General features: G+C 34.9%; 1 pseudogene; it reads right to left on the bottom strand.

Annotated features, from left to right (window-relative positions):
* Positions 1-38,447: 38,447 nt before the first annotated feature.
* On the bottom strand, positions 38,448-39,539 carry LOC144253805 (uncharacterized; annotated as a pseudogene).
* Positions 39,540-72,089: the final 32,550 nt, after the last annotated feature.

The following is a 72,089-nucleotide window of genomic DNA, read 5'->3' as shown; positions in this document are numbered from 1 at the left end:
ATCATATGACTTAAGAAATTTATCAATGTCTTCACTATCTTCTATTTTATTGGAATATAGGTTTTCAAAATAATTTCTTATTGTCTTCTGTATTTCTGTAGCATCTGTTGTGATATTGCCTTTTTCATCCCATATGTTAGTAATTTGAGTTCTCTCTCTTCTTCTCTTCGTTAGCATGGCTAAGTGTCTCTCAATCTTATTTATTTTTTAGAAGAACCGACTTTTAGTTTTGTTATTTTTTTCAATAGTTTCTTTTGTTTCAATTTCATTGATTTCCACTCTGATTTTAATTATTTCTTGCCTTCTGCTACATTTGCTGTTGTTTTGCTCTTTGTTTTCTAGGGCTTTGAGATGAAGTGTGAGCTCATTTATTTGTTGGTTTTTCCTTTTTTTGAGGAATGACCTCCAGGCAATGAATTTCCCTCTTAAAACTGCTTTCATTGTGTCCCATAGATTCCTATATGTTGTGTCTTTGTTTTCATTTATCTCTAAGAATTTTTTGATTTCCTCCTTTATGTCTTCTGTAACCCATTGAGCATTCAGTAACATATTGTTCATTTTCTTTGTGATGTAGGATTTTTCCTTCCTTCTTTTATCATTGATTTCCAGTTTCATTCCATTGTGATCAGATAAAATGCATGGTATAATCTCCACCCCTTTATATTTACTGAGGGTTTCCCTATGGCATAATATATGGTCTGTTTTTGAGAAGGATCCATGTGCTGCTGAGAAAAAAGTATATCCACTTGATGGTGGTTGATATATTCTATATATGTCAGTTAAGTCTATGTTATTGATTGTGATATTGAGTTCTATAGTTTCTTTATTCAATTTTTGTTTGGAGGATCTGTCCAATGGTGAGATAGGTGTGCTGAAATCACCCATAATTATTGTGTTGTGGTCTATTTGATTCTTGAACTTGAGGAGAATTTGTTTTATGAAGGTCGTAGCACCATTATTTGGTGATAAATATTGATAATTGTTATGACTTGTTGGTGAATGGTTCCTTTTAACAGTATATAATGTCCTTCCTTATTCATTTTGATTAATATAGTCTTGGAGTTGATTTTATTCGATATGAGGATGGCCACCCCTGCTTGCTTAGGAGGACTGTGTGCGTGGTATATTTTTCCCAACCTTTCACCTTGAGCCTGTGTATGTCTTTTCCAATCAGATGTGTCTCCTGAAGGCAACATATTGTTGGATTTGTTTTTTTTAATCCATGTTACCAGCCTATGTCGCTTTATTGGAGAGTTTAAGCCATTAACATTTAGAGTTATTATTGATATATGGTTTGTACTGCCAGCCATGTTTGATTATTTATCTTTTTTTTTTAATTTAGTTTGTTTCTCCATGATTAGCTTTCCCCCCCGCCCTCTGTCATTACCGAGGAACTTCCCACTGATGGGTTTGGTTGTTGTTTTTCATTTCTTCCTCGGGTAGTGTTTTGCTAAAGACGCTTTGCAATGCTGGTTTTCTGGTTGCAAATTCTTTTAGCTTTAGTTTATCATGAAAGATTTTTATTTCATTGTCATACCTGAAGCTTAATTTTGCTGCATACAGAATTATTGGTTGGCATCCATTGTCTTTCAGTGTTTAAAATACGTTGTTCCAGGATCTTCTCACTTTCAGCATCTATGATAAAAAATTCATTGTTAACTTTATTGGTTTACCCCTGAATGTAATCTGCCTCCTTTCTCTTGTAGCTTTTAATATTTTCTCTTTGTTCTGTATATTGGATATCTTCATAACAATGTGTTTTGGCGTTGGTCTACTGTGATTTTGTGTGCTCCGTGTCCTGTATGCATCTACAATTTGTATATCCATTTCCTTTTTTATTTCTGGAAAGTTTTCTGTAATTATTTCATTAAGCAGGTTACTCATTCCCTTGGTTTGAATCTCTGTACCTTCCTCTGTCCCGATGACTCGTAAGTTTGGTTTTTTTGTTATCCCCTATCTCTTGGATGTTTTTCTCATGATTTTTTACCAGCTTTCTGAGTTGGCTAGACTCTTTTCAAGATGATATATTTTGTCTTCATTATCCTACATTCTGGCTTCTACTTGCTCCACTGTGTTAGTGATACTCTCAATTGAGTTTTTAATTTGGTTTATCATTTCCTTCATTTCTAGAATTATTGTTTGATTTTTCTTATAATCTCTATCTCCTGATAAAGATGCTTAACTTTTTCTTTTATCTGTTTATGTAATTCACTTTCAATGTGTTCTTTCACTGTTTGGATTTGCTGTCTTGTATCCTCTTTAAGGTTCCATTCCATCTGTCTAAGGTATTCCTTGAGTTCTTTATATAACCATTTTTCTGATGACTCTAGGTCCTTCTGCATATTTAGGCTGTCCTTTATTATTTGTACTCCTTTTCTTCCTTGCTTTTTTATGCTGCTCATGTTACTTCTTGTTCTGTTTGACTGCTGAGTTACTTTTTACTCTTATAAATTTATTTGATGCTTGGGAGGATCAATATTAGAAGGGAAGCGAAGAAGTCACTAAAGAGAATGAAAGTAGGCAGGTAGAATTCAAGGAAGGGGGAATAAGAAAATTGAAAAGAAATGAAAAGACAAAAGAGAAAAAAAAGAAAAGAAAGAAAGAAAATTTAAAAAAATAATAATTATAATAAAAAAAGAAAATAAAAATTTAAAAAATAATAATAAAATAAAATAATTAAAAAAAATAAAACAGTTTAAAAAGTTAAAGAACAACAACAAAAAAATGAAAATGAAAGAAAAATAATAATAATAATAAATGCAGTCATAGAGTTCAATTAACTTCTCTTCCAGTAGGTGCAGCTGTGCCCACTGGGCCAAGCTTCTCCTCTCAATAGGTGGGAACCAATCACTGTGCAGCAGCTCTTCCTCCCAGACTGGGCGGGACTCCAATCCTGAGTGTCTAGGGCCTTCTCTTGTGTTTCCTCAAGCCAGGCCCTTCTCACCTGTGACACTCACTACAATACTGGCTACATACCAGGTCTGCTGCTCCTCGGAGCCCTGTTTTCATGAATGCCTGGGCACACTCTCCCTGTTTGCCTCCCTCAGACCCTAAGTTTGTAGAGCTTGGGGCTGAGATCCCCATGGAATTTGCTTGTCCTCCGGTAGCCACGCCCTTGGTAGCTGGTGCAAGAGATCTCAGTTGTCAGCACTGGTGGGAGCAGTAGTCGGGAGTTTTGCACCTCTAGACCTGCGCCACTCCTGATTCCCTTGGTCTGGCTATTGCGCTCATGGGAGAGCTGGGAGGGGACCTTAAGGTTTTCCTGCTGTGTGGAGAGGGATGGCTAGGGGATTACACAGCTGTCACTGCTGGTTACAATGAAGTTGTCTCCTCTGCCCGTGACGTCAGTTCTCCACCATGGTGGTATCCCATGCAAATGGTGACCGTTCGTTCCCTTTGCTGGGTGACCAATGCAACGGGTGGGTCCTCACTGTCTCTCCCAAGCCCCGTTTCAATCCTGTGGCCACTGCCTATGAAGGCTCAGTTGGCTTTTACCTCTGTAAGTTCAGAAGGGCCGACCAGTTATTTCAGTGGGATCGTTAGTGTTGAGTCACGAGAAGCAGGCGAACCGGAGCTTGAATGCAGCCAATCTGGGCTCGGTGTGTGTTCTGAGAGGCCCAAACTGTTTGCCCCAGATCCACATCAGCTCAGCATTGCCTAGTGATCCTGAACAAACAGCATTTAGACAGTTTACAACTCCCTATGCCCACGCAGCTGAAGAGGTCAGAGACTTGATCTCTCCACGTCTGCCGCCATGTTGGATCAAAACAGTTTTTCTGATACTTTTAAAAAGTAGGTTACAATTGATCTTCCCAGAAATAAAAGATAATTGTGTCAACTCTATTCTTTCTTTTCTGTTTGTTTGTTTGTTTGTTTGTTTCAAAAATATAGGGAGGAAAGGTAAATGAAATCATAGGAAGTTAAATTTAAAGTATCTTACACTTGTAAATGTTACCAATTCTTGCAACAATGAAGCTGAAAAGTACAATACTTTTCTCTAATTAAGTTAAAGTATTTTAGAACATCCACCATAAAATATATTTGTAAACATCTTAATAAATCATGGAAATTAGCCAACTGCTTAAGACTTTCAAAAGTAACAAAGTTGCAAATGATTCATGAATTTTTTATAACCATGGTAAATTTTAATTAGGTATTTAATCCAAATGTACTTACTCAACATACAGAAAACTAAAATAGGTAGGTTAAAAAACTTAAAAACAAAGCTGCCATAAACAGAAGCATGAGGGTGAAAATGTTCTTCAAATATTTCAAAAATCTATTTGAGCCTAGATATTCAAGCATGTTACAACTTACTCTGTTAGACACTGAATATAAACACCATGAGATATTCTTTGACCATGATTATTGGTTAATGTCCTGTTATAACAAACAGAGAGGTTCTTGTAAATTATAAAAAATGATATATCAAGAATTACTGTTTGGTTTTTATCTTTCTAGACATAATAACTCAAAGATTAAAAAACAATAAAACTAATGGATATGTGGACAATAAGCTATGGGGATAAAATTTTAGAAGCCAACATCAATTTCTTTGGTTTGGGCTGGCCCACATGAACTACATGGACACTTTAGGTAAGAACTGTTACTTTTTCTATATTTGCCTGACTTCACTGCTGTGATAATGTCAAGAAAAAAAGAGAAAAGTTTCAATCAAATTTTGTTGCTATAACTTTTTGAAACATTTTATTCTATTTCAGTACCTTTTAACCACAACCCCCCAAATACTTAAGCACCTTATGTTTATCTTATACCCCTTTTTATTTAAAATCTATTAAACTCATGTGTCAACATGGGAAACTTACTTACTTGGGTTACAACAGTGCTTGTAAAAGGGTTTAAAGTACAAAAACAAGTTGAATAAAAGGAAATTTTTAGAAATATAAACATGAAATAGAGTGGTAGGATTTCTAGAAAACTGCCTCCACTGAATCCTATATTTCTAATGAATTGTTGCTTTACACATTGAGATTTTAGGATCTCATCAGTCATTTCAACCTACTGTTGAACCCTGATGCAAAGAAAAGACCACCAACTCCAATTTTAAATCAAATTAAAGCAAGCTGTCATTTGTGTTCACAAAGAGAGCTGATCAGTGACTGTCTCACCTAACGTGGGCTAGAGACCAGCACCACAGCTTTCCAGGAAGAAGATTTTATAGCACAAAAAGTTACAAACAGGGGTGTCTTGAGAACTTACAGAAAACAGAATTTTGACAAGCATAATACAAAGGCAAATAGTAGGTTAGTGATCTACATTGAATGAGATTTTAAGGTAGGGAGAAAATTCATATCCCCAAATCTGAATTTATGAGGCACAACTAAGGTTTTAGAGAGGTTTTTTACCTGGTCAGGGAAATCCAGGCATGGGTGAGGTCAAGGCATGGGCAGGAATTTCAAAGAACTTGTCATGAATATTTAATTTCTATTTTACTATAAATTACTCTGACTTCATCACTGTGTAATGAGATGGTCCCAATTTTGAGATGGAAATAGGCTGGGTTCATCATTACAAGGAAAGACCTTCACTGAGGCAAATTTTATAAAATATGATTGAGTTTAAATAGTAGTTTATACTATTTATATTTTGACAAAATTGTTTTTAATATACAAGTAAAAATCAATGTTATGTAATACTCAATTTTCTTAATTGTATCTCAGGTTGTAATGCAAGAAAGTACATGTATAAAAGCATGAATTGGCATGAACATACTCTATATACAAAGATATAAAATATTGTATACTATATGTAATATATGTAATAAGAATTGGAATTAATTCCACTGTCATGTGTTTTTAAAAAATAAAATAAATTAAAAAAATACTTAAAAGCTTATAGATGAATGTTGCAAAAAAAAAAAAAAAAGAACCCAGACCCTTGCCTCAGCCCACCACCTTTTCCTGTGCCAAAAAGTAGCCTCACCAGTGTTCCACCCATTGACTCCACTGCTAAATACTGACTAAAGTAAAACTTGCTGATCCCTGATTTTCTTCCCCTCATGTGCCTTTTTAATGTGTGTTTCATTTGTTCTAACAATTGGAACCAGGATTTCCTGGGTACTGGAATTGGAGCCCCAAGATCACACAGATAAATGAGAATGTTCTGTATGTGTTTTACTATGTAATTTATAGGACTGTATTTATATACATATACCACAAATTATGCTTTTATGAATAATTTTTACTTTCCAAGTCTGAGGTGTATAAGAAATGTTTCAAGAGTTCTGTGATCTGGTAGAGGTGTTTTTGCTTTGGAATCAGATATAGCTAATCCTAATACCAGTCAACCTGCTTATTAGTTGTGGGAATTTTTCAAAGGATTAAATGGATACTACAGCCTGGCTATTATGGCTAAGCCCAAATTGTCAAATAGGTTTGTATTTTGTGTATTTAAACAATAGAGTCAAGGCTGGGGGAGATTACAGGCTATGTTTCCCTAATCTACTGGGACCCCATCTTTTTTTTTCTATCTGATATTTGCAATGGAAAAAAGCAAGCAAACAAACAAAAAAACTACATAACCAGTATGAAGCTCGAAAGAATAATTTGTTTGGGGGCACTTCCTGTTTGGAACTTCCTCGTCTCACTCAGGACACTGTTTCTCATACTTTTGGGGCTTGAGAAGAAATATTGATGGAAAGCATTATCTGTCAACTATAGCATATAAAGAGAGAACAAGCCCTTTAAGTCCCTAACATCAGGTTACCATAGCTCTCAAAACTGGAATGTGGGTATTGTGAACTGAGAGAATGTGGGTACTGTGATGAACACAGTCAAACTTGAGTGTGTAGTATTTTATTAGTAACATAAAAAAATTACTCTAGATAGGCTGGCTTATGCTGTTAATATAAGTTTCTTTTTATGTTGTTAATGTGACTATTAGAAATATTTAAATTACCCTTGTGCATTATGTGTTGTTTTCAGTGCAAATTTTTGCTTTACGGGATTTCTTCCTAGTTCAAGATCAAAAAAACTCTCCCCTAACAAAAACAGAGAGCATTCACTCATGTTGGTACATGCCTGTAATCCCAGCAGCTCAGGAGGCTGAGTCAGAAGGATCACAAGTTCAAATCCAACCTCAGCAAAAGGAACACAGCAATACCTTGTCTTTAACTAAAATTTAAAAAAATAAAAAAGGGGGTGCTAGAGATGTGGCTCAGTGAAAAGTTCCTCTGAGTTCAATCTCTGGTACCTAAATAAGTAAATAAACAAATAAACAGGAACAGAGAGCAGAAAAATGTTAAATGAAATTTTATAATAATTGTCATTATGTTATGTTTATTCCTGAATAATATGCAGGCATATATAATCAATAAATTGAAATTACCTTGTATGAAAGATTAAATGTAAATGCTCTGCTATTTGGGCTAGATCTCACTTCTGGAAGAAAATCTTGCCTTAAAATAGGAATAGCCTGAGGCTCTGGGGTGCAATTCCCAGACCTCAAAGGAAAAAAAAATGCAACAAACAACCTGTCATAACCTTATTCATGCCTGCATTGGATACTATTCCCTGTCACTTAAAAAGAAGGCTCACTGGTTTCACATTTGAGGGGCAATGTCCAATCAGCAACAATTAGTGAGAACAGTCCCATCTTGTGTGATGCCAGAAAGAGGCAGGCTTCCTCAATCACTGTTTTTCTACTGAGTCTACCATTTCTGCCATTCAGCTCTAGACTTCATTCTCATTCTTTGGAGTCCAGGGTTGCTTTGCTGTGCAGGTGCTGAACCTTCCTTGGGAGCAGGACTGGTTCCTGAGCACCAGGAAATCGTGAGTGTTCAGTATCCTGGTAAAGAAGGCTATGGGAGGAATACTTTTGTAACTGCAAAAGTGGCCCTGGTGGGAACAAAAGCTAGCACATGGGACTTTGAGGAGTTTCTGGAGACTACACGCCTAAGCCCTCCAATGGGACAGTATGCCCTCAGTTCTATTGGCCATCCAAGTGGGGAGCATGTCAGTGGAAGAGACTTCTCACTGCTTTATCCTAAAAAAAAAAAAAAAAAAATCCTCAGCCCCTGCCTAAAATACTATCTGGCAAGTGTGTATCTGTAGCCCAGTGTATTCCCAGATGCTGGTGATTGACAGGTGGGATGATTATTATAATCAAACTTCACAGGCCTTTTTCCTGCAGGTGAGGAGCTGTGATCTAGAGGGACCTCACATTCTCCTGAGCTAGCTAATTTTCATTTTTCTATCTTGTTTCCTTACTTTCTTTTTTATTTTTATTTTTAACTTGTTTATTATTTATTTATTTTGTTAATGGAAATTGATTCAAGGGATACTTTACTGAGCTATACCCCTGGTGTTTTTATTTTTATTTTGGGACTGGTTCCAGCTAAGTTGCTGAGATTGAACTTGTCATGTTTGATTTATCCAGACTTTTCTATTGCAATTAAGTGTATAATGTTTACATACATATGGATTTATATATGGATTTTGTTTATATTGTGATGCTTTCATGATTATTGTAATAGTATAATTTTGCAATATACACAAATGCCAGATAATTATAGTTACTCCTTTTGATCTTATAATTGAAAAGTTTTTTTAGCTAAAGTTATATATAGTTTTTTTTTTTTTGTGTGTGTGTGTGTATGTGTGAGTGTTTTGTGTGGATTTATTAGAAAATTTGGTTCCTTATTTCATTTAAAGTAAAGCATGTGAATTTTTTTTATTATTGCATTATACTTATACTTAGTATTCAAATTTATTTTAACATAACCATACAAATATGAAACATAATTTGCTCTACTTCAGTACACAAAAGTTTCTACCTTCACTTCTCTGCCATTTATTTATAGATGTTTAAAATTACTTCTTTGTAGAATACACATAAATGTAGACTTCACTGTATATATTTATATATGTACAGGGAAATTTTGGTGGAATATATTTTAGGTTAATTTGGGAGAAATTGTCATCTTTTTAATGATGAGTTTTATCATCATCTACACATGGGATGTGTAATTGAGTCTTTTATTTGCTTCTGATTATTTATATTATTTCATAACTTCTATATATTTTTTTCTACACATGTATACATGTAAAATACCACATGAAAATGGCACATATATAAAAGTTATGCAAAGTGTTTATACTAATTTTTAACTGGATATACTATGATCGAAAATGTAATTGGACTTAGTGACCATTTTTCTCAAAGATTATCATTTGTCTCTTCCAAGTTGTACATTCTTTTGAATTATTCCCCTGGATTTTAATTGTTTAGATGAATACTTTTGTGTTCTTACATATTATCATGGTCACACATGTTGTAATTTTAGTAAGTCTGTGATGGCTAATATCACAATAGCAAAATAGTTTCCACAAATAGATAACTTAAACTCCTCTTAAGTTTATGAGTATTCATTTGTTTTATATCTTCATCAGTACTACTTAATTTTGTCTATGATGGTGGCTTATTTTATATTTCTCTAATTTCTAATGATGTTGAATTTTTAATGATAAATAAACATTTAGATATCTCCTTTATAAATGGGCAGTTCAAGGCTCTTGCCTGCATTTGTATCTGTGTGTGTGTGTGTGTGTGTGTGTGTGTGTGTGTGTGAGTTTCTGTGTGTGGTTTCTGGCTACAAGGAGAAGATAATAGATCCAAATAGGCAGAGAGAGTTTGATTTCAAGCAAAAAAAAAGTTTTTACTCTTAGTTATTAATATATATATATATATATATATATAGTGCTGTATATGTATATTTTATGTTTATATATATATATATATATATATATATATATATATTTATGTTTATATATTTTGGCAAATTCTAGAAATACTCATACATAATTTATTGCTTACTTAATGAAATATTGTGGAGATAGCAACTAAAAGACATTAATTTTTAGAAATAGTTACATATTTTTTTTTCAAATTCTGATAAGCCCTTTAGATTAATTTCTTTACTGAGTCACTCAAGCCCCTCTGATGTGGTTTTTGCACTCTATTATCTTCAAGCATGTAGCCTCCTGTGGAATCTGGCTTGAGAGCTTTTTTCCTGCAGAGTTCCTTAACATGAAAGAATTAAAACACATTGTGTTTTTCTTTGAATGTCTTCTCTATTCTCTCTCTTCAAAATGGAGAGAAGATAATATTTCTCCAGACTGACATCCCTGTATCAGAAGCAAATCAGCCTTTGAGAGGCCCTCAAGGGATTTTATTCAGTTCTGTCTCTGGGTAGTTCTCTGGGTGCTGCTGAATTGCCATTTAGTGTCCAGAAACCCATGTTTTCTCATCTCCACAATGAGAATAATTTTAGAGGACACAGATGATTAATGCTCTTCATGGAGGCCATTAATACCTGCAGGTGCTGTAGTACACCACTGACAAAGCATCTGGAAGACACTGTGCTGATACTAATTGTTTAGCCATTATCTGTCACTCTAATAAATTTTCTCCTAAAACTGGTAATAATCTTTTCACTGTAGGCATCCATGTTATTCACATTTGCAAATGTAAAATGTTGAATCTTCCTTTTCTGAATTCCAGATTCTAGTTCTCTTGGGTTTCAAGGTGGTGCAAATAATTATGTTTTTCTTTGTCTTCCTTTTACACTGTGTTCCCAATAATATAATTCTCTGCTTTATGCCTCTATTGCCCTTGTTTAGCTATGTTTAGAAAATGACTTAGAAACGTATTATTTGCTGATTTGTAAAGAAGGGTTGAGAATACTTTTGACTGATATCTCTCCTTGATAGAAATTGAACCAGAACTTTGCTGGATCCTTGAAAGGGAGCCTCATAACCAATCAGGTGTTTGAAAAAGTTTTGTTTATGTATTATATATTTGTTTATGTATTATATATATATGTATTATATAATATATATATTATATATCTGCTTGGTTATATATTGACTATATATATATATATATATATAGAGAGAGAGAGAGAGAGAGAGAAAGAGAGAGAGAGAGAGAGAGAGAGAGAGAGAGAGAGAGAGAAGTAGGGGAAAGTAAATATCTACTCTGCATTTTCTAAATTAATAAATATGCATTCTAATTTGTTACACATGATAGCAGAATGCATTTCAATTCATAGTACTCAGAGCACAATTCTTCTTTTCTCTCATTGTACATAGAGTCACACCACTAGTGTCTTCATACCTGTACTTAGGTAATGATATTTATCTTGTTCCACCATCTTTCGCCCCCATACACTCTTCCCTTTGCCCTATCCAAAGGTTCTCCATTTCTTCCATGCTCCCTCCTCCTACAACCAATATGGATCAGCACTCACTTAGCAGAGAAAATATTCAGCCTTTGGCTTTTGGAGATTGGCTTACTTCACTTAGCATAATGTACTCCAACTTCATCCATTTTCCAGTAAATGCCATGATTTTTTTCTCTTCTGAGTAATATTACATTGTGTCTATATACCAGTTTCTTTATCCATTCATCTAACAAAGGGCATCTAGTTTAGTTCCACAGCTAGCTAATGTGAATTGTGCTGCTATAAACATCCATGTGACCGCTTCACTGTAGAATGCAGATTTTAAATCCGTTGGGTATAAACCAAGGAGTGGGATAGCTGAGCCAAATGGTGATTCCATTTCAAGTTTTCTGAGAAATTTCCATACTGCTTTGCAAATAGTTTGCACCAATTTGTAGTCCCACTAGCAATCTAAGAGTGTGCCTTCTTCCCCACATTCTCACCAACACCTATTGTTGCTTGTATACTTAATATCTGACATACTGAATGAAGTAAGATGAAATCATAGAGTAGTTTGTATTTGCATTTCTAATTGCTAGAGATGTTGAATATTTTTTCTATATATTTGTTGAGCCTTTGTATAAGTTTTAAGAATAAGAAGTGTCTCTTTAATTCCTTAGCCCATTTATTGATTGGGTTACTTTTTTTTTTTTTGGTGTTAAGGTTTTTGAGTTTTGAGTTCTTTTTTTATTAGTTACAAGGAGAGTGCAGGCACACCTGTCAGGAGAAAGACTTCAGGGTCAGTCACAGGAGGCCAGGCACTCCCACACCCAGCACTGCAAAATGAAGTAGACTCAGGATCACCTGAGAACATCACTTTGACTCAGTGACAGCCATTCCTAACCACATTTCTTTCCTCTTCCTATTCAGGGCTGCTTCCTCAGGTCACATGAGTCATTTAAATTATTCTTGGATGGTGGAAACATACCCCCTTCATGTATCACAGCCACAACCTGCCACAACAGGGACCTCAGCATGTGGGAAGATGCTCCCCACCAACCCACTGCACCAAGGTAAGAAAGGGAGAGTAAACTCCTGCAGGAAGGCCCACAGGAGACTTCTATGACTCCTTTATTTTGGATTTGTTTTGCTTTATGAAGCCCACACACAGGCTGCAGCAGTAGGAAGCTGGGTGTGATGGTCTCCCCTTCAGGGCACAGCCCTGCTCTTACCAGAATGAACAACAAGCACAGCCCTCCTCACCTCTCCTGGGATCTGAGGCTATTCTCAAGCCTCAGGATGGATGATACAGAGCACAGTACTCAAGCTACACACAGACCTTAAATAATATTAAGATGGAGTACTAACATCACCCCATGAATGTAATGTCCAATAAGGAGAAACAGATTTACTGCAAAAAGCTTCAGAATGCTAATGGAAAGCCACAGTTGGGCACCTCCCAGAGAGCCAGGCACATCCCACCTTGCTCTGCCCCCTTCTTAGGACCTTGTTCTCACAGAATCCAGACAATGGGTGGTGAAGAGGTATTACAAAGGTGGGGCAGGGTGTGGTGGGAGTTTTCACAGGAGCTAGGGAGGTCACAGGAGTCTCCATGAAGCAGATGATGACAGAACAAAAGCCTGATGTATGGGCCACCTGAAGCCCAGGTGCCACAGATGGCTCTGAAGAGGAACAAGACCCAGTGAAGGCCCTGAGGCTAGAGCAAAGTTGTACTGGGTAAAGGAGAGAGGCCTGTGTGGCTAGAGGTGAGTGAGTAGGGAAGTCACAGGAGATGAGAGCAAAGGCCCTGGGGTAGAAATTTGATCAGGACCCAAATCTTTCCACACCTTTCTCCCAAGCCTAAAGAGCAGTGTAGACTGAGTGGGGGTTGTGGCTCAAAGGTAGAGTGTTCACCTTGCATGCATGAGGCACTGGGTTTGATACTTAGCACCACATAAAAATTTTAAAAACCAGAGAGGGAACAGGGGGTTAGCAATAATGGAGAAATGTGATGGACATCATTATCCAAAGTACATGTATGAAGATATGAACATACTTTATATACAAACAGGTATGAAAAATTCTTCTATATGTGTAAAAAGAATTATGATGCATTCCACTGTCATGAATTTAAAAAATAAAACCAATTAAAAACTTAAAAAAATATTGTGTTCACCTATAAATAAAAAATACATTTAAAAAAAAAGATCAGTGTAGACTAATTTCCTTGACCATCTAATAATTTATAAACTATTTATATAATATTTAATAATTACATAATAATTTATATAATAATATTATGTGATTTTTTCTTTATTCTTAAAATATAAAACTTACCAATGTCATAATTTATTATACACTTTCAAGATGTGTGAAGGTGTCCACCTAAGTCCCCAAGTACAGGATTACCCTACTTGAGATGCTGAAGACCACAGGAAAAGTTGTCTGGGAAGTTCAGGTTTTATGGACCATGGGTGTGAAAAGGCCTCTTACACATCCAAGCATGTTGGGCTTTTTTTTTTTTTTTGTGTGTGTGTGTGTGTGTGTGTTTGTGTGTGTGTGTGGTGCTTGGGATTAAACCGGTGTCTTGTAAATTTGAGGCAAGCACTTTACCAGCTGAGCTATATCCCAAGCCCCTCAGCATAATATTGAGAATATAACTAGACATGGGACTCTAAGGTTTATCGGAGAGGTCTCTTGAAAATGGAGACTTAAATGATGTCAAAGCCAAGAGAGAAATAATAGGGAGAGACAAAGAACACAGAGAGAGTGAGAAGAGTTACAAGGCTCAAAGGGAAGGCTGTTCTACATTCACAGAAGAGGGTGTGGGGCCCACCAGCAGAGGCATTGCCAAGTTAATCAGGAAGGAGGCAAAATGAAATCAAGGAGAGTTTTTTACGTAGGTAGGATGTCCTCAGAGCTAAGAAAAAAGAAGGAGTCATCAACTGGGCAATATGCTATGGACAGAAAAAGAGATATGAAGACAAGACATTTAAAATGGTTTTAGAAATTCTGAGATCCCAAAGACTATGAAAATTAAACCATCTGCTTAGGCTGTGGGAGAAAGCTTGATTGGAAGAGATTACTCCAGAATTAGAAGATGGTGTATAAACAAGTTTTCAGCAGGTAAACAGACTAACAGGGTGGGCCTTGAGAGAGAGGAAGACAGGTTGGACAGGATCTCTTTTGTTTACTAATACAAGAACAATCCACCCTCTTTTAACTACTCCTTCCCTATATAGCTGGGTTTCACCTCTCTGCAGACTGAGATTCCACATTTCTTAATTTGCTTTTCTCCCTGGTGCTTTCTAGCTTCTTCTTTCACCCTCATAGTCTCTCTTTGCAACTCCCTCACCATATTCTACCTTGCACTTTATGCTTTGAATATGTCCTTGCTGCTCTGCTGCTGCAAATTGTTTTGTTGTTGTTGTTGATGTTGTTGTTGTTGTTGTTTTCAATGAACATATCTATTATAGGGAGAAATGTAATTAATAGAGTACTTTATTTTTCACAGACAGAAGAATAGAAAGCAAAAGAAGGCTTTATTTTGCATGTGTATAAATGCTCAATACCAGTGTCTTTTGATAATGACCAAAGTAATTCTGTTGTGGGAATACTCATGGTACAGAGAGGAAGGATGCCACATTATCTTCATTCACACTGAGTGGAAGAGGGGTTGGCAGGGGCATGCCCACATGTCCTGCTACAGCCAGGGGCAAAGGCACATCTAATTCAGGCAGCAGTGAGTGAGAACACACGCCTTGAGAGAGAAGAAGGCAGGTTGGACAGGATCTCTTTCCTTTACTAATTCAAGAACAAGCCACCCTCTTTTAACTGCTCTGACATTCAACACACAAATGTTGAATGTCACCAAAATGCATGTGGGGTTTTACCAGTAATGACCAGTTCTCTGACAGAATCCTCTCTTGTATCTCATGGTTCCCCAAACCCCCTTCTTGGGTTCAAATAATCTTTAGTATGGCTCTTCCATCCACCTGTTTCTCTGTAACCTGTACCACTTTCTTCATAATAACCCCAGAAACAAAAGTACAATATTACCCTGATGGTTGTAAACCCCTCTGGCAAATTAACAGGACCTAGTAGGGGGTTCCAAGTTCTTTATGATACTTGCATACCTAGTGGGGGCAGCATTGTAGAACACTCTCTGCCTGTAGCATCTGATGCTATCTCTAGGTCATGACTGCCAGATATTATTATTGTTGGGTGTGAGGGAGACTCCCCCTTCTCCGGAGAACATCATGGAATCCATTACCCCTCAACCTCCTTTCCAAAGGGTTCCAAGCAGAAATGCACCAAATTCAAACATTTCCTCAACCAATCCCCACAGGACACAGTGTCTGCTTGCAGTTCCTGAGTCAGCCTGCCAATCATCATCCCCCACGTTGCCTAGGTAACCCTTCTTAAGCCCCAGCTTGCAAGCTCTCTCTCTCTCTGCTCTCTGCCCTCTTCCTGTCTGCCCTCTGCTCTATTCCTCTTCTTTCTCTCCTCTCTCTGCTCTCTTACCTCTTCCTCTCCTCTCCTTCCTCTCCTCCTCTCTATTTTCTGCCTCTCCTTTGGGCACCCCCCAATAATATTTCTTGGTTGAATCTCCATCTCAGGTGAGTCACTCACCTTTCAAATATAAATATAGAATGTTATTTTTGCAGGTAACACAGAAAACTTTTGCTGATGGTGAAAAATCATGCATATTTAGGTGGCAAGGGGTGAAGTAGTACTCTCTTTGCTGAGTAGCCATTGGTACATTCAGTGTAAAACAAACAAACAAAACAAAACAAAATAAAACAAAAAATCACCACAATTCAGGAAAATAAAGGAGGGTGACATTCAACACAATGAGTTCAGTCATTGACAAAAGGAGTGTATCCACTGCTGAATAAGAGAGCTATAATGTTCGATCAATAATATTAACATGTACAAAGATCATAGACAGCAGTTTTTGCAATTTCCTTCCTCATCCCTATTCTCTTTCTTCATCGCCACTGGGTTCCTGCTCATTTTGCTTCCCTCTTCTCTCCTGCTTTTCTCCCTTTCTCCCCTCTATTTTTTCTCTCCACCTGATGTTACCCATTCTTGCAACTTTATTCACCTCTTGTCAGTCTTTCTCCCATTCTCCTGATCGTTCTCAAACTCCACATATTTCTCCCTCTTTCTTCTTCATCCACATTCTCCCTTTGTTCTGCCTGCTATAGGCCCCGTCCTCATACTCAAGATACCCACATCCCTAGCCCTTTTTCCTGAAGTGCTTGTCCCTGGGCTCCTTTTGCCACCTGTTACTCTTCTTGTCCCAGCACCACATTTGCTGTATCCTATTCCTTCAGGTAATACATCCTCTCCTCTCTCTCTCTGCCTGAGATCTCTCCTCTTTCCTTCTTCAAATATAATTATAGAATGCTGTCTTTGCAGGTAACACAGAAACCTTCACCTCTCTGGAGACTGAGATTCCACATTTCTTAATTTGCTTTCCTCCCTGGTGCTTTCTAGCTTCTTCTTTCAGCCTCATACTCTCTCTTTGCAACTCCCTCACCATATTCTACCTTGTACTTTATGCTTTGAATATAGTCCTTGCAGCTCTGCTGCTGCAACTTACTTTGTTGTTGTTTTTAATGGACATATTTTTCTTCCTCTCTCTCTCTGCTCCTCCCCGATTTCAAGAGAAATAGGATTACTTTCCTCCCCATCCTAGGCAGAGTCACTTGTCCCTGAATACACCCACCATAGGAATGAAGTAATCCAGACTATGGGCATGACACCAGAAAAATCTCAGAAATTATTATCTCCCAAATTGGCAAGTGAATTACAACTCCAGACAGAGAACACAGGTAAGGTAGACTTTGAGTAACCACTTTAAAAACTCCCTCTTCCTGAAAACAGGCAGAATCACAACTTTTCAGACAGGAGTTTCCTGTGTTTGTCCTTTGCTACCAAAATAATAAACCCTTTCCCTTTTTCCTAAAAACTATGTTCTTGTTATTGGATTGGTGTTAGGGAAAATGACCCAGCAACAGCCCCAGTTCTTTAACACTGTAAACATTCCCCATCAGATGCCAATGTATGTCTAGATGTTGTTTGGTCTGTATATTGTCTCCCTTAAAATAAATGCTTTTAGTGAAAAAGGAGAAATAAATATTAGGTAAGCATCTCACAGAGATGGTCACAGCATGTGCCTAAATGGATGACAGAAATTCATTTTGGAAAAATAAATAAATAAATCTGGAGTAGGTTTAAGATATATTTGATGCCATTTAGCAACCTTTTCTAACAGCTCAGCTTAACTGAATGTTATTAAAAGTGTAGTCATTGTGTTACCAAGAGATTAGTCCTTGTCCTCAATATCAATTCAATAATAAGGTTTTGAGAAATAATAAAAAAGAAATTTTATTGCTTTGTTAGCAAAGGAGAATCACAAGGGACTCCTATCCCAGAGGCTGTGAGTCTGCCAAACAGGGAATACAGAAACCTTTTTTTCTTTTCTTTTTTTTAATGTTGTATTTGTTCTTCTTAGTTTTTGATAGTGAAGCTAAATTTAAAGATAGGTAGTTAGGGGCTGGGGATGTGGCTCAACCGGTAGCGCGCTTGCCTGGCATTCGTGCAGCCCGGGTTCGATCCTCAGCACCACATACCAACAAAGATGTTGTGTCCGCCGATAACTGAAAAATAAAAAATAAATAAATAAATAAATAAATTGTTTAAAAAAAAAAAAAAAGGTAGGTAGTTAGTGTGCTTCAGTAAATCAGATCTAATATGGGTCCAATAAAGAAAATGGAGACCATATAAAAAATGGAGTCCATAAAGAAAATGGTGTTTGATCTGAGCCAGAGATACCAGAACTACACCTGGGCAATTAAAAAGTTAATGTTCCCAAGGCCCCAGCCTGTCCTAAAGGACTGTTAAAGTAGTAGCTCCCAGCGAAACAGGGAGATGTTAATCAAACCACCCTAGACACTTCCAGACCAGATCACTCCACCCTGCCCCATCATTTCACCTATTTCCCACCTTTTGGCCTTCCCACCTGCATCCCCCATCACATGGGGGGAAAGATAGAGGAAAATAAAGAACAGAAATGTGGGAGGACAAAAGAAGACCTTAGATATAAAATAGGGAAGACCTCCTCTTTTATGGATTTTTGTCTTTCAGGTCTCCTTTTCCCTATGGGAGGAAGTCTTTTCTGCTATTCTTTAATAAAGCCTTCCACTTTCTACTCTACACTTCCCGCAGAGTGCTTCTCTAGTGTTATACTTCAGCATTCAGGGAAGCAAAGACTCATCACTGTAAATAGCAGTAATAATAGGAGAATGTACTTTGACATAGAAAACAGATGGCTTACTGGGGCTGTAGCTCAGAGACAGAGTGGTTGCCCAGCATTCATGGAAAACTGGGCTTGATCCTCAGTACCACACAGAAATAAACAAATAAAAATAACTGCATTTTATTCATCTACAAATACAAGTAAGTTAAAAAAAAGAAATCAGAGAGCTTTTAAAGAAGCTATTTAAAGACTACATTCCAGTTGTGCCTTGTGTTAAACCATGACACAAAGAAATAACCTCCGACTCCAATTTAAATCAAATAAAAGCAAGCTTGTAAATTCTGAGTGGCTGGGGCTGTCTCTCCCAAAACCGGTGGGAATAGAAGACAGCACACCGGCTCTCTAGGAGCGCAGTTTTACAGCACAAAAAGTGTGTAAAAAGAGGTTGTCTTTAGAACTTACAGATAACAGGATTTTGAAAAGCATAATAAAAAGGCAGGTAGTAGGTTAATTGTCTAAGTTGGGGGGTCTTGAGAACTTACAGATAACAGGATTTTTAAAAGCATAATACAAAGGCAGGTAGTAGTTAATTGTCTAAATTGTTCAGCACTTAGGGAATAAATTTAGATTCCAACATCAGAATTTATGAGGCACCACTAAGGATTCAGAGAGGGTTGTTATCTGGTCAGGGAAAATCAGGCATAAGTGAGTTCAAGGCACGGTCAGGCATTCCAAGAAAGTTTAGAAATCACAGTAATTTTTAGTAAAGCAGAAATTAACTTTTCATGCCTTTATGATGAGATACCTCCAAATCTTCAGAGGGAATTAGGCTGGGTTTATCACCCTGCCAGACACACCAATAACAAGGACATGGTTTTTGAGAAAAAAAAAAAAAAAAAAGGTTTATTGCTTTGCTAGCAAAGGAGAAACGTAGGTGACTTCTGTATCAGAAGCTGTGATTCTATCTAGCTGTAGGAAAAGAGGGCTTTTAAAGTGGTGACTCAAAGTGGATCCAAGGTGAGGCCATTTGGAGTGTTAATATTCACTTAATAATTTGGGGGATAGTCACCTCCTACTTCTTTCTGGTGACAGATTCTTCCCCTGGAGAGATAACTCAAGGTAATCTTGGTTTTTGCCACCAGGTTAGGGAGAGAGAGAGGTAAAAGTGAAAAAGAAAAAAAAACATATGGTGGTTGTAGCTGGGGTTTTGGCTCAATCATAGAGTGCTTGCCTAGCACGTGCAAGGCCCTGGATTCACCCTTAGCACCATATAAAAATAAATAAATAAAATAAAGGTATTGTGTCCAACTACAACTAAAAATTACAAATTAACTAACAAAAAACAAAAATATCCCTTTAAGCAACTGGGCCTATATTCAACAGTTGAAGTGGGCCACTGTTCCCAAATATATAGAGCAAGGCTAGCCTCAGGGCATCAGCTTGGCCCACTCAAATAGCCCAAAATGTGTGCATTGCTACATAATTCTTGATTTTCTCAACAGATTTAATGTTTAAGTTGATCTTCACCTTAATCCAATTTCAAGCCTGCAGCTGGGGAATTCCAGGAGGTCTTTCTAAACTTTATGATATTCTTAATTACTGCTACATTGGGAGTTACTATGAAGAAAAGCACGTTATTCAGTAGAAATGCACTCTCTGCAGGGACACTCATTGGCTTCAAATTTCCCAGAATTCAAAATGCTGCACTTTAGTAATTAGCTTCCTGGGGCTCTCCCTGTGCTCTTCTCCAAACAGACAAACAAACTGACAAACAAACAAACAAAAACAACAACAAAAAAAAACCTCTTTTTTGTTTGTTTGTTTGTTTCCAGAAAGCCCAATTTGCTATCTGTAGTGATGGAGCTGCTCTTTTCTCTTTGAGCTCTTCAATGAGGTTTTACAAATGAGAGACAAGCTTTCCTGCAACTCTAGGCATTTGGTAATGCTACTCGGTGATTTTCTGTGAAAGGAAATTCTTTAAATCATTAGAAGCATAATAGATCAAGTGACCAGTATGCTTACAAGTTGCTCCAGAGCTCAATAAACTTTGCAAAGAGTACATTTGAATTACACCCATGCTCAGCAAGGAAATCAGTGAGTAAACAAGTTAACCCTTTCTGCTTCAGTGTGGGTGTTGAATTGTGGGTGTTGAAACTAGCTGCCATTCTTTGTCCTCTTATATCTGCTGCTGTCACCCAGAGTGCCAGCAAATGATTCTCTGGAGCCAACAGGTCCTCAGAAGGGTTGCTGCAAGCTTGGGTTGGCAGAAAAATTGAAGGAGAATATTTGAGCTGAGGAGGGAGCACCATCCCTGAAGTACAGACATCTGGGATGCTGTCAGCATTCTGGCTGGCTCTGCAGCTGCAGCTCACCCTCTACACAAAACGATAAAATTTTATTAACCAAACTGTTTCCAGAAACAGGCTGAGGCAATGTGGCCAAGGGTGAGATAAAGATCATTCTAAGAGAAGGCTCAGAAAATGCTACCTGATTGATCAGCTTTTGCTACAACAAGCAATGCAATCTTTGGGTATCTCTGACAAGCAATGTCATCTTTTGGAAATCTTTGACACCATAAAAATATACCCACTGAGAAGGCTTAAGAGACATCAAGCAACACCAGATTCCAAATCAACTCAAAAAGTGTCTATAACTAAGCAAGATCCTGTCTCTAAATAAATAAATAAATAGATAGATAAATAAATTGAAAAGAACTGGGAATATTTCTCAATGGTTAGGTGCCTCTTGGTTCAATTCTTGGTGCCCAAAATAAACCTCTTATGTGAGGCAATGCATATTCTAATTTGTTTCTCTATAGTAATCATTTTACTTTCTCAATCCATACCTTGTAACATCATGTTATATATCCAAATGTGCAAATAGGATTCATCTTACAATACAGGAGTCAAAAAAGGAGGGAAAAAAAAGAAGAAAGTTAGGACATGAGGAAATTAAGAAGAAGCAAATAAAGATAAGAGATTGAAAGAATGGCCTTAGGCCTGAGCCTAAGCAACTCCATTTTAAAAATTCCAGTTTGAAACCTTCAGTCACCCCAGGCACATCTAAGGGGACCCTCCAGTATGGCCCTAAGGCACAAACAAGTTTTCTGACCCTGATAAACTCAAAGTGAAGCCTCTGCCTAATAAGAAGGAAAAGTGAAAAGATCAGGGTGGGGACCACCAGACCAGATGATGTCACTGAGAAAACCGCAGCCAATAAGGATTGAAAGAAGGGGATCAAAAGCCCCAAAAGTTAGTATGAATAATAGAGCAAATGAACAGACATTCAGCCAGCTGATACTGATATACACAAGCTGAAGGACCTGACCTGGACCTGGACTGACATCCCATCACTTGCCATCATTTGCTGATCCCTCTACATCTTCCTCACTGCTCTCAAACTCTACATCCACATCTTGACCCTGGTGAGAGCTGCAACTTCTCCCTACAACTCTCTCAGCTAGCCATCTGCTCCACTGCAGGAGAAGCCTGCCTTGGTTCCTGATCTGAGGAACCAGATGAGTGGTCTGAGTGAGTGTGCATCTGCTGGACTTAAAGCCTAAGGCTTGAGACTTTTGATCTGACACTTGAACTTAGCATGCAGAGGGAATGTCTGTCATGATTAAGTGTGTTTGCAGTTCTTAGAATTAATCTAGAAGTTTTGCTGTGAATTGATTTTGTCTATTGCAGTGCCTAGCATTAAGAATTGTCATTTTCTTAATTAAGAACCTATAGAGTGAAACTGTATTGAGTGATTTGAGTGCACAAAGCATTGGAAAGATCAGAAGCACATGGAGGTTCTTTATTTCTCTCCCTGGACTACATAAGTCACACTTTTGCCCATCACAACAGTCTGGATCTATGAGAAAGCAGGCTTCTTAGCTCTGTAAAGGTAGATGCAATCCATCAAGTATGATGGACCATAAAACACCATGCAATGCCAGACTAAAACCTCCTTGGCCCAAGGCTGAGAGAAGATGCTAAATAGCTCAGGGGTGGCCCCACACACAGACTGTCTTGGGGCAACCCAGAGGCTATATGGCCAAAAAACTTGTACTTAAAAAGGCAAAATTAGCCAGTTACACACAAGAAGAAATCTAAAGTGAGCCTAGTGAACCAGGAGAATCTGGCACGGAGATAGGATTTTGCTAAATTGCTTAGGGCCTCACTACATTTCTGAGGCTGGCATTAAACTTGCTACCCTCTTGCCTCAGCCCCCTGAGCTGCTAGGATTACAGGTGTGTTCCACCTTACCTGATACTAATATTGGATTTTAAGAGAGCAGAATTGGAAATAAAGTAAAAATGTATAAAGGTGATATAGGTGCTGGGTCTTATTTATGTTCAGGTTTTCATTCTCGGATTGAATTTACATCACAGTGAGTGCCCTGTTGCTCCCTTCTTATGCATCTGACTGTCCCTTGTCTCAGTTGCTTCTCTGTGAAAACATAGTTATGAGAAGAAGATGGATCCTCATCATTCCAAAGAAAGTCCCGTGTCTGGTGTCCTTGATGCAATCACACGACCTGTGCACTAGTGCAAGTAAGAGAGCAAAGGCAGAAGCCAGGAGTGCAAGATAGCCAGGAAACTGATCTGCTGGTGAGTGTGAGCACCTTATTTGTGGCGGAAACTAAGGGTAGACTCCAGAGAAAATACAGAGACAGCAAAATTCACATGTGAATTAGTGCAAGGACATGGTGACTGAAATTTCAATTCCCTCAAAGAAAGAGCCACAGCAGCAGTCATCACCATCAACATAAAATGTTACTAGGAGGTGACATAGGTTCACTTCAACTATAAGAAATATACACACTAAAAGTGAAAAATGTGGCATTAAATGACCTTTTGAAAAGAGATAAGCAATCAGGAATAGAGATGTAGATAGATTAAAGCGGGGTGTGGCTCAGTGGTGAAGGACTTACCATGCTTGTGTACAGCCTTGTGCTTGAGCCCTAGCTCTGTGCAAAATAAGTAAATAAATAATTAGTTAAATAAATGTGTGTGTGTGTGTGTGTGTGTGTGTGTGTATATATATATATATATATATATATATATATATTACATTGAATTATGTAAATATAGTAAAAACTTCACAAGTTTCAAATATTAGTCAAGATATACACAATTCATTTAGATATCAACTAATATAAAATAAGCACTGAAAAAAAGAATAATCAACTGTCATACACAGGTAGCAACAGTGTTCATTTAAATATAAGTGAATTTATTCAGTTGCAGTCTCTTACAGTTGTTTGCCCTATTTTACTGGCTGGGGTTTAGAGTGTAATCTGAAAAATTGCATATATATATTTTTTATTCTGGAAAAGTGCATGTAAATAAAACTAAATTTACTTTTGTAAAAGTTTAGAAGAATGGTTTTGTAACATTTTATATATATATATATATATATATATATATATATATATATATATTTAATTTTATTAGATATTGATGGACAATGGACATTTATTTATTCATTTGTTCATATGTGGTGCTGAAAATTAAACCCAGTGCCTCGCAAGGGCTCTACCACTGAGCCATAACTCCAGCCCATCATTTTGTTCATTATTTATGTATCATTTTGTACATTTGACATGCAGAACATGCAGGGCACAGGTCCTTCTGACCAGTGTCCACCAACAGTTATTCCCTGTTACTTCTTCACTTGGCCCCTGGTGATGACTAATTCAGTTTTCTTTCACTTATTTGCTTGTTCTGCAAATAGCATACAAATTCACAGGCAAAATATATGGCATTTTTTTCTCTCATTGTTTTCCCTTAGCGTACTGTTTCCCAGCTACTACTCCACTGTAATATTTTAGTGCTCTTACTAACCATGTTGAAGGGTGTGACCAAGGTATGTCTCAGAGGTAAAGTGGTTTCCTAGCAGGCCTGAGGCCCTGAGTTCAGTTTCCACACTGCAAAATAATATTGCTGATTAATATTTCATTGCAGATATTCCAATTTTCTATTCTCCATTTATCTTGTGTCATTTTATCCTTTGACTCTTATAAATCATTCTGTTATGAATACTGATGTGCAAATGAGAACTCATCTGAGCACATGTTCTTCATTTATTTATGGCACACCTTTAAGAGAGAGTGTTTGGTGTATTTAGTAATTTATTATTTTCTCTAGAAACCACTAGGGCTTTCCACAGTGATTTCATCATTTTCTATTGTTGTCCAAGAGGTCTGGAGTTTCCAGTTTTCCACAATGTTGACTTTTTTTTCTTTTTTCTTATTTAAGGGTTTTTTGAAAAACAAAACTTGAAAATTATTTGTTCTCAGGACCCAAAAGAATGACCTTTGGAGAGACAAAGGTCACTCCTTTTATAATTTAGGACACTGAACACATTGGATTTGTGGCAGAAGCTTTAGTCTGGGGTAGGATAAAACAAATAAAATCTGTAGGGGAAATATAAGTAATAGGAGATTAGCTGGAGAGTAGGGCTCATTGTTGACTTATCAGTCTGAATAATTTTCCATGCTGTGGGATGTATACAGTTTCCCTGTAGAAGGATTCCTTGATCTGGGGTGATTCTGGAAGGGACAGAGTGGCATTAAACTGTAAGAGCTAGAGAAGAGAGGAGGCTAGGCTGTGGACTCAACAGGCCTCTTAAGAAACGTGACAAGCCTCATTGAGTTCTAAAAAGTGGGTTCAAACAGATCTTTCAAAAACATACAAAAAAAATCCTGTGATAATTGTTTTCACTTTCCTTTTTTTCTGCACAAATTTTTAAAGTAAAATTTATCTTTCAAAAACATACAAACCAAAACCTGCTATAATTGTTTTTACTTTCCTTTTTTTTCTGCACAGAATTTTTAAAGTAAAATTTATCTCTGTATGTGTGTGTTTATTTTGAAGAATATCTAAGTCTCCACTGCTCTTTCTAAATTCAAGAACATTAGATTATGGTTTTTTATTTTTAATTTTTACAGTTTTAACTGTTATATTTAGGTACAGAATCATTCTGAGTTAATTATTTACATAATCTCATGTAAAATCCAATATCACTTTTTTGCATGAAAATATGCAATTTTATCTCTATCTTATATGTGGTAAAGACTATTGTCTCTTCAATAGACCTGAGAACCTTGTCAAAAATAAATTTCCCAGAGCTGGGCCTGGTGATGCACTCCTGTAATCCCAGTGGCTTGGGAGGTTGAAGCAGGAGGATCATGTGTTCAAAGCCAGGCTCAGAAACTTAGTGAGGCTCTAAGGAACTCAGTTAGACCCTATCTCTAAATGAAATATAAAAAAATGGCTGGGGATGTGGCTCAGTGGTTAAGTGCCCCTGGGTCCAATTCCTGGCACATACACACACACAAAAAAAAAAAAAAAAAAAAAAAAAGAAAAGAAAAGAAAAGAAAAAAGAAAAAAATACCAGAGGTGTGTAGCTAATTTCTACACTACAATAAATATTTTTTCCACTGATAAATTTCATTTTTTGTTTGTTTGTTTTTTAACCAGGGATTCTTTTTTTTAACCCAGGGGCACTTAGCCACTGAGCTATATTGCAAGCAATTTTTACATTTTATTTTGAGACAGTGTCTTGATAAATTCCTTAGGACCTCACTATATTGCCAAGACTGGTCTCAAACTTCAAATCAGTAGACTTTAAAGCAGATTACTCACCATGTGGGTGAGCCTCATTCTATCAGTTGAAGGCCCTAATGACAAGCCAATTTCATTTCTCTGGAGAATTTCAGCTAATTGAGTCAGATATGTTTACATATAAAAGGAAACATTTGGGGCTGAAGTTCTAGATCTGTGGTGGAGCAATTGTCTATCATGTTAGAAGAACTGGGTTTGATTCTCAGCTCCAAATATAAATAAAGGTTCAAGAAAATAAAGGTTCATCCAACACTCAAGAAAAATTCTAAAAAAGGGGAACATTTGTAGTTTTAATAAACTTGGTTTTCTATTTTTCCATGTAAAAAGAAATTAAAGATTTAATTTTTCATAATGAATTGCATATTCTTCCAGAAACTTTTCCACTTTTAACTCGGCTCTGTTACTTCAGCTTACTTTTCTCAATACATGCAGGGTTTTTCTTGTTACTGTTATTATTATAACCACAAAAACTCAACTATCATGTTGGAAAAATTCACATGTTCCACAGATGGCATACCTATTTCTTGGCTCTTTCAAGTGGTTATGATTTCAAATGTAATCTTCTCAACTCATTTTTTTCTCCTCAGGCTCCAGAAGGGTAATAATTGCTAATCAATTACATTAAGTTTGACAGCAGGTCATGGAATTATAATTCATTCTTCTCAGTGCTAAGAGTTCTGCCCATTCCAGTTCTTTTATTAAATAACTTTTTCTGAAAACACATCTGTCCAAATGTATTTTTATTATTTGATAAAAAGAAATATAGCTGAATTCTGTACTGAGAAAAAGACATTTGGGGCCAGAGTTGTGGCTCAGTGGCAGAGGGCTTGCCTAGCATGCATGAGGCACTGAGGTGGATCCCTGGCACCACATAAAAATAAACAAATAAAATAAAGGTATTGTGTCCATCTACAACTAAAAATATTTTAAAATAAAATAATTTAAAAATAAATAAAAAGACAATATGGAATTAGGCTCTGGACTACTTTCTAATGAATTACTTTTTTAATGGATTCACAGCGATCTGTTCAGGCCACACAGACACAGACACACACACACACACACAGGATGCATATGGAAAAAGAGTTTGTATAAACTGTTGGGTTTTTTTTTGGTGTGTCTATAGGATAGTTATACTGATATATTACATATACACATATGTACTTTAAGAATATTTAATATAAAATTGTCTTATAAAGTAGAAATATTCTCAATACTCCTTATTAATAATTCTGTCTTCCAGAAGGTGCCCTGGTACAAGCCTGTAATCCCAGCGACTCAGGAGACTAAGGCAAGAGCATTGATTGTTCAAAACCAGCCTCAGCAAAATTGAGGCACTAAGCAACTCAGTGACACCCTGTCTGTAAATAAAATATGAAATAGGACTGAGGATGTGTGTCAGGGGTCAAGTGCCCCTAAGTTCAATCTCCAGTAGCCCCCCAAAATTGTATTTCTATATCTGAAAAGTAGTATGCAATAATTTTTGAGAATGAGATGAGATCTTTATTGGACTTATTATTTCACACATAAAGCATTTAGTTTGAAAATATATCTTAACTTCATTATGTTTTAATAATTTTCACAACCGCTAAATTGCAGAAGAAAACTGCCTTCCACATTGGCACTCTACCTGGTTACAAGGAAATTACTAATGATTAAATTTTTATTTTAATTCCTAGTGGGTAAATGCTGTGACATTTGACTCTTAAATTAACCTGAGGGCTGGGGATGTGGCTCAAGCAGTAGCGTGCTCACCTGGCACGCGTGCAGCCCAGAGTCGATCCTCGGAACCACATACAAAGATGTTGTGTCCACCGAAAACTAAAAAATAAATATTAAAAATTCTCTCTCTCTCTCTCTCTCTCTTAAAAAAATTGAATCAACCTGAATGCTGCTGGTAGATTGTGCATAGGGATTCATATTCCACTAACCTCAATATATTTGGTGGCATTAAGATTATATCAATTGTATCTGCAAAATTTTTCTTCAGAGGGTCAGATCATAAAGACTTTAGGTTTTGTGAACCAGAAGTTCTATGTGATCATAGCCTGAAATCTACAATACATAATAACTGTATGCCAGTTGACATTCCAGTAAAACTATGTTTTCAGGAGATGGGGGTGTAACTCAGCAGTAGAGTACTTGTCTAGCATTTATGAAGCCTGGGATATGATCTTAGCACTGCAAAACAACAACAACAATAATGCAAACACTTAATTTGAAAAACAGGCTGTGGTGCTATCATTGACCCATAATCACTTATTTAAAAATCTCCATGTTAAACCTAATGTCTACTAGTGCAGGGAGTCTTCAGTGGTTTCTTGCATGCATGTAATTTTTCTTTATACATTTTATTATGCAGCACACCACTTTTCTACAAGGACTTTCTACACAATTATGTTTATGAAATAATTTTATTTTCTGAATTTACCTTTATTTGTTTTCTTATTTTTACTTAAGTCACCATTTCGATATGAAAAATTACTTTGCACATATTTAATAGAAAACAATATCCAAGAATTAGAGGATTTTTATGCAGCATGAAGTAACTGCCCTTGAAACTTATTCTTAGTGTTATTTTTAAGTATGAGGAAACTGATAATTAGCTTATCTAATAAATCAAGAAGAAATGTTCAAGGAGCCTTGTTTTACTTTAGATTCATTTTTTAAAAATTTATTACTTTATATTTTCTTTAGTTATTTTGTTCAATATAGGCAATTTCAAAATGCTCTAAACCTATGATCATTTTGTAAAAATTGAAAAATGAATTAAAGAAGAACAAAGTCACAACATTCTCCATTATGTCATTTAGATATCAGGTCCTTCAAAGGATGGTCTGTTCTCCCTTAAAAATACATTCTCCTTTTCTTTTTGGTGATATGGGTCTAACACAGGTCATGCTTTACCACTAAGCCATATCCCAGGCCCTACATTTATTCCTGAAGATCACTCATGATTTTCTTCCTACACACCTCAAAGAATTGTTATTCCCAAAATTACCACTAATTTTCAAATTAGCACATCTAAATGTAATTTCATGAACTGAATTTTACAATTACTCATTGAGCAATGAAATATTTCCACTTTAAAAACAAGAATGTCCAACCTGCTAAAGAGAGTTTAGACTCTGCACAAACAATTATAAAAAATGGCTCTCTTTTCCACAACCACATATAAATATATACCCAGCCCCCAAATTTATCTAATTAGTTGTAGTAAAACTAATAAAAACTGGGAATAGAGGGCAAAACAAAGAACAGCCTCACTGAATGGGGAAGAAAAGCTGTTATCTTTCCTGCAGATGAGCTTTTCCTCCAAGTTGAAACACTATTGTATGATCAGAAGAAACTGCCCAATTCTCATTTTTTTTGGGGGGGGGGGGCGGGGGGGTTGGTTTAGAGAAAAGAGGAGATTGCATCTCCAACATTCTGGATTTGACTTTGGATAATTAGGCACACCGAGAAAGAGGAAGAACCATTGAATACCAGGTGGATGAAGAAGTAATACACTTCTGAGAGAAACACACAGCTCTCTGCCTGGAAAGCTAAGTGTCCAGAGAAAATGCATCCATGGAAATGTCACAGAAGCCCTTAAATACATAAATGATTTAACTGGTGAAATTATTCCCCTGTATGAAGCCACTCAGGAGAGAAACTGAAATTCTCAGCCACAGAAAAATTTGTTTAAGGAGCACTCCAATAAAAAGAAGAAAACAGAGCTGTGCTATCCTTTAAAAATTGAAAGACCTGGAAAATGAGACTACTTAGTTTTTCTGTTAAGAAATAAAGAATGACAAAATGTAAGTATTCTGACTGTGGAATTGTAGAGGGAAGTGTTCCTCTGGTGAGCAAACTCATGGGGGGTAACTGGCACTCTGTTTCCCATGCTTGGAATGCTCAGCAGTTTCTCTGTGAAGCTATTAAGATAACTAACACATGTTCAATATCTATTTACTATGGTAATGTCCTTCAAGAAGAGGTTCTGTGTTTTATCACCCAGAACTTTGAGCACCTGGGATTAAAGTAAAAGGTAATATTAATGTAATCATTGAACCAATGATCCAATGTAATTTTTGTGATAAATAAATGAGGCTGCTTGAAGAGCCAGCCATTCTTTCTTTCCTTTCCTGCCTCTGCATCTTGTCTCAGTGTCTCCCTTTATTTTGCTTACAACAAAAACACTGCAGTTTTAAAAGTATTCTGAAATACTAATAATAATGAAAAAAATGACTTAGTAAATCTAATTATTGGGGATAAATCTATCAAAAATATAATTGAAAATACAAGTGATTATTAAATTTGTGGATGTCAATCACCCTTACTCACAATACTGGGAATATAACCTAGGGATATTCCACCAGGGAGCTGTACACACAGTCTTTTTTAAATGAAAAGTTTTAATTTTGAGAAGCTAAAGTACCCAGGCTGAAAAAGTTCACATTAGTTATTAATAGCCCTTCATTTGAGAATCAAGAAGAAGGACTATTCTTTAAATAAATTTTATACTGTAAAAGTAACTCAGTAGGTGACAAATATGAATGAATGAATTATCATATCAGCAAGTGTACTATCAGCTACTACTAGAAAGACAAGCATAGTACATAGGTTAATAGCTGGGTCCTAGCTAACTTTATGAACCAGATCATTAGATTCTAAGATTTTAAAAATATTCTGCACTACAGGAACCTAACATTAATGTCTTAGGGTTTCACTCTATTAATTAAAAATAGCAAAAATGAATGGAAGTGAAAAAATCTAATTAGAACATCTGTAAAAAGAATCTACAAATAAGAAAAAATACTTTCTAGATGTACAAATCCAGAAGTTAAAGATATCCCTTTCAGAGAATTCATGTCTAATAATAGTTTAAAGAGTAATATAGATGAAGGAACACTTTAGTAAGTATTTCTAATTAAAACAGCAATGAAAGTTGAAAGAATGAGTACCACTTCTGCAAAACAGGAGACAGAACTGTATTTAGATGGTACAACACTTATTTTTCAATTAAAATCATAAACCTGAAGCATGCCAGCTATTGCTGTTTATATTCAAAAGTAATTAAATTAAAATTCACTATTCAAATCTACTTTAATAGAATAGAGAAATATTTAAGAAAGGAAAAGAAAAGATAAATTACATATTTAGTAGACATGATGAAAAGTACTTTATTATCAATCTTGAAATTACTCAGAAAACCAGAGGCATTGGGGAAAAAACATCAATATCTTAATATTGCATTGAGATATCAATAAAAGTTAAATGTGGAGAATGATAACTTTATTCATGTTAGGGATTGGGAAGCAATGAATTTTGGTGGCTATAGTCTGAAATCTGTTATACACAATGAGTGTGAACATATTTCAAATTATTATTAGAGTCATGGTAGAGTGATCACCTACTATGATTGCACATAGATATCCCTGAGGTTGATGTCTAGCAGCAATAAACTATAACTGAAAAGCCAAAATGGTGATAGCATTTACAAATATGTCCATGATTTGGATTGTCCTACAGACATTGATTTCCTCATTCTTGCACTACATCTAAGTTCCTGCTAATGCAGCAAATCATTTTAAAGACACCTTATTCACATCTCTTACTTTTTCTGCTAATGCAGCAAATCATTTTAAAGACACCTTATTTACATCTCTTACTCCTTTGTAAATATATCACAATTTGTATCATGCCACATTTTTCAAATATATTTATGTGCAATTTTTAAAATGTGAGATTACAAAATGGCATTATTATTAAATTTTTTCCCTTTTATTCCTTTTCTAGAATTCAGACCTTTTATGTGACCATTTTTTTTATGTTTGAACAAAATAAAATATTTTAAATTTAAAATATTTTAAATATTTTTAAATGATTTTAATCTACCAAGAAATATTCTCCTTGAAATATTTATTCTTCCTGATGCCTTTAGTTACACACATATATCAACAACAACAAAAACAACAAAAAGCTTTATGAATTTATTATTAAATACTTTGATCTAATGTGGTTTCTTTGCCACATTTATATAATTATAAAAATGTTTAGTTACTAGGTATAATGGTTAAGACCCGAAATCTCAGCAATTGATGAATAAACCAGGAGGATCACAAGTTCAAAGCCAGCCTCATCAACTTAATAAAAATATCAGCAACTTAGTGAAACCTGTCTCAAAGTAAAAATAAATTTAAAAAATGATTGTGGTGCAACTCAGACATAAAATGCCCCAGGTTTCAATACCCAGTGCACCTTCCAAATAAACAACAACCAAAAAAATTGTGTTACAAATAACTATACAATCATCATTTTGTTATTGAAACATATAATTAAAAAAGAACAAAATTAGATCTCACAAAATTAGACCTCACATATGACATTTGGCTATGTGTGTGAAAGAAAGCTTTCAGCATTCTTTTTTTTTTCAGCATTGAAAAAAAAATATAACAAAAATATTTATCACAAATAATTAAAGGTACTATGGCCAAGATAATGCTAAAGAGACTATAAAATTGCACATTATAATTAATAAATAATAAATTAATGCATATTTTATGACTTAATTGAAATATAAGAAAATTGAGTGTTTAAACAAAACAGCAAAGCCCTCAATGGTTGACACAGGAAAACACAGAAAGAAGGGAAAAAACATGCATATTAGAATATAAGAATATAAGGCATGGTTTTATTTTTGACAATTGGAATAAGAACTATAATTTCAAAATGTGAGCCTATATATCTGTCACTAGAATTTTGTGTACCTCTGAGAGCAAATGCACTATGCTGTGTGTCTAAACACTGTCTAAATTTATGCAAAAGTCATTAAAGTAAAAGATATTCAGGTTTCATACATGCAATATCAACAGTTAGTGCCCTCTTTTATACAAGATGCATGGTATCTAAATCCTAAACTTATCCAATAATCAATGAAACATTTGGAATTTCTATCACATGCATTCTGCATAACATTCAGATTTTTTAAAAAATCTTTGCCCTTGAAAACCTGGTTTGCATCTGTTTGTTTTGAGTAAGTGTTTCATGATCTGTTGCTGACATAATTCTCACATACTAGGCTATCACAGCTGTCATCATTCATCTCTAAAATACAGAATAACTATGAAACCATTTGTGGTATATTTGAAACCTTTTCTCTCTACATAAAAAAAAAAAGCTGATCATCTTGTGGGGTGTGGAAAATGTTGAAGAAGAAAGAAGTTTATTTTCCTCTTTCTTACTCCATGTTTATACATTCTGGAGCTTTCTGATGTGTGAGGACCCTGGCCTAGATCACAGAGAAAAGCTTTACTTTTCTTGCATAGAATTTAATGATTTCTTGTGCTTGCATTTCTATAATACCTTTGCCCCAAACAAATCACTGTCAATAAGATAACATATTTTCCTTTATAAACTCAGACTCTGGTCTATATTTCTGGCTTCTTTCTGTTGCACTTATACAATCCATGGCTGTTCTGTACCCAACATTTTTTGACAGCCTTCACCCTTCACTTTTTGAAGTTGGGATCTTCAGGTGGTGGTTCAGTAGCCTGGTGCATATTAGATCCTCTTGGGAGCATTGCAAAAATCTTGGATCCTTTTCACACTGAGCAATTCTGAATCACTCTGTGGTAGAGCCTAAGAATCACTATTCTATAATATTCACCAGATGTTTTATATATCTTGCCAGATTTGAGATACTGCTGTGAAAGCTGAGGTACCTATTCAAATTTCATTTAGGAAAAGAAGCACTGTTACAAAAGAAAACCATAGATAGACTATTAGTATTTTAAGCAACAAAAGGTGGGAGGGTGATTTATGGTCAAGTTAAGACAAACGGTAATTAAATTTCAAAACTATTTTAATGTAAGCTCAAGTGGAAAGCATTGTACAACCTGACTTTTCTGATATCCAGTCAGAAACTGGCAGAGTAGGGATGAGGTGCCCTTAATTAAGCAACACCTAGGTGGGCCAAGGGTCTTAGAAAACATGGAAAGAATTTAGACCAGCTTTGGATATTTGGGGAACAAACCCAGTAGAGAAGATGAGTAACCTTGGCAGTGGCTTTTGGTTCTAGGCACTGCATACTAAAGGCAATAGGCCAGTTAGTGCTGGGGGACAGGATGATCAGGATATAACCTCACAAACTGTGTCAGGGTTAGACATTATGAGGGGGTTTCTTCTGCAGGGGGTGATAATAAGAGCTTGTATGAGATTGCTTGTGGAGGATTTTTTCTTCTCAAGTTCTTCATGCTGGAAAATAAGTTCTAGGGGGCCAGACACACATCATTTTGTTGTTAAACACTGTATCTCCAACATATGCCACTGTGGCTGTTACATAACAGTAGGTTCTCAGCTACACCAGCTATTGTTCTGGTGTAGCAAATTCTCTGTCTACAAGCAGCAAGACACGATTTGTGTCTACTGATTGTTAAGAGGCTGGTGCTAACCTTTTTTACATCCTTGAATATGGGATGAGGGGTCAGTAGTGCTATGCAGACATGTAGGGCAACTTGGTTGCTATACTACAAAAAGAGTCTTGAATTCAGAATGATTAGACTATCTCTACCAGGTTAATTCTTATTTGGGGGCATGGCACAGTGTTGCATTCTTTTCTTATTCCCCTCTGTCCACTATCACCTTTCTGTGACTGAAGGCAGCTGAAGGGAGTTTCTGCAAAGAAACTCAGTGGGGGTACATGTTCTGATTTTCAAAATAAAAGGACAGCAAACATTAAAAGGTTTAGATTTTTCTTTCAAAAACTATTAGTCTTCTTCATTGTTACCATTTTTATTTTAGCCTAATACTTCAGGAATTACTTTTCCAAGTCTATCAAACATGAAATGAGCTATTGCCAAACACCAAATAGATCCATTATATTTGGAACCATCCACCTAAAGCTTGCCCAAGCCAACTAGAGTAGTCAGACACAGGAGGGCTTAAGCCTTTCTCAGGAGACTTTAAGGCTTTTTCTGTTTTCTTCTACCACTTTTCTTCAGCTCTTGAGGAAAATATAATTTATTACACCTCAGATAGGTCTGCCATGTTGTAAAAACAGGAAAACTATTCTTTAATCTTGTGGTTTGATATTGCTCCCTTAACAACATTACCTGATACAGATGAAATTTTAAGACAGACTTTAATAGGATTTCAAATAGATTAATCATTTTATTTAGTTTTTTATTTGTTCAAATTAGATATACATGATAGTAGAAAGCACTTTGACACATCATACACAAGTGGAGTATAACTTCTCATTTTTTAAGTCATACATGATGAAGAATTGCACTGGTCATGTAATCATATGTACACACGGGGTAATAATGTCTTACTGATTCTACTCTCCTTTCAATCCTCATACTCTCTCACCTCCCTTAAGAAACAAATGAATCTTTCCCATCATCACTTTTCTGACAATGTACATTATCTTTTAACTGCCTTCTCTATTTCCATTTTTATTTAAGCACATGGTTTTTATTAAGTCTACAGATGCAATTGTTAATTGCTTCTACAAACACCCTCACAGACACTTTCTAAATTAATACCTTGCAATATATTAGGACATTTCTTAACATAGTCACATTGATTCATAAAAGCACCAAATTATAAACTGAATCATAGCAATAGGGTAATATATGTTGTATTGTTTTCCTGGAACTGACATAATAGATGACCACAAACAAGATGGCTCAACACAACAGAAGTTTATTTTTTCACATTTCAATTGAACAAAAGTAGAGAAGAAAGGTGTTAGGCCAGAGTGGTTCCTTCTGGATTTCCTGAGGGTGTATCTGTCCCATGGCTCTCTCTTAGCGTCTGGTTACTTCCAGCAGCTATTCATGTTTCCTGGCTTGTTGTTGCACCATTCCAATTTTTGTCTTTGCTTTCTCTGGCTTTCTCTAAAACTGTAAGTATGTCACCTCCTCTTCTTATATCAATACCAATCTTTGAACTTAAGGTCAATTGTTATTCATTTTGATCTAATTTAAAATAAAATTAACACTGGTAAACACCTAAGGTTTTTCATTGCTCCTTATTGGAACTATATCCACTTTAATCAGAATTGGCAGTCCATTCAAAGTACATTTGTTAGTTTAACAAAAAGCTCTTTAGCTAAATTTATCACAGGATTTCTCATAGAAAATAGGTATCTTATCAAAGAGAATGTTTGTTTAATCAAATAAAGTCTTCATGTCTGGACCAAATAAATATTATGTCAGGAAATTATGAACTAAGATATCTTGATGAATCTATTCCTTGCTAGGATCAGGCATGAGGTAATCTAATAAACTTGACCTTCAGTGGGCCTGGAGTTATGGCTCAGTGGTAGAGCACTCACCTTACATGTTTAAGGACCTGGGTTTGATCCTCAGCGCCACATAAAAATAAATAAAGAAAATAAATTTCTTGTGTCTAACTACTATATATATATATATATATATATATATATATATATATATATATATATATAATATAATTAACATTTACAACCCACGTTCTAACTGTAAAATGGGATGAGAGATACCTAAAGTATAAAATTAATCTTCAGTGGAAGTTAAAATATTAAAATTTCTAATACAATATATGAAAATCTAGGGCTTATTTTTATATCTCTATGTCCTTCTTATAAGTCTTCTAATTTCACCATAAATACTAACAGAAAAAATTATAATTATCTGATTTAAGTAAATTATATTCTCCATTGTTTGATTAAAATGTATAAAAGTATTAAGAGATGCTAGGGTATTATTTACTCAATAATATGTTTTACTCTTACATAGAACATTTAGTCAAGTGGAACACTGTGATGTCTGTCATTTAATGACAGGATTCAATACATGATTATTAACATATAAACAAATATTCAGTTATAATAACATAATGCATACATAAGGTAAATATAGGTGAAAAATGCACTGTAAACTGGCATGATGGTCCAAGCTTGTATAGAAGTAAATTGGGAAGCTGAAAAGTTTTAAAAGTTTAAATTCAGCCTCAGCAACTTAGTGTTGTTTCAAGCAACTTAACAAGACCAGTCTCAAAATTTGAAAAAGTGGGGAGAGGGCTTGGGAATGTAGCCCAGTGTTTAAAAATCCCTAAATATAAACTGCAGTACAAAAAAGTAAAGTTTAAACCATTAAAATTCAGTATAAAACATCAAAAATAGCTTTTTAAAAATTCGTTATGAGATTTACTTTTTTTGAGAGAGAGAGAGAGAGAGAGAGAGAGAGAATTTTTTAATATTTATTTTTTAGTTTTCAGCATTCACAACATCTTCATTTGTATTTGGTGCTGAGGATCGAACCCAGCGCCACACACATGCCATGCGAGCACGCTACCTACCACTTAAGCCACATCCTCAGCCTAAAAATAGATTTCTTATAATTGTTTTCTCCAACATTCAAAAGTGAGAATAGCTAGTAATCTTTGATTTAGAAAAAAATTTATACACTTTCAAAGATGAGGTTTCTGCACTATGCATGTATAAAAATCATGATTGTTATTTCTACCAAATAACTGGATAGTGTTTAATAAATTTACGCAAAAGTTAAAGATAACTACTCATTTTCTATATTTAAATTAGTTCTGTCTTTCACTTATCCTCATATACATCAAGGTGTAATGTATAGGTGATGACTTTACTCTCACATTTGTCAAGGTGTTTATTGTAAATGTTTTGTTGTTATATAAGGCATTCATTTTGGACAAAATATGTTCAATGTTCACTACTGGTATGAGTTTTCAAATGTTCGATGAATTGAAAATTTGAATAGGTTTTGGAAATATTATCTAACTTTTTAGGATTTCTGGGCACAATGAATTCTCCAAAAATCAGCAGTGTTTAAGAAACATGTGGCTATGAAACATTTTTTTTTTCCATTTGTATTCTCTCTAACCAGTATGTATCCTCAGATACTGAGTATTGGTGAATCAATTATGGAGGCATTGTCACATTGTCAATTTTCACATTTCAAAAATTTCTCTCTGCTGTGATGATTGTGGAGAGGATTAAATGTTGACCCATCCTTAAAGAAACAGTACAAAGGTCTTACTTGTAGTGTGTTTTCTCCAGTGTGTTTTCTTGGATGTCTAGTAATGTGTGATATATAATTAAAAATGTTTCTACATTCTCTACATTTGTAGTCTTCTTTGCAGAATAAATAGCCTAGTAGTGGTGAAAAAGTTTTGATTTCTTATTAAAAGCTTTGCTACATTGTTTCGTTTTGTAGGGGTTCTTTTCTGTATAAATTTTGTGGTTAATAAGGTTTGCTTTTTCTTTAAAAGCATTATCACTTTCTTCATATTTTTAAGGTATCTCACCAGAGTGTCTTCTGCTGTGGTAAATAAAAGTTTTATTTTTGATTAAAAGCTTTGCCACATTATTTACATTTGGAGGGCTACTCTCCAGTGTGAGTTCTCCTGTGGCAAGTAAGACTTGTCTTTTGACTAAAGGCTTTGCCACATTCTTTACATTTGTAGGCCTTCTCTCTAGTTTGAGTTCCGTTGTGGCAAATAAGGCCAGATTTTTTATTAAAAGCTTTGCCACACTTTTTACATTTGTAGAGCTTCTCTCCAGTGTGAGTTCTATTGTGGCAAATAAGGCCTGATTTTTGACTAAAAGGTTTTCCACATTCTTTACATTTGTAGGGCTTCTCTCCAGTGTGAGTTCTGTTGTGGCAAATAAGGTGTGTTTTTTGAGTAAAAGCTTTGCCACATTCATTACATTTGTAGGGCTTCTCTCCCATGTGAGTTCTGCTGTGACAAATAAGGTTTGACATTTGAGTAAAAACTTTGTCACATACTTTGCATTTCTAGACCTTCTCTTCAGTGTGAGTTCTTTTGTGACAAATAAGGCTTGTTTTTTGACTAAAAGCTTTGCCACACTCTGTACATTTGTAGGCCTTCTCTCTAGTGTGAGTTCCATTGTGGCAAATAAGGCCTGCTTTTTGACTAAAAGCTTTTCCACATTCTATACATTTGTAGGGCTTTTCTCCAGTGTGAGTTCTGTTGTGGTAAGTAAGGCCTGCTTTTTTATTAAAAGCTTTTTCACATTCTTTACATTTGTAGGGCTTCTCTCCAGTGTGAGTTCTCTTGTGGCAAATAAGGTGTGGTTTTTGACTAAAAGTTTTTCCACATTGTTTACATTTGTAGGGCTTCTCTCCAGTGTGAGTTCTGTTGTGGCAAATAAGGGTTGATATTTGAGTAAAAACTTTGTCACATACTTTGCATTTGTGAGCCTTCTGTCTAGTGTGAGTTCTGCTGTGGTGAATAAGGTGTATTTTTTGACTAAAAGCTTTGCCACATTCTTCACTTTCTTTGTAGGGATTCTCTCCAGTATGCATTCTTCTATGACATATAAGGGTTGATATTTGATATTTTCCACATACTTTACATTTGTAGGTCTTCTTTTCAGTGTGAATTCTGCTTTGCTTAATAAAGATTGATTTTTCTTTAAAAACTTTATCACATTCTGCCCATTGGTAGGACATCTCTCCAGCATGGGTTCTTCTGTGGTAAATAAGACTTTTTTTTTTTTTTTTTACTAAAAGCTTTGCCACATTGTCTATGTTTGTAGGGCTTCTCTCCAGTATAAATTCTTTGGAGGTGAACAAGGCCTGATTTTTTGTATAATTTCTGATGTTTACTCTCACGTAGAGTTTTCCATATTTTCTTTTGTTGTAAATAGTCAAGATAACAATTTCTATATTTCCCACTGATCACTTTGTGAAATATATGTTTTATGCCCTTTTCTGGTGAATATTCTTCGGTGTGATGAGGAGTCATGGCTGAATAAACAAAAAAAATACATACTAGACTGGGATAAATATATTTGCATACACAACATGAAGTTAAGGTAAAATAAGTACACCAGGAGTGTAGCAGATTCGTAAATCCAAAGTTATCATTAATCCAGAAATATATCAGTTCAATAAAAATGTATAAACAAAATTACCTTGGGAATATTATCCAAATTTTTTAAGAGACCACAGTATCCAAGAGTAGTACATCACTAAGTAGAGTAATACAATAGAGAGAAGGAAAGTATGTTACTTTTATCATCCACAGACTTTTGTCCTCCATAAGATAGCATTCTGTATTTAGTAAATATCTACCAGTTACGTTCACTCTCAGTAGAATATAAAAAATGTAAAACATATATAAACATCTGTGGCTTTTTTAAAGAGTGTCTGAAAACTGTTTTTTATCTACCATGACATATAGACATAAAAATAACTGATAGATTTTGGGTGATAATACCATAAATATTCAACAAGGGTAAAGTGGTTATGGACTCTTAAAAAGAAATATGAACAAAAATTTTACTAAGAAATATACACATATATGTCTATAAAATTTTCCCTAAAAATATATTTAAAAGACTATAAAAACCTTGCATAGCCTATGTCCTTAATACTTGGATGAAATCAAAATATGGCAATCAAGAATAATAAATTGATTTTTATAGTTTCAAATTTGTGTGATATGATTATTTCTTTTAATGACAAATACAACTTTATGAATTTACTACATATATTATGGTATTGTATACTATTTATAGAAGGTAAAATGACTAAAATGAATCAACACATGCATTATTTTATATAATTATCAGTTTTGTACTTACAAGGTATTGTATTCCTTCTATTAGTATTTATGAAGAACATGATACACTACACTCACCATGTGGTTAACAAAACTCTTGACCCTCTTATGCCCACTAAAATAAAAATATGGAGACTTTGACTAACAATGTCAACCCTACACAAAACACAGTACCTGGTGAGCAAAATTTTACTCATTAAATTTCTGACTTCCACATGTGAATCAAAAGCTCCTGCAACTGACTCTCTGCCTGCCATATTTTACTTAATGCAAAGTCCTGCATATATATCTTATAACACTTTAAGAGACAAAATATTTTATATAACTAAATAATAATAGTATATAAGTACAATATTTGTACTCATTTAATCATTGATGGGCACATATATTGAGACTCTGTCTTGAATATTAAGAACAATGTTTGCACTAAACACAAAAGCAGAGGTATCTCTTCAATTGGCTGATTTAATTGTTCATGGATATATATTTAGTGCTGACATTTCTGGATCTTTAGGTCATCCAACTTTAAATTTTTTTATGTGTGGTGCTTGGGATTAAGCCCCAAAATTCTATATCACTGAACTACAACATAAGTCTTTTTAAACTTATTGAGTCATGTTGTTTCTAAATATCTGTGACTTGCCTCAAACTTGAAGTACTTTTGCATGGCCTCCCAATTAGCTAGTATTACAAGGATGTAGCACTGTACTTGCCTATTTTTATTTATTTAAAACTTTTGATACTATTTTTCCCAAAAACGACTATATAATCTACTGTTAGCTGTTTTAATGAACAAATCAATTAAAATAGTACAGCTAATAAAGATAAAGAAAAGCATGGCTTAATCCAAGTGAACAAACAAAACATTAAGAAGGGAACATTAGAATACTGACAATTATGAATTACTCAAAGAACACTAAATAACTATTTAAAGAAAGTTTAGTGAGTGAAATTGAGACAAAAAATGTTAATATGAATAAGCTCAAAATATGTGTGTGAATAATTCTTTTAGAAAAAATGAGAGAGGCATTCCTAGTGAAAAAAGCTGAAATTCTACCAATATGGGAGAAGCTTATCAAGCAGGACCATAAGGTCAAGTCCAGTCTAAGCAACTTAGTGAGATACTGTAAAAAATTTAAAACCTATAGGATATATAAAGGGAAGTATGAATATATATATATATATATATATATATATAGAATCCAAGCATGCAACAAATGAGTCTTCACTTCAAAATATTTATGATTATTAATGAATTATTGCAAAACACAAATCAAAAGAAAAAAATTACTAACAGAATTGAATCTAAAAGAAAAAAAACTTCCAAGTCAGTTCCAGCAGAGAGCATGGCAAGAAACCAAGCATGATCTGCTCTCAGAGGCCCTATTCACTTAAAGACAGATAATGCCCTTGCCTACACATCTCGTTCTTTTGCACAATTTTTTTTATCAGTAAGATATGGTTTTAAATCATGAAATTTCTCATCATCCTTCTGGACAAGCTTTGGTTGAATGAGCAAATTATATCCTTAAAAATTGCCGTTTAAAACAGAAACAAAAAAAGGGATCAAGCCTCTCTCATATTAATGATGCTTTAAATATTGTTTTATTTACAGTTAATGTGATCATTATACAACACAAAATTAATGCTCAAAAATAGTCAACAGCCTTGAATAGACATTTTATTCCCAAACAGCCATTACCAAAAAAAAAAAAATATGTAATATATAGGATTCTACCAGACCCAGCATGACAAGATCCTCTAATCACATGGGGAAAAGCATAGACTGCTACGCTTGTGACAACAGGTCCTGTTTGGACTCTAGCTCAATGCATGAGATGTAGCAATTTTAAATAGATAACAGGAACTTCACAAGATGATTCCTAAGTTTTATTTAATCCTGGAAGAGGAGAGTCCCCCCAAACAAAAGGGCAATGATTATTCACCTTGAAAGAGAATAACCATTAAAAAAGGACCCCAAGATATTATAATTGCAGTGACTTGGGGGAATTTAAAATTGTTAACAGCCTCATCTCAATAGGTATTGGCTCAAATGGGGTTAGAATGCCCTCTGGATCACTTAGTTACTTCTTTGATTGCTAAACTCACACAAAACTCTGTAAATGCTTTGATCTCAATAGCAATGTTGCTCAGTTTTTTGTACACCAGCTGTGGGAAATTTGGTACTGTGAGATCCTGGACTTCTAAAACCCATTATAATATCTGTACTCACTTGTCTGTTACATACCTGCAAAAATGTCTCATGGTACCCTTTGTTGCCTTAGCGGACTGTGTTCTTACCATCCTCACAGTAATAGGCCACTATCCTGCTTAACGTATTCATAAAAGATCTATTCCCCTTGATAAAAACTGTGATGATTCAGTGAACCTTCTCTCTAAGGCAGAATATGATGCTTTGACATTCTTCTTAGTGAGTGCCCCTGGACTAGCTCTAGGGGCTTACAAAATAACTATGAAACTGGCCTATGGTATTATAAAAAGTATTTGTCATGCCTCCATAGCTATTAATATGCTTAATGAAGAACAAAAACAACACTGTCAAGCCATTCTTGACAATCAGGCTGCAATTGATTATGTGCTATTGTGCTTATTTTACATCAAAAAGGATGCCAGAAGTTTAATAACATGTGTTCCTTCAATTTAAGTGATAATAGTAATTTTATTTCAAAAGAGTTAGATTAACTTAAAGTATCTTTTATAAGGCCCAACAAGATGATGGAAGTTTAGATTTGTTGGATTGGCTAACTGTATGTTTACTAAATTTCATCTGGGTCAAAAAATATTCCTAGGTAGATGCTTACTGATGTTGGCATTGTTATGTTGCACTTGCTGTTGTCTATGCCTGCCTATTTTTTGCCCCCACCATCATTAAGGAGAAAATTGATACTATTTTTTTTCAAAAGGCCTTTAAAAAATGGGGAGGGGGAGCTATAGGTATACTGACAATGGAAATAGACAGGAAAATGTGGAGGTGATGGTGACTGGCACCCTGAGTCCCACAATTGTAATGCCCAGCAGTTTCTCCCTGAAGCTTCTAAGATAACTATACAGGTGCACTATCTAGTTTCAGTGGTAAAGTTCTTAGGGAGAAGGGACTCTGTGTTTGTTTGAACTGTACCTTATATTGCTTAGTTAGCACTTGGGATTGAGAAAATACTAGGTTAGAAATGTAGTCATGGTAATAGAAGCTATGTAATTTTGGAGTATACTACATGCTGCCATGAAGAGGAGTAGCCACTTTTTCTTTTTTCCTTTGCACTGTGTGTCTGTGTGTCTCTCTCTTCTGTTTGATTCCTTACAGGTTTCTTCACAAGAAGATTTGTAACAGATCATTCTGGCCCTCAAAATGATAGGTAAGTTTTGGTGGTTAACCTGAATAAACTGGGACATCACTTAAAAAAAAAAGACTAAAAAGAATTTGAAAATGTGATAAACATAGGGCAGTATGTTTTCAATGATAACAAACAAAAGAAATAAACCTAAGCTTTCTGAAAAATATTTTCTGCTGGATAACTACCCCATCAACATTTTTAAGTTTGGTTTCCTCCTGGACATTTGGCCCTCTCAACTGCTATGTGTAGGCTATAATAGTTTACATCACTGAATTATGCTAGGTACTATTTATCTAAACTGAAAGACATATAACATACCGGAAAAAGGAAGAGATTAAAGAGTAAAATAATATTTATTAAAGAGTGAAATGTCTGTGCTAAAAAACGCCCTTTTTTTTTTGAAGCACAAATCTGAAACTCATTCTTATAGAGAAGTTCCCAGAAGATATTCTGCAAGAGAAGTAAATCACATAATAATTATTAATTTAAAATTCTAAAGGGAAATTATACTTACCAAGGAAGGCCAAGTTTTTGTAGTTCTCTAACATCACATCTCTATATAAGTTTTTCTGAGCAGGCTGAAGGCACTCCCACTCCTCTTCAGTGAAATCAATGGCTACATCCCTGAATGTTAACAATTCCTGAAACAAGAATATGTAAATAAATAACACATTGACCACATGAACATTTTCACGGTTTGTAATGTAACTGAAGTTGAAATGAGAGTTAATAGATTATCATGTAGGTAGTGACTAATTACTAAGTTGTTTTTGAACATGATGACACTATTATCTACTTCTGCAGAAAAAGTAGTTAAGTCCAAAAAAGTATATATATACTCCACATTTATGAAATACAATATAAAACTCAGGCATTACCACAAAAAATATATATTTTGTAATTTTTTATAGCATGAGCTAAATTGTACATATCATTCAGATGAAAAAAATATAGATATAAGAAAGGGAATCCTCAAATTTTAATTGTCCAACCATTAATTAGAGATTTTCTAAGGTGTACAATCTTATTTATTATTTCTGTGACGGAGCTGGCTTTTCTGAATATGTAGTGATATCTCTAATAATTCCAATACCAATGGCATAAGAGAAATTTTGAAATGTAACAAGGTAGACAGACCATTTAAAGAAAACATTCAATAGTAAATTTAAGTTCAAACATTTTATGGTATTTATGTGTGTTATTAATATTGAAAATATCAACAACAATCTTGTTTGGATTTACTTTTTTAAAAATTTTATCAATTTTAATGTATGAAATAAAAATATAAATATGCAACAAAATTTGATAGATGTATGTATTGTATGATGCATGTAATAAGATAAGCATACAGCTTTTCAAACAAATATAAGTTGTTTTTTTTGTTTTATAAGTTCTTTTAGTTCTAACTGATAGTAAAATCAATTTTCATGAAATTATGCAAGCATGGGCTATATCTTATTCTAATTAAATCCTATTCTTGTGGGTGACCATAAAGGTGGGATTCACTTACATACTTTTATACATTTACATGTCTTTTATATTCCTATCCCCTTCCCTTTTATTTATTTATTCATTTATTTATTTGGTCTACCATTGTGTAATCTATTGATCTTCTTTTCTTACCCCTCCCCCACTTTATGAGTTTTAAAAGTTTTCACATATCAGCAAAAATGTTCAACTTTTGGTTTTAAAGGATTGGTGTGTTTTACTTAGCATAAAATCTCCAGATCCATGCATTTCCTGGCAAATGTCATAAATTCATTCTTCTTTATGGCTGAGTAACATTCCATTGTATACATAAGCCACAATTTTTTTATCCATTCATTGTTGAATGGAACCTAGGTTACTTTTATAGCTAAGCTATTGTGAATTGTGTTGCTATAAACATTAATGTGGCTGTGTCAATGCAGTATGCTGATTTTATGTCCTTTGGGTATATACAGTGCAATCAAAAAACTGCGTTAAGTGGTGGTTTCATTCATTGAACAATATCCATACAGGTTATTTTGTATCAATTACAATCTAAACTATCATTTAGACCTCGATGAGGCTGCAATAATTGGAATTTATCTAAACCTAAGGTTGAAAATAAAACACACAAAAATTGGTAAGCCATAAAATGACTAATAATTCATTATCAAATCATCCATCCCCAAAAAAGTAAATTTTATAAAACTAAAAGTAAGGAAAATCTTAAGCAAAATGGCAAAATTAGAAGCTATTTAAGATGAACATAACACAGAAAGAATTACCAATATCAGTGTTGGTGCTTTTAAAAAGAAATGAGCCAGGTCTGGTGATGGACAACTGTAGTTCCAGTGACTGAGGAGGATGGGCAGGAGGATTATAAATTTTAAGAAAGTTCAAGCAACTTTGTGAGGCACTTAGCAACTCAGCAAGACTCTGCCTCCAAATAATAAATAAATAAATAAACTGAGGATGTGGCTCCGTGGTTAAAAACCCCTGGGCTCAATCTGAAGTAAAAAAAAAAAAAAAAAAAGAAAAAGTAGATACAATTGAAAAAGCTCTAGTAAATTTGAAAATGCAACAAATAAGAGTTATGTCCACTATACAGTAAATAATTGCACAATATGCATATAAATGATTTCTTACTTAATGGAAATACATTCTGTAAATTTATCCTAAGAATATTCTGCAATTTTCTGAATCTCTGAGTGTAATTACAAGAATCTAAATGATATAGATTAGTACCATGGCTAAGATATTTGCTATAATTATTGTTGTACATGAAGTCTACTGCTGACCAAAATACCATGATGCCACATGATTGATGTTATGAAGTTAAGGCAATCAGTGTAGACCTCATAATAAAATAAATGGTGGAACTCCAGAAAACAACAACAACAACTACAACAAAACTCTTAATAAGTCTCTTGATATTTAGGCAGTGATACATACAGAGACTCTGTCTAATAGAAGAAAAAGTAGGCCCTATTCTTTATCATGTGGAATTAGGCCCCAACTTCCTTAATAAGACACCTATAGCACAGAATTAAAGCCAAGAATCAAAAAAAAATGGGATGAAATCAAACTAAAAAGTTTCATTTCAAGAAAAGAAACAATCTGTGAGGTGAACAGAGAGTCTACATCCTGGGAGCAAATTTTTACACCTCACACATCAAATAGAGCACTAATCTCTAGGGTATATAAAGAACTCAAAAGCTAAGCACCAACAAAACAAATAACCCAATCAAATGGGCCAAGGACCTGAACAGACACACCTCAGAAGAGAATATACAATCAATCAACAATTTTTTTATATATCTGATTGGTTATTGTGCTCTCTTTTCAGGACCCAGTGAAGTTCTGGATCAGTTTCTAAGAAAGGGAGACATTAGCCAGAAGTATTCTCAACTCTCCTTTATAAATCATCAAAAATGATTTTCTATCTTATTTTCTAAATGTAGCTGAACATGGGGAATATAGGCTTGGAGCAGAGAACCTTTTTATTAGAAACACAATATAAAAAGAAGACAAGAAAAAACATAATTATTTGCACCACCTTGAACTACAAGGGAAATGGAATCTGGAATTCAGAAAAGGAAGATTCAACCTTTTATACTTGGGAAGGTGGATGACATGGATACCTTCTGTGAAAAGGTTGTTACAAACTTTTGAAAGAAAATTTCTGTGAGTGGCAGATGATGGTTAAACAATTAGTATCTGCACAGTGTCTTCCAGGTGCTTTGTCCAGCTTTGCACTACAGCACATACAGCATTATTCGTCTTTTGTCCTCTAAAATTATTTCCATTATATAGATGAGAAAACATGGGTTTCTGGACACTAAAAGGCAATTCAGCAACACACAGAAAACTATCCAGAGACAGAAGTGTATAAAATTTTTTTTCAAAGTCCCTCAAAAGGCTCATTTGCTCCTGACACAGGAATGTCAGTCTGGAGAAATACATTTTTCTTTTCATTTTGAAGACAGTGCCTTGAGAAGACATTTCAGGTGTGACACAAATACTTTTTTTTCCCCTTATATGTTAAGAAAGTCTCAGAAACAGAGTTCTCAAGACAGATTTCATAGAGATTACAGGATGAAAACAACACATCAGAGGCCCTGAGTGACTCAGTAAGAAAATAAATCTAAAAGGCTCATTAGAAATTGAAAACATCAACAACAAAAAAGTAACTATTTCTAAAAATAAATATGTTCATTAGTTACTATCTCCAAAACATATCATTAAGTAAACAATAAATTGTTTATGAATCTAAAGGATTTGCCAAATCTTATTCTATGTGATTTTATATAAAACTCCAAAATCCATATAATAAAATTTATGATTTATTGCCAAAAATATAAAAAAAATTCTTTAAAGAGTGGATATTTAGTAAATATGTCATTTAAAAATTTACTTCTTGATTTTGAGGAAATTCATTTTTCTGCAGCCAGAGATTAGAGAGATATTCTTTCTTTAATTTTTCCATCATACTTTCTAAAGATAAGCCCTAGAATCAACTTGAAATAACCTACACTTATATTAACATAAGAAATATATAATACATGATGAGGAAAGAAAAGGGCAATTTTTAAAACTAGTCAAAACTTTTTTTTTTTTTAAATCAAACTCTAGCTGCATTTTTGGATCCATTTTGTCATCTTTTAAGCCAGAAGTCACTAAAGAAATAAAGGCCAAAAGTATGAACTGAAAATTTATGCATGAGATATATTTATTAAAAATAAAAAATTCAAAATCTTTAGAAATTAAAGAAATGCAAAATAAAAACCCATAATGAACAAAATTAAGTAATACCAATGAAGATATAAAACAAATGAATACTCATAAACTCAAAATGAGTTTCAATTAGTATTTATTGGTGGAAACTATTTTGCTATTGAAGATACATGATACTCCCCATCACAGAGACTTACTGAAATTAGAATATATGTGACCATGATAATATGTGAGTACACAATGGTACTCATTCAAACACTTGAAGCCCAGGGGGATTGCTCAATACTATATACATCTTGGAAGAGAAAAATAATAATCTGTGGGAAAAATGGTCACTAGGGGCAGTTACATTTTTGGTCATAGAATATCCAATTTAAAAAAAAGCATAAAAAACTATGTATAACTTTTATATAGGTGCCTTATGCATGTGCTATTTCACATGTGTACAATTTTCGAAACAAAATGTGTAGAATCTATGAGAAAATAAAAATCATGAGAAGCACATAAAAGACTGAATTATACATCTCATATATAGATGATAAAACTAATCATTATAAATGCGATAATTTTTCCCCAAATTAACAAACAATATATATCTCACCAAAATTGCTATGTACAAATATGAATATATCAGTGAAGTCTACTTTTATGTTTATTCTATATAGGAATAATTTTTTAGAACTATAAATAAATACAGAATAGAAAAAAGTAGGAGAATGGGGAAAGGGGAACTACTGGATACTGAAGGAGAGCAAATTACATTCCATGTTTTATGGTATGTCATAATAAACCTGACTATTAAATACAACAATAATACATAATTTAAAATTTCATAAGCTTTATTTAAATGAAATAAGGAATCAAAGCATAAATTTTTATATTTCATCTATAAAATTATATGTAACTTTAGCCAAGAAACTTTTCAATTATAAGACCAAAAAAATGTACTTATCATGACCTGACATTCATATATATTGTGAAATTATAATATTAAAGTAATCATCAAGAAATTTCAATATAAATAAAATCCATATATGAATCCATATGTATGTAAAAATTGTATGCTTTATTGCAATAGAAAAGTCTAGATAAATCAAACTATAACAAGGATAATCTCTAGCAACTTAACTAGGAACTGTCTCAAAATAAATATAAACCTACCAAGAATATGGCTCAGTAGGAAAGTATCCCTTTGATCAACTAACTTTAACAACAACAACAAAATAAAAATAATAATAATAATAATAATAATAATAATAATAATAATAATAGAATAAAGTAAAAATAAAGAAAGTCAAAATAAAAATTAGCTAGCTCAAGAGGAAAGTAGAAATTACATTTTTGCTCATAGAATACCAAATTTAAAAAGAGCATAAAAAGGAGCTGGGGATGTGGCTCAAGCGGTAGCACGCTCGCCTGGCATGCGTGCAGCCCGGGTTCGAACCTCCAGCACCACATACAAACAAAGATGTTGTGTCCGCCAATAACTAATATAAAAAAAAAAGAGCATAAAAAATATGTATTAAAAACCCAAAAACCACAGCTCCACTTCTGCAGGAAAACGGCTGTGGAGATTTGATTTTGATAATGAAAAATCAGCCTCTACCTCAGAGCAAAGCCTGTCCAAGGAAGGGACATGACCTTTGTCCTTGGAAAGACCCACAGAGCACTTCTAGGCACATTCTCACCCTGCTAAGTTGTTTATATACAAATAACAGGAAATATCTGTTGTGCCAGGTGTCCCTGACTCAGTCAGGCTAGGTGGGGATCCATAGCAACCCCCTAGCAGCCACAGATCAGCATGAGACAGGGAAATACCTGGGAGGCCAGATGACCCTCCCAGTAGTTTATGGTGGTTGATAACATGTTGGGAAGCCATGTAGTTCAGCTTGAACACCCCCTCTTGGCTTAAACCAATCAGTTCAAATGAATACCCCTTTTGTACTGACCAATCACCCTTACCCAACTTGTTCTCACCAGTAATTGTGCTAATCATGTTTTAGAGTTGTTATTTGATTTTCCCGCGGTGTGTGATGATTTGCTAAAGAGATGCTATGATGTAAGTGAGGTCCCTGCCTTCTCCAAGGAATGTATAACACTGCTGAAAACCCTGGGCTCAGGGCCTCTCAGCATCACCAGTTGGTGTGTGTGCGCCTGGAGGACCGAGCTAGCTCGCAATAAACACCTCTTTTGCTGTTTACATCGATCTTGATCTCTGGTGGCCTTTTGGGGGTCCCAAATTCGAGCCTGACAATAATTATTCTACCTATCAATCTCCAGCATCTGGGAAGACACTGGGCTGCAGGACACACCGGCCAGGGAGTATTTTAGGCAGGGGCTGAGGATTCCCTTTGAGCATAAGGAAGGCAGCAAAGAGCCTCTGCCACTGACATGCTCCCCACCTGGTTTTTCAGTAGGACTGAGAACATAGTGCCACAGGGGAGGACTTAGGACTACAGAATTCAGAGACTGCCCAGAGTCCCAATCTGTTAGCTCCTGTTTCCGCCACAGCCAGTCTTGTGGTTCCAATAGTCTTTCTTCCCCAGCCTCCCTCCTCAGGCAACTACACACTCACCATTGCCTGGTGCTCAGGAGTCTGTCCACCTTGGGATCTTCAGCTCCTGCACAGCAGAGCAACCTGGACTTTGAAGCGTGAGTCCAAAGTCCAGCCAAATGGCAAAAACAGAGAACACAGGAGACAAGAAGTGATAGTGAAAGCCCACCCTTCTCCTCCCTGATAACACACAGGATTGGATAGTTCTCACTAAATGCTCTTGATTGGAAAGGGCTTCAGATCATGCGCATTGAATAGGAGACCAGTGAGCCTTCTTTTTGAGTGACAGGGAATATTATCCAATCCAGGTATTAATAAGGCTAGAATTTCAGAAATGTACCTCAGAGCCTCAGGCTGCTATTATTTTAAGGTAAGGTTTTCTTCTGTAAGTGGGATCTAGCCCAACCAACAGAACATTTTCATTTAAACTTACATATAAGGTCATTTGAGTTTATGGATTATATATGCTTGTATATTACTCAGGAATGAATATAAAATAATGACAATCACTGTCAAATTTTATTTAACTTTTTCTGTTCTCTGTTCTTTTTAGATGACAGATTGAACTTTGAACCCGAAAGCAACTTCCTAAAGTAAAAATGCCCAATAAAAACAACACATAAGGTACAAGGGTAATTTAAGTATTTCCAGTATTCACATTGATAATGAAGCCAGAATTAGATAACAGTCAGTGTAGATAGGTAAATTGAGTCAGATCTAGGAAGCCAATTTTGAGTGAGTCTTGGAAATTGGACACAGTTCCCTGAGGGATTGAAATGTTAATTTTTCAGAGCCCTTCCTCCACCCTTATCAAGAACCAGCCCCTCCTCTAACTTGTTGTTAAGGTAACCTGTCCCAGGAATTTCCCCACCCTACTGGGAGCTACTAGGTTGTAAATGTGTCCTTGGCTAATCCATTCTGCCCTTCCCCCCTCAGCCCACCTGTTTTGCAACTTTTGGCTACCCACCAAGAATTCCTGGGCTTAGTCAGGTAGGCAGGGATGAGAAAGATATGGGGGAAAATGAGGAAAAAGAAAGCCTAGGACATATATAAAAAGGGCAGAACACCTCACCTCTTGGGATACCAGGATACCAGTTATGGCCCAATTTTGTCTCATGGGAGAAATCTATGTTACCTTTTTAAAAATAAACTGTGAGGGTTGCCTTAGGCCTGAGTCCAAGCAACTCCATTTTAAAAACTCCAGTTTGAAACCTGCAGTCTTGCAAGGCACACCCACAGAGTCCTCATGATGACCTCAAATAAGTTACTTCCGCTCACCCTGTAAACAGAGTGAAGGCCCTGGCACACTGTTCTCACCTGATTGGAGGGAAAGGCAAAAAGATCAGGGTGGAGAACACCAGACTGAAAAACCAGCCTCTACCTCAGAACAAAGCCTGTCCAAGGAAAGGACATGACCTTTATCCTTGGAAAGACCCACAGAGCACTGCTAGGCACATTCCCACCCTCCTAAGTGGTTTATCTACAAATAACAGGAGAGATCTGCTGAGCCAGGTGTCCCTGACTAAGTCAGGCTAGGTGGAGATCCATAGCAACCCCCTAGCAGCCACAGATCAGCATGAGACAGGGAAATACCTGGGATGCCAGATGGCCCTCCCATAGTTTATGGTGGTTGATAACATGCTGGGAAACCATGTAGTTCAGCATGAACACCCCTCTTGGCTTAAACCAATCAGGTCAAACGAATCCACCTCTTGTAGTAACCAATCACCCCTACCCAACTTGTTCCCGCCAGTGAATGTGCTAATCATGTTTTAGAGTTGTCATTTGATTTTCCCACGGTGTGTGATGATTTGGTAAGAGATGATATGATGGATGTGGGGGTCCCTGGCTTCTCCAAAGAATGTATAAAACTGCTGCAAAACCTGGGCTAGGGGCCTCTCACCAGTTGCTGTGTGTGCGTGGAGGACTGAGCTAGCTCACAATAAACACCTCTTTGCTGCTTACATAGATCTTGCATCTCTGGTGGTCTTTTGGGGGTCCCAAATTCGAGCATAACAAGAACAGGTGTTTCTGACCCCAGGGTAAATGATGTCCTGGAGAAATCTGGTGGTAGCTGATAAGAATTGAAAGGGGAGTCATAAGCCCCCAAATTTAGTATAAATAATAGAGCTGATGAACAAGATTTCAGCCAGCAGAAAGATGGATGCACTCAAGCTGGAGTGTCTAATGAGGACCTGACATCCCATCACTTGTCACTATTTCCTGATCCTCTTCATGATCCCCACCACTCTCAAATTCCACCACCTCCTCTGAACACTGGCAAGAGCTGCAACTTATCCCTACAACTCTCTCCTCAACTGGTCATCCAGTATACACCAAGGAAAGCCTGCCTTGGTTGTGGAACTGGTCACCATGATCTAGGTGAGTGTGCATCTGCTGGACATAAAGCCTAAGGCTTAAGACTTTTGAATTTAGCATGCAGAGAAAAAGTCTTTTATTAGCCTTTCATGATTGTGTTTTGTGCTTAGAATTATATAGAATTTTTTGCTGTGAATTACTTAGTCTAGAATTGTTTGAGGTGAATTAATCATGTGTATTTCAGTGCCTAGCATATAGGATTGTCATTTTATTGATTAAGAACCTACAGAGTGAAATTGTATTGAGTAATTTGGGTGAATAAAGCATTGAAAGGGTAAAGAAACACGTGGACTTTTTTTTTCCCCTCAACTGCATAAGTCACAATTCTGTCCCCTTGTGACATAAACCCTGCTTCATATGCTTGCCTTAGTGTGCTTCTCTAATGTTCAAAGCTCAACAGGGTTAGCAGGACTCATCACCGATGGTAACCAGTGATATCAATAAAATAAAAAGAGTTGAAATCAATATTAATAACATAACCCAGCATATCCAGAATACTACCTATATGTGACTAATAAAATGCCAAGCCCTCAAGTTTTACCCTCTTCATCATATCTCAGTTCAAAATACCCACATTGCAGATTTGAGAGCTATGGGTCCACTGGTGTCAAGGACTTAAAGAGCCTAATCAATGACTTTATATGCCAGGGTTGATGGATACCATTCTTTAACAATATTTCTCTTCCTGCCCTAAAAGTAGGAGAAAAAAAAATGCCCTCAGTGGGAACAAGAAGCTCCAACCATAAAGTGCTCAAAAATAGATCATTCTTTTCCAGTGAACACAGTTTTATTTTTGTTGTTGTTGTTGTTGTTGTTGTGTTTTGTTTCATTTTCCACATTGTAGATAATAGAGAACAAAAAATAAATAAAAAATAAAGATAGGGCTTAAAACAAAAACAAAACATTCTCATATCTGTGTTTCAACTTGTGGCTCCCATTTTAGTATTTGTGAAATCTTAGTGTTACCGCTGTTGACCGGTGATGAGTCCTTGCTTCCCAGATGTTGAAGAATAACACCAAAGAAGCAAGCCGAGGCAAGGACAGAGTAGAAATTAGAAGTTTATTAAAGGACAGCAGAAAAGACTTCTCCCGGAGGAAGAAGGGGACCCAAGAGGTAGAATCCGTGGAAGTGCAGTTGTTTCCCCTTTTTATAGTTTTGGTGATGGAATGCAAAGGGGAAGGATTAGGACACAGGTGGGCCAAAGGGACAGGAAGGACTTTTGGGATGGGCTTATCACTTCTCTGGGATGGGCTATCTCCAAATCTGTTGGGGGCTGTTTCCTGGGCTCTATTAACATTTCTTTGAGGTGGACTTTGGCCTAGGGCCTTTTTGGGACTTCATTAACATTCCATGAGTTGTCCTGTTTTACCTGAGTCATTCTCAGCATGGCCTCCATTTTAGATTTCACTCAGTATTAGACCCAATTTACCTAACTTCACTGACTACCTAATTTTAAATCTGGCTTCACTAGTTCACTTTTTTTTAGGGCAAATTATGCACACATGATGAAGGCAGGAGATGAGAAGAGTCAGAATTTAGAAGTGGAATTGGTGGAATTTTGGTGAGGCTAATTTTGGGGGAAGAAAATGGACACATGCTGTACCAAATGTCTGAGTTACCTAGGCTTCATTTAGTGTAGGAGGGGAAGGCACTTGCAGGGGTTTATTGTACGGTTGTGCACGGATCCATTAAAGTGGGACAGGAATGTTAATAGAAAATTTCCTGAATCTTATTGTATTGGGATCAGTTGACCCTTTAGGGTGGGGGGAGGGGCAAAGGTCCCATGCCACTCACATGCAAGTTTCTTTTTTTGTCATTTAGAATCCCTGGCTGAAACTTGGGATTCTAAATGATAACATCTCAGGGAGAAGGTCCTTAGTCTTACTTTCCATATCCTTCAAATTTACATCAAAGGCAAACATCAGCTACAATTTATCTTAAAACCCCTTTATATATCAAAATATATGTTGATATTAAATATGTGAGAAATTTAATCAGGGTTTATTAATTTTAATCAGGCTTATAAAAGGGGTCCGGCAGAGTGTCGGAGGGAGAGACCACACAAGAGACTTACTCCATGCAATTGGCACAAGGGGATTTATTGGGGATCCATTCCAGTGCGCTGGGGCTCCGTGCTCACTCAAGAAGGGAGAGCAGCCCAGAGCCCAGAGCAGAGGTCAAGCAGAGCTTAAGTATACTTTCTGGAGAGGCCGGTGGGCTTTGCATACATCAGAACAAATCATCATGAGGCACGGGAAAATTGAACAACAACTCTGAGACGTGATTAGCACATTCATTGGCGGTAACAGGTCGGGCGGGGGTGATTGGTCATTCCTAAGCAGGTTACACATTCAAACTGATTGGTTCGGGGCCCTGTGACAAACTGCACAGGGCCCTAAGCTAAATGGCCAGTAGGGCGATGTTTTAACTATCTCAGGAATTTCAGGTTCTGGGTGTAACAGAGGAACTTAATAATACCTAATCTTCTACATTCAAGCTTTCCAGCTTAGAAACTTTACCCTTTCAGGCGGATCTAGAGGGATGTGAAAGCCACCAAGCCCTATGTGTTTGAAACAAAGAAGGACTTAGGCTATAGAGGTATATGAGAAATTTTTTTTTTTTTTTTAATAGAGAGGGCACAGGAAAAAAAGGAGACCAAGGTGGAATATAAAATTACTGGCAGTATAATGAAACATCAGAGAATTGGAATCTGGATTTCAGAAAAGAAAGATTTGACCTTGTGTTTGGCATGTGGATGACATTGAAAGGGTAAAGTTTCTAAGCTGGAAAGCTTGAATTAAAATGTAAAAGATTAGGTATTATTAAGTTCCTCTGTTACACCCAGAACCTGAAATTCCTGAGATAGTTAAGACAACGCCCTACTGGCCATTTAGCCTAGGGCCCTGTGCAGTTTGTCACAGGGCCCGAACCAATCAGTTGGAATGTGTACCCCGCTTAGGAGTGACCAATCACCTCCGCCCGACCTGTTCCCGCCAATGAATGTGCTAATCACGTCTCAGATTTGTTGTTCAATTTTCCCGTGCCTCATGATGATTTGTTCTGATGTATGCAAAGCCCACCGCCATCTCCAGAAAGTGTACTTAAGCTGTGCTTGACCTCTGCTCTGGGCTCTGGGCTGCTCTCCCTTCCTGAGTGAGCCTTGAGCCTCAGCGTGCTGAATTAGGATCCTCTTCAATAAACTCCCTCCTGCCCATTGCATGAAGCTGGTCTCTTGTGGTCTCTTTCTCCAACGATTTGCCGGATCCTTACAACATAAGTGCTCATATGAGAAGATTATAAGCTCCTGAAAAAAAAATTGATAATGTTTCAGATAATAGTTAAGCATTATCTACACAGTAACTTCAAGGATTCATCATCTATGGAAGCACAGCACCTACTTATATTAATAATCCCCATGAAGTCATTTTCCAACTGAGTCCTCTAAAAAATCCATTTTTTTTTTGATGAGAAAACACAGGCTTCTAGATATAAAATATCTCAGCAGCATGTGTCATACTGAGAAATTCCCAGTGAGAACCTGATGTGACTCCATTTTTGAAAATAATAAATAATAGCAGCTTCTACCTCAAGGCCTGTCCTAAGGAAGGGTGCGTGACCCCTGTCCTTGGAAAAACCCACAGAGCCTTTTTAGGCAGATAGCCACCCTGATGAGCTGTTTGTCTGTCAATAACAGGAGAGATCTGTGGCACCAGGTGTCCCTGACTCAGTTAGGCTAGGTGAGGACCCATAGCAACCCCCTAATAACCACCAATCAGCATGAGACAGGAAAAATACCAGGGATGCTAGATGACACCCCAGTAGTTTATGGTGGTTGATAACATGTTGGGAAACCATGTAGTTTAGCACGTACACTCCTCATGGCTTAAACCAGTCAGTTCAAAGGGAACCCCCCCTCTTGTACTAACCAATCACCCTTACCCAACTTGTTCCCACCAGTGAATGTGCTAATCAATGTTAATAGTTGTTTGATTTTTCCGCAGTATGGAATGATTTGCTGTGTGATGTTATGATGCATAGAGTATCCCCAAAAACCTATAAAATCTCACTGAACAAAGGACTGAGACTCACTCCCTGGGACCTCTACATTGGAAACAGTTTTGAGTCCAGGCTCAAGCTTGCAATAAAGACTCTTGTGTGCTTGCTTTGGATTCAGCTCCTAGGTCTATTAGAGTCCCAGGCATTACACCAGCACAGAACTGTATTAAATCCATTCTAACATTCTGAAAGTATCTTGCTACTTGTATAGTGGATGTTTGTCAAGAGAAATATCATTTCTTATCCATTTTAAACAGAGAGAGCCTAGAAAAAATATCCAAGGAGGTTCCTTTGACTTGAGAGACTATTATTCTTCTTCTTTCACATTAAGGGAATTCTTTAGAAACAAAGCTATGCCAACCCAGGTTCTCATTTGGGCAAATGCTTAAAGACTTAAGCATGCAAGAAAGAACAATAAAGGGTCCAAAATCTGAGAATGATTCAGGGAAGAAAGAAAGGAAAGAAAAAAAAAAAAAATATATATATATATATATATATACATACACACACACATACATAAATGGCTGATAAATCAACTGAAAGGTAACTCAAGCTTGTCAGTTGCAAAACTGGAAAAAATAAAATAAAATTGTATGATTTTATTTGCCACATGGACAAGAGATTGTCCCCCAAAAAATAATTCTATAAATTCTAACACCCAGAAAATCTTGCCCACAGAGAAGCAACTACAACCAAAGATTTTATGTGGCAATATAATAAAACCTCGCAAAGTGTCCTTTGGAGTGTCTGACTTGTCAAATCCTCCCGGAAGGATGTGGAGAGTAAGTCCAACATTTTTCCTAAGCTTTGTCATTTAAAATCCCATGCCTCAGCCTGAGTAAAGAAACACAAAAGATGGGCTGGGGAAGTGGCTCAAGCCTTAGCACACGCCCCTGGCATGCCTGGGGCCCAGGTTCCATCCTCAGCACCACATACAAACAAAGATGTTGTGTCTGCCCAAAACTGAAAAATAAATATTGAAATTCTCTCTCTCTCTCTAAAACAAACAAACAAACAACAACAACAACAACAAAAAACTTGCAGCTGAGTGGCATCTGATCCCCCAACCTAAAAGGTCAGCTGCAATCTTCTTTTGTGCAATAAGCCCCACATAATTTCCTATTTATTTTTCAGCCCAATACTAATTCATCATAATTAATTATTGATGATAAGGAATGAATTGTATGAAATTAATTATTCATCTTTTCTGCATTCTTTTTCCCATTAATTTTTAGAAAAACTAACAGAACAGAATTTCAAAATACAAATAATACATATAAATAAATATATAAATAAATGTATAAATGAAATATAACATTAAATAGGTTTTTTTTGTTGTTGTTGTTTGTTTTGTTTTGTTTTGTTTTTGCCTAGGTAATCATCCTGTACATATTCCCCTTTAAGCACATTTCTGGGAACAAAATGTCAGAAATAAGACATGGATCCTACCTTGCTACACAGAGTAATTAAGGCAGACACTAGGAGTGTGGCATAAAATTTGGCATAGAGACATGAAATAAGTAGAGAACATCATAGAATATTATACCTAAATGCTAGGCAGCAAATTCATAGTCTATAAGTATATAAAGAGACAAGTAATCATGTCAAAATTTATGTCAGTTGCTGCTAATATACCAGAGATACAGATATTAAGAGATGGTTTTATGCAGATTTTTTGTTTGTTTAAAAAGGGAAAGATCAAATGATTTAAACATGAGCCATTAATATTTTTCTGCCTTCAGTGCACTTTTAGTAGATATATAAATTGGAATTAATCCCAACCAGTAAAATGGAGAAATGATGCAAAGATTATCCACTATGAGTAAAATTACATAAAAATAGTACCAAAGCTTCCATTCCTGTCCAAGTGTTTACTCCTGACAAAAAGACTACCTTTTTGGAATGATTGCAAAAGATATGATTTTTTATAATAAACATTTTTGTGATTTTTTTTGCACATCACCTGAGATATTTATGCTGTACATTTTCTCTTTTGTGCAAAATATGTACCTGAGAGAGACTCAAATCTCTGCTGATTCCTCTGCAAATACTCTTGTCTTCCTCCCAGCACATGTTCCATTTACCTATTTTACCACCTATATTCTGAAAGAAAAATTTCTAACTCCTAAATTCCCTTGATATTGAACTATCTTTTAATTTTTAAGATTATATCATTTTTATAATAAATACAGTGCTTCAGTGAAGTATGGCCATTATTATGCACCTGGCTCATTTACAGGTTTTTTTGTTTTGTTCTTGGTTTTATTGACAGTGAAGTAAAAATAGGTTAATGTTGAACCAGGACACAGAGAAGAGAAAACCAACTCCAATTTTAAATTAAAATTTAAGCAAGATTGTATTATGTACACAAAAGCTGGCCAGGACTGTCTCTTCAAAAAAAAAAAAAAAAAAACCCATGCTAGAGATCATCCCCCTTGATCTCCAGGAAAAAAATTTTACAACACAAAAATTTACAAAGGACAGGTGTGTCTTGGGTACTTATAGCTTACAAGATTTTGACAAGCATAACACAAAGGCAGATGGCAGGTTAATGATCTACATGGCTTAACATTTCAAGCTAGAAAATAAATTCTGCTCCCCACATCAGAGTTTATGAGTTGCCACTGAGATTTTAGAGAGTTGTTATTTGGTCAGGGGAAACAAGGATTTATGAGGCACCACTAAGGTTTTGGAGAGGGTTGCTATCTGGTCAGAGAAAGCCAGGCATGGGTGAGTTAAAGACACAGGTAGGAATTCCAAGCAAGTTCAAAACATAAAAATATGATCAGGACAAAGAGAAATTCTAGTTTTCTTACAGAAAACAGAAATAATCTTTTTATAACTTTCTGACAAGGTGATTCCCAAACTTAAACTGGAATTAGGCTGGGTTCATTATTAATACTGTACAGAGTCAAAAGATTGGTTTAAAATTCCAGGCATTTTAAATATGTTTTATATTATGTCATTGAAATATTTATACCAATGTTGACAGCACCAGGTGAAAAGATTAAAAAGTGGAAAATAATTTTCTATACAATACTAAAAATAAAATTGGTTTCTTTTTACTCCTTAAAAGTCCTTTAACACACTTCATGTTACCAATATTTGTTGTATATTTCTATCTAGTTTTAATGTTAAGGCTTACATTTACTTTTGTTTGAAATGGAAACTATGTTAAATTTCATTTCTTCAAATGGTGAACCTTAAGATTTGATTAGATTTTCCAGCAGAAGTTTACATGAAACACTTGTGATATGTTAAGGCAGAGCTTAGAATACAGATGCTTTTTAGTGTGAATGCTTTTGTTTTCCTAAAATAAGTAAAGTTTTGTATGGTGAAACAACAAAATTATCAAGAAAACTCAGATACAAATTGAATTTTGAAGTTGAAATATAGAGTCTGCAGTCACACTTTGTTTGACTCACCTACAGACAATATTTTCCAAAACAAATATTTGGCAAAGTTCTGCTAAATTATATATATATATATATATATATATATATATATATATATATATATATATATATATATATATATATATTAAAACTCAATGATAAAGAGACATAACCCATTTTCTAGAGGTGGACAAAAAATTTGAAAATGGTTCACAAATGATGATATACAAAATACCAGTAAGAATGAAGCCAGATATACAGAGAAGTAGTTAGTGTACTTAGGTAAATCGGGTCTAATATCAAGTAAGATAAATAAAATGGAGGCCATTATAGAGAATGGAGTCCAGGAAACCAGAGCAATACTTGAGGAAATTGAAATGTTAATGTCCCCAAGGCCTGGAACCCATTCTAAAGGAACTGTTAATGAAACAGCTCCCAGCCAACAGGGAAATGCTGATCAAAGCTGTCCCAGGCCCTTCCTGCCCAGATTACCAGGGAAGCAAGGACTCATCACCAGTAAACAGTGGTAACAAGAAAGAAACCAGTCATCAGATAAATTTGAATTAAAATCTTAAAGATATATAGCTACATATCTATTAGACTAGTTACAATACAAAAAGCTAATAACCCCTCATATGGCAAGATTGTGGAGGAACAGGAAATTCCCTGTGCTATTTCTAATTTAAATTTGAATTAAAATCTTAAAGATATATTGTTACATATCTATTAGACTGGTTACAATACAAAAAGCTAATAACTCCTCATATGGGCAAGATTGTGGAGGAACTGGAAATCCCCTGTGGTATTTCTAATTAAATAAAATGGACCCAAAATTTTGGAAAAGAACTTATAATTTTCATTTTTTGTTTCTGGAATTAAACATTGACAACAAACCTGAGTCTCAACAATTTCCACTTTGAAGTTTTACCCAAGGGAAGTGAAGAAATAGGTCAGAAAAGTAGCATTTAGTAACATTTTATTCATAATAGCTCAAATTTGTAGTTTGGAATCTACAAATAGAAAAATAGCTACACTCTGAAAAAATTTATTTATACATTGAGTAGTATTCAGTGAAGTTCTTTAATGCATTACTGATGGATGTACCATGAAGTAATAATAAAATAGGATAACTAAATTTTATCTTATATAAAAATACATAAACTCTGATGTGTTTTATATAAAATTCTAGCAGAAACAAATTATCAGTTGAGAAAATCTGAAAATAGTGATTGTTTCTGGAGTGATGAAGTTGAAATTGACTAGTGTAAGAAATTTGGGGGTTCTGGATGCTTATAAGGCATGAAAATACAATCATGGGACAGAGTTTCATAAGAAACTGTGTTCCACTGGGTGTGGTGGTGCATGCCTGTAATCCTAGCAACTTTGGTGAATGTGGCAGAAGGATCAAGTATTTGATACCAGATTCAGCAAATCAGTAAAGTTGTAAGCAACCAACAGGGATCATGTAAAAAGAAAAAAAAAAAAAAAGCTGAGGATGTGGCTTAGTGGTTAACCATGCCTTTGTGTTCAATTCCTAAAGGACACCCCTCACAGCCTGAAATTGTCCAGAGAATTATGACAAAGAGCCATATCCAGAAGGTGAGAATTTCAAGTGAACTCATGGGGAAGAAAAGAATTAGAGAAAGTGTCTCTGGAAATTATTTGCTCAGGTGATATAGCTAGAAGTATGGTAGGGGTTATAAAAATGTGAAGGGTGGTATCATTTTGAGGTCTCTTAACCATGCTCTCTTTTAATTGGATATTAGGTGCTAGGTGTCCAAAGCAGGTGGGATGTGAGTGGTGAGAATTTTGCTACTTATATCTATATTTTTCAAATAATTAGGGTTAAATAAATTTGGATTTGGATTCATGAGCTTTTGAACTAAGATTTTCTGTCTGTAGTTAAGATGTAATTTAGGACCAACACATGGAGACCATACTTGCTAGTTCAAATAATAGCTAACAAAAAGCAAATAGAACTTTTTGAACGGATGATTTTTTGTACTCTAAACACCTATATTTTGATAGGTGTTTAGAGTACAAAAATGAATAAATCTGGCAGATCTTGGTGAATTTATTCTTCAGATTTGTATATTTGATTTTCTTTGTGTAACTTTTTATAGCAGAAGAATATTGAACTGCAGTAGTAATAGGCAAGCTGTAGTATTGAAAGGAATATAAATTGCTTTTTTTGCAGTTTACCCTAAAAATGCCAAAAATAAAATAAATTAATCAATTGAAGACCAGATACTTGGATGCATATGCATAAGCAAGTATTATAAAATGTTAATTTTAGAATCTATTTTTGGGTATGCCAAGATTTATACTAAAAGATCAAAGCATATGTGGTAGTAAAGAATGCCAAGGTGTTAATCATTCAGATATGGAGAAGAAATACTGTAAAAAAAAAACTACTTCAGAACACACATTTGAAAATTAAGCATCTCATGAAATTTTTTTTTACAAAACTAATTCAAGTTTTATATTTCAAAATGTTTATGGTGAATTTTTAAAAACTACTCTTTGTCAAATTGCCTTGGTGATCAGTAATGACACAATGCTGTTGTATTAGAGATAATATAGTCTTACATTTGTTTTCAATTCTAAGTTATAGTTTTATTTAAAAAAACATTGTTCTATAATTCTTGATATGACAAACTGATCTAGAGGATTTTCCTGTTATGAAAAAATTCCTTCTTCTCATGACAACAGATGCAAATTGCTGTAATCATTTGTGTGGCTCCAGTAGGACTCTGCTGATTGATGGATGAGTAAAACATAAAAGAGGCCTGCAGAGGAAGAAAGGTTATCTCTTTCTGTATAATAATCATCATATTGTGACCAAAATCTAGTAAGTATACTGAAAACTCATTTTAGTTATCATTAAATATTTAATCTCCAGTAACAAATATACCCTTTCTACACAATGCTAACACTAAAAAAATTTTGCCTCTATCATTAGAGTAATACCTAAAGTGAGCTTTGTGTTTCTTTTGTTTTTGAAAAAAAAATGATTGAAATGTTTGTGTATTCAATGTTTTTATTTACATTCTCTTTTTCATCATGCCCTGGAGTAAATATAGGAGATACAATGAAAAATGTGATAATCTGGTTCCTGCTCTTTTAGACATTACATTTTCATAAGATATTATTTTTACATGAGTGTAGAGAAATTACAGATAGTGTGACTTTTAGTCTGGAGAAAATGTTACTCAAGATGGAGGGTGGTCAAAAAGAAAGAGTAGACAAAGTGTTATTGTCATAGTCCCAAATAAGAGAACAAGAGCTATATCTGTGTACATAATATGTACAGACACATTTGGATACTGACTTATTTAGAATATATTTAGGAATATCTAAAGGTATTTGTTTTTCACAATAAATTTTAAGGCAGATAACATAAAACATGAAGAGAACTGTCTCTTGTTTTTTTCTTTTTTGTTATTTATCAAACATCAAGAAAGAGTATTTTAACAAATGTATTCTGAACAATGAGAATTTAGTAACTAGAGAATAGTAAATACTTTATTTTTTTTTACCATTTATACCCTTAAATCTAAATTATGCCATGGCATTAATAAGTCATAGGCAGGGATACATTCAAATTTGGCAATATATTATAATTAATTAATAGTAATGGTCTTAGTACAAGTAAAATTAGCATTTATTAAGGTCTTATAGTATGTTAGGTATTAGTTTGAAGACACTATACATTATAACTATTCAGAGGTATTATTTTTTTATTATATAAACAACTGTATTCAGAAAAGTTAAGTGACTTCTCCTAGATTACCTATTTTGGAATTAGTTTAGCCCACACTTGAAAATAGGTCCATTTTATTTATTTATTTATTTTTCATTTTTTATTTTTTATTTTTTTGGTCCATTTTATTTTAAGACTACTCTATAAATCAATATAGAGTTTGCTGCCTCTATTACTGAATTCTTCTGAATTTCACAAATGTTGCAAACATGTCTTTTTTTTTTTTTTTAATTTTACCTGGGATTGAACCCAGGGGTGTTTAAACACTAAGTCTAATCCTCAGCCCCCTTTTATATTTTATTAGAAACAAGATTTTCCTGAGTTTCTTAGAACCTTGCTAAGTTGCTGCAGCTGGTTTTGAACTCACAGTACTTCTGCATCAGACTCCCAACTGCTGGGATTATAGGTGTGTGACAGCATACCTGGTTTATTTTACCTTTGTGTGTGTGTGTGTGTGTGTGTGTGTGTGTGTGTGGGTGGGTGGGTGTGGTGTATGTGTAGAGTGCTGGGGATTAAGCCCATGGACTTGTGCATGCAAGGTAAACATTCTAACAACTGAACTTTATCCTCAGTCTTTATCTTGAATTTTTATGAGAAAAAAATTCTCCTAAATGCTCATAGAGTAAAAATTGAAATACAAAGTTTATTGAATGGTTCAGGTGCATAATTACATCTAGCTACATTCATAGTCTTTTTATTTAGATTTTTAAAATTTATTTTGAGACTGAACATGATTAAGTTGCTGAGAGTTTCATGAAATTTTCTTGGTTGGCTTCAGTCTTGTGATTCTTCTGCCTCAGTCTCCTAAGAAATCAATATTGCAGGCAATTTCCACAATGCCCAGATCAATGTTTTTCAAGTAAAGTTGAAGAACACTTTCCCAATGTGTTTTCATTAAAAAAGAATACCTACTGTGCAACTTTGAAATTGGATAAGATGTTATAAAGAGTAAAGAGAAAAATATTTCCATCCTGGCCTTTGCACTAAGTACACTGAAACTCTAAGTAAAGGAATTATTTGTAGAGGAACAAATCATTCCTATATATTTTTGTAAAAGAGAGAGAGAGGGGGGGGGGAGAGAGAGAGAGAGAGAGAGAGAGAGAGAGAGAGAGAGAGAGAGAATTTTGTAAATATTTCGCCTAGCATGCGTGCGGCCCGGGTTCGATCCTCAGCAGCACCACATACCAACAAACATGTTGTGTCCGCCGAGAACTAAGAAAAAATAAAATAAAATGTTAAAATTCTCTAAAAAAAAATATATATATATATATATATATATATTTTTTTTTAGTTCTTGGCAGACATAACATCTTTTGTTTGTATGTGGTGCTGAGGATCAAACCCTGGCCACACGCATGCCAGGCGAACGCACTATCATTTGAGCCACATCCCCAGCCCAAATCATTCCTTTTTTAAAAGACAATATTCATATTTTTTTTTTTTACTTAAAAAATATTCAACAGGTTGTAAACTTTAGATATTATATAAGATAATCAGATAGGTCTAATTTAATTTTTCTAACAATCCCCCAGGGCAAAAGTTGTTTTCTATATTGAACACTGTGACTCATGAGGTTCTTCATCACTGGGATTTGGCAGAGATGGAGTTTGAACACCGCGCTTAATTCCAAGAGCTAACTCCTTCTACTTTACCACATTCTTCTCAGGTGTCTAGTTTTTGCTCAGCCTGGAGGAAAATAAGCAGAAAAGACATTATAATATCCAAATTTCTGAACTCTATGAAACCTTAAAAACTGTTTACTTGTAGCTCACATTAAGTTGTTAAGGATAAAAACATTTTTCTTCATCTTTTTTAAATTTTTTTTTTTGGATATTTTTCTTACCTAATATGGTAATGTTCAAAATAGAACACCCTTTTTTTTTAAGCTAAAATTGTCTATTGCTCTGAATATTGCAAGCATGCAAATGGGTTTCATTCTTGGTAATCTGTTTTGCTAAAATTCTTTTACATACATTCTTTTTCATGGAAAAATTACTGTTTTTACACATATTGTTAAAATGTGTCCTCAATCTACTTCTATATATGATTTTTTATTTTGATCTTTCCTATCTCAAATAAATCACACCATGCATTTTCCACATACCACTTTTGAGATCACTCTTTGGCCCTATTAAATATTTTCATGAAGTTACTATGTCAACTGACTTAAATGTTATCTACAGTAACCAGTTTATGAAAGATTATAAGTATTTTATAGGTTTATTAGAGATATAAATATTGGTCATCTATTATTTTTATTATTTATAATTTGTGAAAATTCAATGTTCTTAAATTAGTACATAAATAGTTGATGAAATAATAACTGTGAAATGCTGCTATCTTGAACAATTTGTGACCAAAATTTTAATTATATTTTCTAAAATAAACAACTACCAAGAAGAAACAGCCCCTGAAACACAAAACATGATTGTCCATCCCCTTCTCAAACTTGAATGAAGACTGGGTGGTGTTCTTGGTAATTTAATTTGCTGAAATAATCTGAGACCAGCACTTAGTGTTCAGTACTTAGTCCATTTGTTCTCAACAATAAGAGGCAAGTGGCAGCCTCAGCTTTCTTATTACATTTCTTATTACATTAACTCTTCTTCAGGCTCTTTAGGAAACTGCTTTCAGTCATTAGAATAAGCTCATAGGAATCATCTCAAGTGTGATGAATAATTGACCAGCTGCCACATATTTATTTAATTAAACTAGATGAATATTAGTGAGTACAATAGAGAGGGTTTAGCTGGGTGTGGTGGCACATGCCTATAATCCAAGTGGCTTGGGAGACTGAGGCAGGAGGTCACAAGTTCAAAGCCAGCCTCAGAAAAAGACAGGTGTTAAGCAATTGAGTGAGACCTTGTTTCTAAATAAAAATACAAAATAGGGCTGGGATGTGGCTTAGTGTTCAATTGCTCCTAAATTCAATTTCTGGTACTCCATCCCATAATAGGGGATTTAATAATATTCTTTTATTCACTAAAATTTTATATTTGCTCCATTTTGTGCTGAATGTTCAGACAATATTTGCTGAGAATTATTTTTAGTTAATTGTCAGCCACTTCCATTCTAAATTGGAAAAAAAAAGATTAAAAACATACATTTACATAATGACCATATGTTAGAGAGGCAAATTATTTTAAAAAATAGGCTTTTAATTTTAGAAAACAAAATCTGTTTTATGAACTTTAATATTTTAGAAAGAAGTTAATGTTTTCTCTGTTAATATCCATAGAAAAACCATGTGGGCTTAAGAGAAATGACTACTGACCTCACACACACTAAAGCCATCACTAATCTCACATTTTATTACATAAGCAAATAATAAGCAGTAAATTCTATATAGGTAAGAGAAATTTTGAAGAACCTTCTGATTATTAGTTTGCACTAGGATTTTGATTGGATATTTGTGGCATATATTTTCAAATGTACATCAAAATATAACTCTGACACAACACTGGAATTTCTTCCAAGATAAAGAACCCAATGTACCTTTAATTTTAAAAATTTGGAAGCCCCCCTTCCCCTCCCCTCCCCTACCATCACCTCTCTCTACCCAATCTAATGTGACACATTTCTTATTTTTTCCCTCACATCATCATACATGTATTTTGCATGATGATGAGGGTCTCCTTCCATCTTCTGTGGGGAAGGGGGGATAGGAAGGGCAGCAGAATAAAACAGACACTAGTATTGATGTATGTATATACATGGCTATAACCAATGTGACTCTGCAACCTTGGAAAAATGAGAAATTATAACCCATTTGATTCAAATGTAAAAATAATAATAATTGGAATCAATGTAGTGCTTATAGAGAAAAACGTCATTGATTTTGAGAAGTTATAGTGTATTTTGGGTTTTTTTTTTTGGGGGTCAATTAATTTCCCCTCAGATACAGAAGTAAGAAAAAAGATATAAAAGGGGAGAATTTCAGGGAAATACGAAAGTCAGTAGGGGTAAATTAGGGGATAAAAATGGAGGTAAGGAGGGAAAAAGGAAGAACTGGGGAATACCACTGGGAAATTGTATTATATAAATAGTGAATATACCACCATGAATCCAACATTTCTGTATAATTATAATGCACCAATTACAAAATAAAAAACAATTAAAAGGAGACCAGAAGAGTAGAGGAAGGGGAATAGGACATGGGAGGCAATGAAGACAAGGGTAAGTATGAGGGAATAAATTAGAGTCAAATATAATATGCATATGGAAATATGACACAATGAAAACCACTATTATGTAAAATTAGAATGCAATAATAAACCAAAATTATATTTATTTTTTTTTTGTTTGTAGGAGAATTCTAGACAATAATAGCAATACTGATGCACGCAGTAAACAGTTTCATATTTTAAAATTTCTGTAGTATAATAATGTTAGTGATTGAGAGTAAAATTTGGAAGATGTACACTATAGTATCAGGACCATCTATTTTAATACTAAGCTTTGTTGGAATACCTTTTTGTAATTTTCATGAGCTAGACATTCTACCTTTACATGCGTAACTGTTAACATGTTTTCTCTCCCAATCCTATAAAAAAAAAATCATCACAGAGGTTCTTGTATCTTGAATTAGCTGATAAAGGTTAGGCCTAAGAAAAACTTAAAGAGATTTTTACAGAAAGTGACTTCTATCCACTTGCATTATAGGAATCCCAATTTCTAGGTATTGCAGATGTGTAGGAGTTAAGACCAAAAGTAAACTCAGAAGTTTTCCCTCTCCCTAATCAGATTCTAGTACTGCTTCTTCAAGCTGTTTCACTTTTGGCAAGTTAATCTCTCAATGATTCCATTTGCTTATATATACAATGTTCAAAAATTCAACTAAGTAATATTATAGACCTTTACACAATGGTACATGATAAGTTTTCAGTAAACATCAGCTATTATTTTTAGTAGAGGAGAACAAAAATTATTTTCACACTTGCTACAAGCACATTTCTTGATATCAGGAATGGACAACTTTGGTGTTTTTTGATCTAGAGAAAGGAGTATTGGAATGACTGTTTCTAGGTAAATAGATATTCAAGTTTGCACATGATATCTAGTTTAAATATCTGAATAAAAAATAAATATGAAAAAAATATTTTCCCAGGCTGGGGATGTGGCTCAAGTGGTAATGTGCTCACCTGGCTTGTGTGGGGCGCCGGGTTCGATCCTCAACACCACATAAAAATAAAATAAAGATGCTGTGTCCACATAAAACTTAAAAAAAATATTTAAAAAATTCTCTCTTTCTCTCTTCAAAAAAAAATTTATATTTTTAAAATAATATATATTTTATAAATATATATATTTATAAATATATATATATATATATATATATATATATATATATATATTTCCCACACAAAGAAATTTTAGTTTTTCTTTTATGTTATTTAGATTGCATAAAGAAATGAGATTATTTTGGTAATCAAGTCTGTTTCAAAAAACAAAACAAAACAAAAACTTCAGATCAACAGGATGAAAAGTTACTAAACCCTATGGAAAGCACAATTGGGGGTTTGAATCCATGTTAACCTGTACTTACAGTTTCTCCGGTATCCTTTTTTTAATTTTTTATATTCCACTTACAAGCTTTAGCATTAAATGTTCTATGAAGTTGAGGAGCTTTATGACTTTTTCTACCTAAGGTATCTTTGAATTCTCTTTATCTTTTAGCATTTACTCCAATGGATCTGAATGCTAGGAAGCGCCAGCCTTTCCTGAGTATTTGTCCAACTCATGGTCTTTTTGATCTGTCATGTGAATTAAATCTGCCCATAAGATCATAAAGCCATGGTGATTTTCATGATGAAAATTTGATAAAAATTGTCAAAAAGTAGTTTTGCTGATGCTTTTAAAAATTAAGTTAAAACTGAGCTTCCCACATATGAAAGATTATTGTGTCAATTCTATTCTTCCTCTTTTTTTTTTTTTTTCTTTTCCAGTTCAGTTTAAACTCTTTTTAGGCCACAGTTTATCAGAATATTTGCCAGATTATAGAGGAAAAATGTTAATGGAATCAAAATAAGTAAAATTTAAAGTATATTACACTTGTAAATGTTATAAATCTTACAATCATGAAGCTGAAATGTATAATGTATTTACCTAATTAAGTTGAAACTATTTTAGAACATGTACCACAAAATATGTTTGTACACATCTTAATAAATCATGGTAATTATCCAACCACTTAAGAATTTTGAAAGTAAGCAAGTTTAAAATTATTCATGAACTTTTACAACCATAGTATATTTTAATTAGGTGTTTGACCCAAATGTAGTACTCAACATACAGAAAACTAAAATAGTTATTTAAAATAATTAAAAACAAAGATGCCATACAGAGGCATAAAAGTAATATTTTTCTTCAAATATTTCAAAAAACTTTTGGGGCCAAGGTATCCAACCATGTTACAACTTAGTCTGCTAGACATTGAAGATAAACACCATGAAATATTCTCTGACCATAATTATTGGCAAATGTTCTGTTACAACAAAAACAGAAATTTCTGTAAAATTTATTATGCTTCAGTTTATGTGTTTCTTAATATGCATTGTAGATCAAGTGAAAAGTGATTTGCCTGGAACTAGATGTATGCCCACTGACAAAAATGTTATCTATTATACAGAAAAAAAAAAGCAAGCACTTTCACAGTTGACATATGAATTGGACAAACAAGCACAGTGCCTATATCCCATAAAAAATGATTTATTCCAAAATCACAAAAGAAAAAAAAAAAGTCTCCTCTGGATTATATTCATCTTTATACCAGCTCGGTAGCAAAACATATTTTTTAAACTTCTTTGCATGGAAGGTCTCATGAAAGCAGAAGAAATTCTCTAGAACTGTCTAAAGCCATGCTCCAACAAGTGGCCAGTATTAAGTTATTATCAGGCTTCTAAGACTAAAACTTTTTTTCTTACATTTTTTTATCCATGCAGTATAGTTGTGAAACCAGGGCAAAAAAAAAAAATATATATATATATATATATATATATATATATATATATATATATCAAGTAGTTGATTATCAGAGAAAATGGAATAGGTAGATATTATCCCTATTATGTGGCTGCTAATGTCCTTAGGGGACGGGAGGATCACATTTTCTAACACAAGAATTTACCCCCTGGATGTTTCTCTTCTTGTTCTTTTGGTCACTTTGGTAACAGGCAAGATAAGAGGGGGAGGGAACATGAGAAGAAAGAAAACCTAAGATACATAAAGGGATAAG

The sequence above is a fragment of the Urocitellus parryii genome, chromosome 3 (assembly GCF_045843805.1).
Source record: "Urocitellus parryii isolate mUroPar1 chromosome 3, mUroPar1.hap1, whole genome shotgun sequence".
NCBI lineage: Eukaryota > Metazoa > Chordata > Mammalia > Rodentia > Sciuridae > Urocitellus > Urocitellus parryii.
Note: the sequence above shows the minus strand (reverse complement) of the source record. Positions and strands in the feature narration are given on the sequence as shown.